Source organism: Lottia gigantea (genome assembly GCF_000327385.1).
Source record: "Lottia gigantea unplaced genomic scaffold LOTGIsca_139, whole genome shotgun sequence".
NCBI lineage: Eukaryota > Metazoa > Mollusca > Gastropoda > Lottiidae > Lottia > Lottia gigantea.
Genome location: NW_008707601.1, coordinates 402190 through 474278, shown reverse-complemented (window position 1 = coordinate 474278; position 72089 = coordinate 402190). Strand labels below are relative to the sequence as shown.

General features: G+C 34.5%; 8 protein-coding genes across 8 annotated transcripts; 4 read left to right on the top strand and 4 right to left on the bottom strand.

Annotated features, from left to right (window-relative positions):
* Positions 1-2261: 2261 nt before the first annotated feature.
* Positions 2262-9226, bottom strand: LOTGIDRAFT_225382 (hypothetical protein). Its single transcript, XM_009049574.1, has 6 exons — positions 9105-9226; positions 7832-7934; positions 7446-7543; positions 6985-7163; positions 6260-6356; positions 2262-5819 (listed from the first exon to the last, which is right to left on the bottom strand). Exons 1-5 carry the CDS (start codon positions 9148-9150, stop codon positions 6279-6281), a joined length of 504 nt encoding a protein of 167 aa, XP_009047822.1. The 5' UTR covers positions 9151-9226; the 3' UTR covers positions 2262-5819; positions 6260-6278.
* A 5465-nt stretch (positions 9227-14691) lies between these two features.
* On the bottom strand, positions 14692-16204 carry LOTGIDRAFT_139677 (hypothetical protein; the record flags this gene model as incomplete). The annotated part of the gene is made up of 4 exons (XM_009049573.1): positions 14692-14936; positions 15100-15255; positions 15571-15709; positions 16160-16204. 4 exons carry the CDS (start codon positions 16202-16204, stop codon positions 14692-14694), a joined length of 585 nt encoding a protein of 194 aa, XP_009047821.1.
* A 389-nt stretch (positions 16205-16593) lies between these two features.
* On the top strand, positions 16594-18592 carry LOTGIDRAFT_172674 (hypothetical protein; the record flags this gene model as incomplete). The annotated part of the gene is made up of 5 exons (XM_009049572.1): positions 16594-16915; positions 17359-17394; positions 17605-17644; positions 18064-18188; positions 18546-18592. The coding sequence occupies 5 exons, from the start codon at positions 16594-16596 to the stop codon at positions 18590-18592; spliced, it is 570 nt and encodes a 189-aa protein (XP_009047820.1).
* A 171-nt stretch (positions 18593-18763) lies between these two features.
* On the top strand, positions 18764-29281 carry LOTGIDRAFT_139720 (hypothetical protein; the record flags this gene model as incomplete). The annotated part of the gene is made up of 14 exons (XM_009049571.1): positions 18764-18826; positions 20868-21014; positions 21374-21420; positions 21778-21931; positions 24388-24482; positions 24791-24924; positions 25657-25740; positions 26035-26126; positions 26494-26600; positions 27091-27138; positions 27623-27720; positions 27999-28127; positions 28724-28809; positions 29183-29281. Coding segments are annotated over 14 exons (1383 nt in total), but the record flags the coding sequence as incomplete, so codon positions are not given.
* Positions 29282-37683: 8402 nt separating this feature from the next.
* LOTGIDRAFT_200332 (hypothetical protein) lies at positions 37684-42332 on the bottom strand. The gene is made up of 9 exons (XM_009049570.1): positions 42297-42332; positions 41441-41621; positions 40795-40860; positions 40447-40596; positions 39981-40108; positions 39296-39406; positions 39008-39097; positions 38495-38661; positions 37684-37990 (listed from the first exon to the last, which is right to left on the bottom strand). The coding sequence occupies exons 1-9, from the start codon at positions 42297-42299 to the stop codon at positions 37909-37911; spliced, it is 978 nt and encodes a 325-aa protein (XP_009047818.1). The 5' UTR covers positions 42300-42332; the 3' UTR covers positions 37684-37908.
* A 7716-nt stretch (positions 42333-50048) lies between these two features.
* On the top strand, positions 50049-51681 carry LOTGIDRAFT_225373 (hypothetical protein). The gene has a single exon (XM_009049569.1). It carries the CDS (start codon positions 50065-50067, stop codon positions 50695-50697), a length of 633 nt encoding a protein of 210 aa, XP_009047817.1. The 5' UTR covers positions 50049-50064; the 3' UTR covers positions 50698-51681.
* A 2386-nt stretch (positions 51682-54067) lies between these two features.
* Positions 54068-57210, top strand: LOTGIDRAFT_225368 (hypothetical protein). Its single transcript, XM_009049568.1, has 4 exons — positions 54068-54258; positions 54583-55333; positions 55732-55911; positions 56229-57210. Exons 2-4 carry the CDS (start codon positions 54592-54594, stop codon positions 56630-56632), a joined length of 1326 nt encoding a protein of 441 aa, XP_009047816.1. The 5' UTR covers positions 54068-54258; positions 54583-54591; the 3' UTR covers positions 56633-57210.
* A 4198-nt stretch (positions 57211-61408) lies between these two features.
* LOTGIDRAFT_82132 (hypothetical protein) lies at positions 61409-70105 on the bottom strand (the record flags this gene model as incomplete). Its single annotated transcript, XM_009049567.1, has 8 exons — positions 61409-61524; positions 61915-62187; positions 62788-62929; positions 63085-63260; positions 63674-63832; positions 64653-64748; positions 65042-65223; positions 69843-70105. Coding segments are annotated over 8 exons (1407 nt in total), but the record flags the coding sequence as incomplete, so codon positions are not given.
* Between the last annotated feature and the right edge of the window lie 1984 nt (positions 70106-72089).

The window sequence follows — 72089 nt, the reverse complement described above, 5'->3', positions numbered from 1 at the left end:
AATTGCAGGAGTCATATATACGTCTGAATGAAGATTGGAATGTTGCAAGTTGATGCTATCGGTGTCCCTCCCTTATACACATAAAAGATTTAAAAAATCTCTTTACAATCCCTTTAACAAAACGTTTAGTAGATCTAAATGAAATGAGCTATTCAAGGTATTCATGCTTCTGATTAACTTCTTTTTTTGTGCAATTCCACTGAAGTAAAACTGTGCGGTTGATAACGTCAATTTCACAAAGACTGTAGATTCGGCAATAGTGACGTAAAAAAAAAACTAGTTTTAGTGGTATCGGAAAAAATAAAACAGAGGTCTGACTAGAAATTGGAATGGTACAAATCGATGCTATTGGTGTCCCTATTTCTAGAAAACCAGTTTATATTCCTTATAAGTTTCCAATCAAAATTTGAATGAAGAAAATGGCTTACCTTCTTGTGAATAAGTGTCCAATATTTATTTTGTCACTCCTTCCAAAAGTGTCATCGTTGAATCCATTATTTTATAGAAAAATCACAAAATAATCTAAATCCATCCGGAATGATACAGATAGTACCAAATAAATCCCAATCCACAGATATTAGTCAAAGATTTAGCACTAAAAATATCGAAATAATTCAAAACCATCCAGAATCCAATACAGAATATATCATAAGTCATAAGTCACCACTGATAAGACCGAAATCCCGCTCAGAAATGCGCACCTATGGATATGCAAACGATGATTTTACGTTAAACTCCTCCCACTTTTTGACTGACAATTTGAATTTCAGCCAATCAGCAGCCACAATTCTGCATCCACGTGCTCTACGTGTCAACTCTTCCCGCCAAAAAATTGTTTTGAGTTTCTGATGGTTTTAAACTGTCACCTTCTCGTCAATTTGGTGAAAGTTGATAAATTATTAAAGGAAAAGATCCACCAATATTTCAGAGTGTCTGGTTGAAAGAATTTTGAATAGAGGTACTGGACTTCAAAATCCTTTGTAAAGTCTAAAACCTGTTCAAAAATTTTTGTATCAACGAATAAAGTATATTTCGTTAAGTTACCGAGGGAAAAAATTGTCAAATTCACATGTTTGTGAAGTAAATTACACGGAAGGGGACCTTTAATTCTTGACAGAACAAATAACATGATTGCTAGATTCGCGCCAAATATTACCCCGAAATTTAAAGGGATATAGCGTTACTGTAACAATAAAGTTCACCATTATTCAAGTTTTAGGCCTAAATCTGGCTACCCTCAAAGAAAATAATTAGAAAATTTACTGAAAAGCTTTGACTTTGTGACTACAAAAATGTGGCAATAAATTCTGGGACGAAAAAGTGCAAAAGATACAAATATGATTGCAATAGAACAGATTAAACCACAGTAAATTTAAAGATAGTGGATCAAATATGGCCATATTCGGTATATGGTTGGTGAAACAAGATCCTCATTGTTAGATCATTTAGGCTTGCTTACACACAAAGTCGTACGAAAATCGAAAATTCCGAAAATCGTTTGAAAACTGAAAGAGCTATACCAATTTCAACATAGGCTTATTGGCTCAGGGGGTTGGAAGGGGGAGGGGGGGGGGGGGGGCTTGTTTGCACGAAATTTTGCTACGATCGAGACGAGTGGTACAAATAAGGGGCAGAATGACTCAAATATTTTAGAACACATTTATAATATTTATGTTTATTAGTGTAGAGTTATGTTAGTGAACTAAGGGTGACGTCAAATTTTAAGTTATAATAGCACTGCAAAATTTCGAATGAGGACTAGTGTGAGACAGTATGATATGAATTGCAATAAGTTCCTATCACGGCTAGACTCGCAAATTGCCCGTAAACTCTGAGTATTATTCTACATAGGCCATATATATATCGATTAGTGTATGTCTTTAATGGGCCTCCGTACAAAAAGTAAGGGAGACAGCAACTTAGTGATTTGATATTTCGAATGAGGACTAGTATGAGATAGTATGAATTTCAAAATGTTCCTATGACGGCTAAGCCTTTTAATTTGCTGTTTAACTTTGGTAATTTTCAGCTTCCATAAAAAAAATATTTAATTTAAATGGGCCATAGTACAAAGACTAAGAGAGTTGGACATATAGGTGTTTGCAACATTGAAAGAATTCATATTATTGTTATTAGCATGTTGCACTTAGGGCAGTCATTCTTGGATAATCCTATAAGATTTTGCAGATTTGTAAGAAGCACGACTGTAAAGCAGGGAAAAACAGTTAATCTGATCTTGCAGACTAGAAAATAGTCAATTTAATAATAATATATCATTTATTAATGAAAATTCACACATAAATAATAAGAGTTACACAGCAGGTAGGATAAAAGATTTGAACTTTAGGGAAGAACGCACCTTCACAATGGTCGATGTATTACTTCATCTTATACCATGACTGCAATGTCCATTTTCTTGTTTCATGGTCAGCAATTTCATTTGATTGTATGTAAGCGAATACAGCCAAGCAGAGCCCTCGATTTCGTGCATAATTATTTTTTAGTCTTTCTGTCAAGGGTTTAGATTGGCTGTATTCACTGGCATACAATCAAATCAAATTGCTGCATTCACAAACTTCTGTTAAGAAGAAAGTGGACCATTGTAGTCAAGGTATAAAATGAAGAAGCAATAACTTGACCATTGTGAAGATTGTGGTTTAAAATTTTAGGGTTAACAAGGGGGTACATTTCTTTCTTCAGGAGTTGAAATTCTACTTGTATTCCATATTCAGAGATTCAGGCCTCTGTTTCTTAAAAAATAATAAAATACATTTATTGTAAGTGGAGAATTTCAATTAAAAATTCCCCATTAACAACAAAAATTAATAGAATGAGAAACACGGCCCATTAAACAATCTTGCAATTTTTATTTAAGTTTGTTTGCCTAATTTCTCACGACAAAAATTAATAACAAGATTTTTAAGAAAATGGCTCCACATGGAACAGAGAGAAATGCTATGAGGGTAAGGACTCAAAATACTTGGCAAGATCAACTGAAAATGTTACAAATATTTTGCAAAATAAAATCCACTTATAACACTCCAACCCAAAATAGTTCTTGCAAATTTCCCAATAAAAGAAAACAAAATGACAGAATTAGCACTTTTCATTGCATAAATAACAACCTTCAGTGGAAAAAGTAGTTTGCTACAAGATATAATACAGAAAAGTTTGAGAAATCTAAACAGTTTTAGTCCAAATGATTTAATATTGATCTTATTATGTTATGTATTTATACATATTCATCAGTTCTACTGATTGCCAGTTTTTCTAAGAATACCAAGGTTAAAGGATTGAATTCTAGTTGTCTCGTTATCTGAAGTTGCACAATATGAAATATTCGCTCAACTAGTGTTTTTATAAGTGTTGAGCCGCTATGATGTTAAGTATTTCGTAGTTATATTTATGAAACTTCAGATAACTGTGATCATGGACACATACAGCTTCTATTTTCACCATTCCATTTTTCATCTCCAATCTCACGAAAAACTTCACCTGACAAAAAATATTCTAGCAAAATGTTATTTTAAAAAGTGAAATCCACAAGTTGTTCTAGAAATGAGGAATCATAATGGTGAAAAGTGCTAGCTATAAGTAACCCTTTGTAATTGTTATCACTGTTGAAAGTGTACTAGCTCCAAAAACATAAGATTTTTGAATTCATAGAGAAACACAGTTAGTTTTCCATTCTATATAGGTTTAGTATGTTAGTGAGAACAGAAAGGATTAAAGGAATAGAACAAACTTTTTACAATCATATAGGTTTCTATATACAATTTATCTCAATACACAGACAGAAATAGATTGATATTTCACAGACAATTTGGTAACCAAAATACTTGTTTATTCAAGGTTCATCAAATCTTCAAAATTTATGTTTCTTTCAGAATTTCGACCGATTTCGGTTAATTTTACATGTTAAGTAATAAATGTTGGGATGGATATTTCACAGACAATTAGGTACCAAAAATACTGATTTCCATGGTGTCAAAATTCCAAAGATTGTTAAGTTTACACGTTTAGTTAACAACAGCTTGGACTTATAAGAGTTAGGTAAAACTAAAATAGTATTTACAGAGGAAACCTTTTTGAAAATCTCAGCCGTATCATAATAGATTATGTGATTCACAATGATACAGTAAAACCTTGAACGATGAGTTAGTAGACTTAGAATACTTTGTCTCAAATTACACTTGATATTGTGCTGATATACATTAAAATCCCTTCAGAAGATTGACAAAAATAACCCAGTTTCTCTGTAAGATAATTCTGACTGTCTGTATCAATATCCAATCTATTTCTGTATCCCGATCTACATTTTAAATAATATTTGTTTTCTAAGCAGTTTAGTAAAATTTGTTTGTATTCTCAAATTTTGATGACTTGCTGACTCTTGAAGCTTAATTAAATTTGAAAACTTTTTTCCTAGTGACAATGTATGCTTATAATTTTGTGTTATAACCAAATATTAGCTGAATTTTTTCTAATCTATAATGCCTGTAGTTCCAAACACAAGCACCTACAGTAGTCCAAACCTTACTGACCAAGCTGTGATAGATATTACTGGTGTGGGTCAGAATGTTCTAGACTACTGTGGTAGGAATATCCAGTGCCAATGAGGTGATAATGATAACTGGACAATGAGTAAATAAATGATTTATTATACACAACAAACCAGTATTGTATTGAGATATTCAAAGTTTTCATGCCCCAACCAGTGAATTTATGGATCGTAATGAATGAGTCTGAGTTTCACAAATCCAATGATTGTTGAAATTCCCTGCTTAATTAATGAAACTTATTTACTAACTTAATAAAAGTTATGAATCAAAATGCCAACAAAAGATCTCAAAACTATTCAGTATAAGATTTCAGCCCACAATTTTATGAACAATTGCAATCTCCAAACAATAGTCAAATGAATAGTATTCCAGCTCTAGCTTATTGCCTCAAAATTTACTCCAATCCAATGCTTTAATAAATGCTCTGCTTTAATTCACGCAAGTAAGCTAACGATTTGTCGTAAAATTACCCTATCATTAATAACACTACAAGAGATCTTTAAATTATAATATAGGATTTCAGTCAACAATCTAATGAACAATGGCAGCATTGAAATTACTCTAAACTAATTTCACATATTTCAGCTGTAGCCAATTTCCAAAACATGTACTGTATTTATGTATGAACCCCTTATGTTCAACAGATCTATTTGACCCATTATTTCTCAACTCAGAATTTTAACCTAAAAACATGAAGATACTACCTATATGTTTCTTTAAGCTCATAGTTCCAGTCATCTGAAAGGTAAATCTTATTATCCAATCAGATTACTAGATTAATGCTTAATTTTCATTCTTGGATATATTCCACATTGAGGGGGTGTACCTTTTTTCCCTTGTATTAAACAATGAAAAAAGGCATAAAACCTTATGCATCAATTTGTACAATTCCAATTTTCAATCAGACATCTGTGGTAATAACAAAAAAATGATTGATTGGTGACGTCACTAATCATGATGTGATGTCATCAAACACTTAGTTTCAGTGGAATTACTGGAACCACAGACACCTGACTGAAATTTGAATGGTGCAAATTGATGTTTGGAAATTGATGTCATACTCATACAATCTTTTAGAAAACCTCTTTGCAATCTCTTTAAATTGACTTATAAAAGGACACCTGAATTAATATCATTCACCAACAAACACCAGAAATAGCATGAAAACTCTGAATATGTCTGACATTATAAAAATAACATTATTAAACTGCTGCTGTGTTTTGTCTCTTCAAATTATTAGTCTCACTTTGCACAAAACTGAAAAAGAAAGTAAAATAAAGATTATTCATTCATTCTAGCAGCTAAGGGAAATTAAGATCAAATTTCACAGGTCGTTGAAAAATGTCCGACTGACAAAAACATAAATAAACAGCCCTATTCAGCCATAGGATTCAATCAATATTTGGCATCATTTCGTATGTATCCATATTCTCATCTCTATGAATTGGGGAATAACAGGGAGAGTTCTACTGTGCATTACTCAATTGAGACTTGCAAGTTTTTCTTTTTCCTTTTCAAGTCCTTATTATTGTGTTGTAAGAGAGTAGTGAATAATACAGCTAATAGATTTGCCATAGCATCAAAGATTAATGTTAACATTAGGTTCCTGAATTATTCACTATCGTAGAAATTTATCAGCCAGTATACAGTGACTCTGCGTGTCTAAAGAACAAAAATATTTGATTGGATGCACTTACCAATTATCCAACTCTTTCATCATAAATCATCCTGACTTTTACGAACAAGGCGACCAACTTTTCTCTTGTAAACATCGGGCTCCTCTCTTCTCAATTTCTATAATTAAACACAATCGATTACAAATAGAAACTAAAATGAATTGACACACAGTTTACAACGACGAAACTCTATTCAGGAATCCTAGTATTTTTCTAATTCAGATATAGATACATCCACACGATTTTCTGAATGACTACATCTTTCCATGTCGAACCCTATTCACTCAGCCGAATTAAAATTAAACGAAACTTTCGTTCTGTTTTTTTTTTAATAGCTTTTATTTATAATGTAGCCACTTCAGGTAGGGTCTTGATAAACACTGTGTCACAGCACTGGAGAGATAAGAAATTTGATTTGTTAAAGCAGACGTTACCAAGTTAGGTCAAAAGGAACATTTAAGAGGGCTGTCGTTAGACCCTAACTGAAGTGGCTATACTAAAATAAAAGCTAAATAAACGGAACGAAAGTTTGGTACGAAATGAATACGATATGATTTTGCTACCTTTGCTCCTTATGGCAGCTTAATTTCACATAACTTGTTTTTAGTAAAATTTTGTCTTGAAAGAAATCTGATATCATTTTGCCATCAAAGCTCCTTGTGGCAGGTTTATTGCACTATTATGTTTAAACTTATTTTATCTTAGATTACAACTTTATCTAGATAGAGAGAAAAGCTAATACATACTGCTGCATCAACATTAGCTGGGGATTCATCATTAGGATCAGCTAACATAGAAATAACACTGAGTAATATCGTCTCTACTGTATGAACTGGTAGCCAACGCTCGGAAGCTTTCTCATAACCATATTTATCATCTCCTGGTTCATGTAATATTGATATACACACACTTCCATCAGGGCCAACTGAAATATACATACAATAACATTGATATACACACACTTCCATCGGGGCCAACAGAAATATACATAAAATAACATTGATATACAAGCACTTCTTTCAGGGCCAACTGAAATATACATACTATAACATTGATATACACACATTTCCATCAGGGCCAATTGAAATATACATACAATAACATTGATATACACACATTTCCATCAGGGCCAATTGAAATATACATACAATAACATTGATATACACACATTTCCATTTCAGGGCCAATTCATAATTAATCTACTCACTATTTGGGTGAAACATTTCTGTGACAAATTTCATTTTTGGAGGTCTGTGTGGATATTCTTTAGGGAAAGTTAATTCAGCTTTAAACACTCCTCCTTCACTGAAATTATCAAAATGTAATATTGTTTCGTCAGTCATCATCAACAAGGCAGGATCATATGACCTATCAACAACACTGAGGCAGTTTACCCAACTTTCTTTATCTACAGCACAGCCTGTAGCACTAAGAGACTCAATTTAATGTCTTATCCAAACAACTAGATGGTTTTTCTGAAGTCAGCCCCTCTCAAGTGCATCACTGATAGGAGGAAACTGGGTTGAAAAATCTGAAGATACCTCAACCAATGCTGGGATTTGGACTATCTACAAGAGGCAAAAAACTACTTACTAAATTGTGTCACCAGGTCCTAAAATTACAACCTCCCATTTATATAAATCATCATCATCAATCAGACCAGCAGAGAAACCTTCTACAGGATGTTTATTTAATTCTACAAATAACAATTATTACAATACAAACAAACTAACTTTGGTTCTGTCATTTAGTAATGCTCATCAAGACTTATTCATCCAAGGATTAGAACCAAGAGACATCATTCTTTTAACGTAACATAAGCAAATGACGCCATGTTACAAAGAACAATTGATGCTCTACTAGACTGTGCTTTAGAAAATTTATCTATTTTAATCTCAATTTCCACCAATGTAGAATTTTACAATTTACAATTTCAACCTTATGGATTTTACTCCTGTAGTTTCCTTTCATGTATTTAACAACCGAAATGTATGATGATAGATTAAGATGGGCTACTTTTATTTCTTTCATCAACATCAATATACATTTAAAGGGATAGTTGCGCCATGTTTTTGACCAATCAAACCTTAGTCCCAGAAACAGGAATTCTTTTGCTTAGCAAATCAGTAAACGTGTTCACAGATCACCGTCGAAATTTGAGCCTTCAAATCCATGTGAGTCCAGAACTATTCACATGAAAATTACGAGTTGTCTTTACTTGAGACACTGCCATATATGCTTATAGAAGAGATATCTCAAGAAAAAGAAATTATAAATTTGAGATATTTTTGAAGGAATTATGCGATTTTTCGTACATTTCTAGTACTTCTGAAACTATTTACATAATATTCAATCAAGACTCAAATCAACCCCCATAAATGGGCACTATCCCTTTAAATTTATTGCCATTATCAGGTGCACATGGAACAAATTTTGAGCCTAGTTTTAGGCTACATCAAATCAAAGTTATTGATTCAATCAACATGATTTGATTTTTTCTGCCAGCTGGAAGTGGGCTACTGATAAACAAAACAAAAACTGAAAAAGGAAATCAATAAAAAAAATGAACGGTCAAAAAAAACAAGAAATTATTGAATCACTGACTCTTAACTGAATCTAATGACAAATAGAGATGAATTATTAAAGAGAGGGGATTGTTTGCCAAACACGATTTTCAAACAAAGCTACACGAAAACGGAAAAGGAGAAAGCGGATGAATGAATAAATAAGTCGAGCTATCAACTGTAGCAAGGAAGAAAGAGAACGACATGACAAAAAGTTTGACCAATTCGTTCAATTTCGCAGTTTCTGAGATAAATTTATGTCCAAAAAACTATTCACCGATAAATTTTTCATGTACACATACCTTTGAGTTGTTTTCTGAGTAACAGAGACGACTGATCTTGGGCCATGGCCCTGAAATTATCTGTTTTCAATTCACTCAACTTCAGAATGAAGAAAAGTCAATTTCTGTTTTCATTACGGCGCATGCGTATTGCAATTTTAGGACAGTAACAGGGGGAGATAATTATGATTTAACTGTGGTCTTAGTTACTAATTACGCAGTCACTTCATCATAGAACTGACTTACTTCATGTTGAAGTCCGTTATTTTATAATAAAACTCTTCATTTTCTCTATAAAAATTAACTGATCCACGTAATAAATAATCATTTTATAACATTTTTATTAATAGTGAAGGGATTGTTTTATATCAGGACAGGTTGTTATTTGTGTATCCACTAAGGCCACTGAGCTATTATGACTAAGGCTAGTTTAAAGGGAAATAACTCTACTAAGTCTAAGAACATATTTAATTTATAGACCCAGTTCATATCTGACGTGACCCAGTTTCGTTCCACATGCATTTTATATCAATGTCAAGGCCGTGTATATTTCTTGAAATTCAATGGAATATGAGTTTTTCTATGTCCATCTGTAGGGTAAGCCCATAAATTAATGTAACATTTAAGCAAACTCATCTCATGCTGCTGCAAAAATGAAATCATCATCTAGTTTAATAATGGGGTTGTCTTTAACATTAAAAGAATAAAAGTAAACTAACAGGATAGGAATGAAAAAAAAAGGACCCATATATAATTGATAAGAGCTCATCTCATATTAAAATGCAAACAGTTTGTGGTTAATACCCCCTTTGGTTAATACCCCCTTAACCATCAATAAACCCTTCCATACCTCCATACTTTTAGTTGAGTTTTAGAAGAGTTTATTTACAAATAAAGGGAGGTTAATTGATGCCTGTGAATTTTATTTTAAATTCAGCCTTAAAAGAGCTAAAATAAAAATAACTAGATGTCATTTTATCAGAGAATATATTTCAACAATTTTTTTTTATAAAGCGTTATAAAGTTGTGTATATTGATAACAAAATATCTTTTAGGTTTAAATCTTGACATCTTTAAAGACCATTGGTCGCCATTTTCCACGGGCTGATTTACTTTACCAGTAAATATTCTAAAACCAAAACTGTAATTCAAGAGCCTTGGTCTAAACAGGCATTAGTGTGAACATTAATAATCTCAGAGGGAAACATTTCCGAACAAATCGGACACTGAACTAGAACATCCTGTAATGTAGGAATCAATAATTCTAAATCATCCTCTGAATCAGAAACTAGGACATCATCTGAAGCTGGTGATGATGATACTGTCTGAGAATTGTATTCACTGTCCCGCTGTGATGACACTTGTTTTGTCCCTAATGATACTCTATTCCTGTTGGAGTCAGAGTTATTTCTATAAACATTATCACTCAATGATGTCCGAGAAGAAATTAACTCCCTTGCTTCTGAATTATGAGATTTTGACAGGTTCCTCCTACCAGTTGAAGTGTTTCTGGCACTAGAATTTGGTGGTAAGTCGGGAAGAGGTGGAATGTCTATGATAGAAGAGTTAAATCGAGCTGAACATTGTATAAAATGATGATCTAACAAATAATCCTTCATTTTCACTGAAAAATATAAATACAGTCATTAATTCATTTATTTCATTCATCCATTTTCAAAACATCAAAACTGGCCAGGTTTTCTCGAAACGATCTCAGTTCTAGGATATTCTGTATATCTAATGACAAGCTAACACTAAGAAAGTTTCAAGAATATGTGGCCTGAATTCTATGATTTGCACACCTCCATTAGTAGAATTTCAGTTTTGGTATTATAAATGATTAATATATAAACTCCACCAGACATTGTTACTTTTCACAAAGAATCTAAATTTTCAACAGCTAGACTTAAGTCAAATTATTCAAGCATCTGAATAAAAGGGTGTCCTGATGATGATTATTTATTTGAAACACATGTCAGATTCTCTGATGCAAGAACTTTATAATACAATGTTGATTGAAGATAACTAGACAGATCTTTTTTGAAACATGGGTAATCCCTTACAAATATATCCTACAGTCCTGTTTGAATAGCACATGCATTTGTGGGGAATCTGTGACATCACCGCTTGTGAAAAAGGTCTATATGAAGAAGATCACTTACCATTACAGATAGAACAAGGCAACAATCTCGATACAGATTCTTCTCTACCAGTTGATTCACTCCTGGAAGGAAATGAAATAAGCTTATAGATCCTTGACCTTTCTGCTCTTTCTATACCTGGAGGAAATCTCCACGATTTACCACAATGGGGGTAGTTTTAGACTGATCTTTTTCAATTTACAATGTAGGTCAGACAAAAGCTAGTTTTCAATTTTATGACATCATTTCTCTTCCCTTTTCTATTCTAGGGATCCCAGCAAGAATTAAAAAAAATAGAGGAAACAGAACATATCAACTGAGGGTCAAGGGGGTCAAAGGGAAGATTTTACCATTTTTAGATACTTTTCAAGTCATTTCAATCGTTTATCCCACTTTTGTTGGTTTTATTTCAAAATTAAACAAATTTCCACTACAACTAGCCAGAAAGATAGAGGAATTTCTTTAAATCAAGAAAGTCTGGGATCCCTGTCAATCCCCTGCATACACCACTTCTTAAAAGAAAATGATGATGTATCAAAAACACAAACCTGTTTGGAGTTGATCCTAAAACTTGACCTCCTCCAATATTTAACCATACATCATCAGTCAATAGGATTGGTGAATCTTCACTTGATTTCTTTTCACGTCCTTTCCCCTGGGATCTGCCCCTTCCACGCCCTTTTTTACTACCACTATCATTGATCTCAGTATCAATGTCATTAGACCCTACCCTTCCCCTACCTCGATCCTTTCTCTCCGAACCAACAAATTTCTGACCACCCATAATATAAACATCTGTTTCACTTCTTTTACGTTTTCTAGCCGAGACAGAAGTTTTTAAAGTTGATGAAGAATAGTCAGATTTTGGAGATTCGTGATTATTTGATCGTGTAATTTTACTGTCACTGTGTGTCAATTTAGACAAAGCTGATGATTTGGGTGTTGACAAACTGGATCTATAACTGGCATTGTCTACTATCTCTATGTCTCTTCCATTTTTTAAAGGTGTCTCACCATATTGTGAAGAAGCACTATTAGCACAATTTGAGTTTGAGAGTGTGACAGCTTTACTTTGATTTACCATCACTATTTTTTTAGTTGATGAAGCGTCTACACAATTTTTAATCTGAGATTTGATACACCCTTTAATTGGTGTTTTAAGATTTCTCTTTTGAGCACTATTGGATGAGGAAAAGTCAGAATTTAATCCTGATATTTCTTCCAAATCATCAGAATCAGATAAATCACAAATATCAAAATCACCAAAATTTACAACTTCACTTTCTAAGTTTGTTACAGCACTATTAGATGATTTAGAAGCTGATTTTAATAACCGTGAATTTTCAGATAAAAGATGGTCTATGCAATCATCTGCTGTAGATATAGTGCTAGAATTTTGTTGAAACTCTGCGGTAAAGGAGTTTTTTGTTTTAGAAACGTTAGTATCAGATGTATTAACTGTTGCTTTATGGATGTTGATACCATTTTTTTGACTAGTTGAGTCTATATTAAGTGCATTTTCACAGTTTTGTTCTAACGAATCAGTAGAACATCTCCTTCTTGATGAGTTTCTCTTGAATGTATTGAAGATGTCTCTGTCTGATAAAATACTAGAACTATTTCTGTTAGAGACTGAAGAGTTACTGGCTTTCTCATGTTTATCTAAGACAGAGTTAGAACCAGAATTTATATCTGACACAATGTTTCCATCTAAAATCTCCACAAGATACGACTGACAATAATTCATAAAGACTTTCTTCTCTTCACTGTTTAATTTACGTTGTTTCATCTTCTCTAATTTATGGCGTAAATCTGAAAGGAAAACGAAATTTAATGAATATGAGGCTTTTTGGCTGAAAGTTCGATAGCTCACAAGTCTTTTTCATGGTTTAACCTAATTGGCTAACTCAACTGAAAATCAATGTTAGTGGTTGACCAATCAGATGAAGAAAATCATGCAAGTTTGAAAGAATGAACAATGAACCATTTCTACCAGCTTCAATGACGAAATCTCTTGGCATCACCCTTTCCCTGGTTATTTTTACCCATTTATGACTGAGTTACATGGTTAATTGTTGAACTTAACGAAGTGGAAGATTCCTACAAATGTATAGCCTAAATACAGAGTGAATCTAAGAGAATAGAATATATCATATTGTAAAATACAGTAACCCTACCAGCTACAGTGATGACATCTAAATCTCTAGGTGTTAATTTCTGATCAAATAAAAACTTTACAATTTCATCTTCTAACTATATAATAACATAAACAATTATTGTTATATTATACCAAATAATATATTGACTAATTTTCTAACTGAAAGCGAAAATATCATCAACATTTTCAATAGGACAATTATGTCTCATTAAGCAAATACAACTCAAGGTTGTTTTCTGTCCAGCTTTAAACTGATAACCATAGAAGATGCCTGCAGTATATTCTTATTATTAAAGAATTATCAAGTCAGCACCAATCAAAAAGTGAGGAAACAGACAAAAAGGCAAGGAAAAGTTATCCTACAATATTTAGGGTGCCTACTAGTTGCTGTTGTATAGTCAATGACTATGTAGATGTTATTGTAACACAGATGTTAATTGCTCTTTAGCTTCTGTTAAACTAAATATGTGATTTAAACATTCTTCAATTGTCTCAAGCATGTTGGATCAGGTTCGATAATGTTAGACGGTGCAGACAGAAATCCACAACAAGCTTGAACATGGTCAAACAAATGTATGATGATGTTTTGAACAAATGTATGATTGTGTAGACCGGGCTTCAGGCTGCAGTGGAATACATTTCAGAATATAAACCCAAAGTTTTACCATAAGTTTAAAAAAGAAATCTCACTGCTATTCAGTGAATTTACCCACCTTCGGAGCTGATTTCTGGGCCACAGATTCTGAAAATAAACCACGTCTAGCTGTTGAGTTGTTTTCTTTACTTCTATGACTGGGACTATAAGTTCTATTGGTTGATTCAGAAGCTGCTAAAACTAATTTAGCTGTTCGTGTTAGTTCTGAACTACCATTTTCACTGGTTGATGATAATTTTAACAATTTCTCCTTTAATACTCTTTCATCTGGTTCCCTGAACAAAATCGAAACAACCACGTAATCAGACATGAGTAAAAACTGAAACACTCCATATTTGGGTGTTTTTTTTCTGTTTGGTATTCAATAATTTCATAAGTGACATACTGAATTGATATAGGGTCATTCACAAAAATAATGTTTCTCTGACAAAATATTTCTGATCAGTCCATCAACTAATATTTCAGTTTCCAATCTGGAATCAGACAGGGGAGAAGTAGAAAAGAGGTGATATAGGAAAGGTACAAAATGGACAAATTGGGAAGGGGCAAAATGGGAATAGATTTGGGATGAAACAGAGCGATATGGGAAGTGGGAATACACTAAACTATGCAAAATAGAAATTTTAAACAAGAATTCCTGTTTTAATATTTTTATCACAGAAGAGTATGAAAACTGTACCTGTCTTTTTTGGAACCAAAGAAATGTGATTTGATCATTTTAACCCGTCCATTGTCATCTAAGGGAGACAACCCCGATTTAGGTTTTTCAATATACACTGCTGCAGCTGATTTGATCTTTATAAAAGACACACCAAACTGAACATCTTTACGATAGGGTTGTCGTAAGATTAATTTGATTCGATCCCATTTCTCTCTGACTACAGTATCAATAAACTCTTCTGAAAAATATCAATATCATTACATATTCTACATGCTAGAAAATCTTCAAAAAACTATTTCAGCCTAAGTTCATATTCAGCAATATACCTTCATATTAAAATGTTGGCATATGAAGACAAAATTAACCCTCCTAAATCATTGTAAATTAGAGAAGATTCTTACCTTTAGAAAACATCCTAGTTTTGTTGATGTTTTGTTTGAGTCGACAGTCTATAGGAGACATTAAACTAGCAGTAGGACAGAGAGTCAGATATTGTTTATCTTGAGGCCAATCTGATCTTCCAACTTGTATCTCTATTGTACTACACCATATTGTACCTGCAATGTTAATATACAGTAATCCAAAACAAAGTTTGAAAGTTTGATGTAAATCTGGAAAAATCTCACAACCATCTAACAATAAAATTTGTCGTTAAAGTGAAATTTTACACAAGAAATACCATACTTTGTTTTTTTTTTGTGAAACATGAGACAGAGGCAGTAACATGTGATATCAAAAAACTGTGTCAACTCTTAGGTTTTCAAAATAAGATTCTCAATGAACCACTTTTTTATTACATTTTATACATTTTCAAATCAATTTCATGTTTTATGAAATTTTGAATGAACTGTTAATTCAATTCTTATTCTTACCAACGTCAATAAAGGCTACTTTTAAAAAATCCTCCAACTGAAAGATGGCTTCTATTTGCCCTGTTTTTTCTTTACTATTTGACAGCCATTTTTGACATCCATCACCGTTGATAAGATTCTGGACTTTATGGACCTCATCCTACAGTAAATGATAATCAACAGTGAAATCAAACATCATGAAAATTAGGGCTGCCATGATTCACCTCATCCAATAAATGAATCATGATTATTATCTCCATAAATGAAATTGTTGCCATTGGATGGGAATTTTTGGGTGACGGTGTATCAAAAAAAAAAAAAAAACATTGTCAGCTTGTTTTTCTATATTGATAAAGAAGTGAAGCAGGCAGTTGCAAGGTAACAAGTTACTATTTTTAGGAGGTGTAACAACTTCAAATCTTGGCTTAAATCTAACATGAACAAATGAGGTTTGTAAATTACAGACACCGAGATTCTAATGACCGTAATGTTACCACGCAATAACTTGTATTTGGTAAAGGAAATGGCCATGACAGCTAAATGCGAAGTTCAGTCTACTGAACTGCAGTAAGAAAATACAAATTGCAGCTGCCATCGAACTGAAATCTACCTGTGAACTGAAAGAAACAACAAATTTGATTAAAGCGGAAGCCATCTTGAATCATGGTGTCAATTGTCAAATTTGGGATCCATAATCATTAATATGGAAACGAAATCACAATAGATTAAAGTGAAGATACACCAAATAAGAAGGTTTTCTCGTCTTCAAAAGAAGACATTAATTATGAAACACATGATATTCAGTTTTATAGAAACCAAAACATACCTAAAGCTATAAACTGAAGTAAAGTATATTTTCGTTCCGAAGCTTGGTAAAGTTATGACAATTGTTTTGTCGTCTGCTAGCAATGAATGAATGAAAAAGAAAGATTGTTGAAGTTTTCAATCTCATTGCATTGATAGCCAATTTTGTTCAATTGTTTGCCTTCAACTAAAATTTTGATGAACTGTTGTTGAGGCTGATCTGCCTATTTCTAAAGCAAAATGAATCAGTTAAGAAGAAAATCATCGTTCACAGTGCCAATTAAAGATGTTTCATTATCTCAGATGTTGGAGAGAAACGAAGCAAGTCAAGAAACTGGATTTACGATTCCAGAAGCTCCTTCACAACCTTGTAAAAATTTAACTAATGAAGGAGATGTGACTTTATCGCAAATTATCGGCAAGCGACCATATCCAAAATTCACTGCACCAGTTTTGAATAAAGAGATGAATGACAAGAGTGATTATTCGGTATTTAGTCAGAAAGATCTCAGCTTATCTCAAATGTTAGCATCACCTCCAAGAAGATCTCAATCATTGAGAGGTAATTTTGCTGAAAATGAGACCTTCAAAACTCCAATGGCTCAAAATCAATCAAAGAAGATTCCAACCCCCAGTCTTTCAGAGCACAGATGGAGAGTCAAAAAACACCCAAGTTCCTGCCAGAAAACTTGTCTTTCCAACCACAGAAAAACAATTGGCCAAGACAGAATTATTCAAAACCGATTTCAGCTTCGATAATGTGCCACAAGCGCAACCTTTTATAATGAAAGAAAAACCAAAACCTCAAACAAAGACCAACTTTGATCCAAATATGTGCAGAACAGTTCACAGAGAGAATCATCAGCACAATTCTAACTTGGTATCACCAGCAAGTAGAAGACCATTATTTCAGTCTCACAAAAACCCAATGTTTGATTCGGTACCTGAGGCTCCATCAATCCATGAAGATATGTTTCAGAATGCCAATAAAAACCTTCTTTTCAGTGTCCCAAGCTATTAAAACTCAACAGAATAAACCTTGTAAGTACAGGGACTGGTTGATTTTTTGTGTCAAAATCTCACTTTTATCTATTATTCTTTTTGTCCACTTCTTGCTCCTGATGAGGTTAGGGTATCTGAAACTTGTGTGTCGATAGCATGAGGCGAACTTAAGTCTATAAGGAAGTTGGGCATTTAATCAAGTGTTCCATTATATTAAAAGATATGTACCAGTATTTTTATCTTATGCAGATGATTCACAATATCATGGTTCTGGGTCCACAACTCAAATGTAAGTATCACATGTACTATAATGTGTACATTGCATGACAGAAGCTGAAAATCTTTCACATAAATGGCTGTTTCTTAGGCAAAAAATCATGAAAATGTCAGGGCCACGTTCCACAAAAAAGCTTCTGATTAATTTAGTATTTAAATATTGTATTTCTCATTTTAAAATTCTACACAAATTCTTATCGTAAGATTTTTGTGGAACTGAATCATTAGAGTGTCAGGTTTTTAAGCTTATGAATTTCGCTAGAACTCGTTCTTTAATGCCCTGGGACCCGTGGTATTTCTCAATGTAAAATTCTACACTTACAACAAACTTATCGTTAGATATTTTGAGAAACAGGGTACTGAATATGTTAGAAACTAACGAACTCACTTGAGAACAAAATGCAGACTCCATATGTTATCCTATCCATTTAGGACATTGTTTAAAAGCCATGAAGATAGAGAGAATAAAATGAATGAAGGAATGAATAAGACACCAGCCTGTTTTAAACCTCGAAATAACGATCATGTTTATACACCTGCCTTATTACAATTACCAGGTCAGTTGGCTTTATTATTCAAACTCAGAGTCCTGTTTTATAATCAACTTTGTCGTAAGTGTGGTGTTTCCCAATGTTACAATTTCACACTTATGACAAACCCTTTTTAAGGTTTTTGTAACTGTAGACCATAAATTCAATTCCATTGATAAATGTGATCTCTACCCCTCAATGTTACTAAAGGATTACTGCTACTGGTATATCATTGTTATTGCTCGAACTTATTTTGCCATTTGGGTATAAGCTGTAGCCTCAGCTGCTATCATTAGATATCTGGTTAAATTTTTATGAATTATTGAAATTTCTAGCATGCTTACATTTGATGAAAAATAGATAATTCATCTTCTATATTTGTAGGTAATGTGGCCAAACTGAGATCAGTAGAGGAAATACGTATCCTTTGACCAAACATTATAAAGTCTTTTTGACCCTGATGATATGAAAACAGAATTTTAGCATCATAATATCAATAATAACAGCATTATAACAACATGCCAATAATTGCCTAGTAGTGAAGAGTCTAAACTTACACATTATAACAAATTAATATTCTTTAACTGATAAATATAGCTGGTGAATATCAAGATATTTTTGAATTTCCATATTTCAACATCATTCAGTCTATGGTATTTGATGATGTAGGTATTCATTCATTTATTCATTCACTCCATGGTTCTGGGTATCCATTTATTCTTGGATTGCCCGGACGTGGAGAATCTAGTCATTTTCAGGATTGGACAATAAACAGATGGGGTCATATCACAATCATGCCAGTAGTGCTTGTTAAGATCTCCAAATGCTTCCAAATGGAAACATTTAGTTACTGTCCTGACACAATTTCCTGATTGCACACTCCGTTTCAGTGAAGCAAATGGAAAAAATATTAATAAGAAATTGTTTATACCACTACACCCCATTACATAAGCATCCTTGATGGCCATTATGGTGTACAAACCCATTTTACATCCATTGCATCAGCCAATCAACCCGTCTATCCTTTCATTCATTCATTCATTCATTCTGTGTACCATTCATGCTTAGTATCATTCATTCATTTATTCATTCATTATGTGCATTGTTTATGCCTGTGTCATCCATTCATTCATTTATTCATTCATCCAATAGATATACTATACAGACAACTCTATGATTGTATCAGCACCAACTGGATCTGGTAAAACAGTGATATTTGAGATAGCCATAGTTCGTTTATTGTTTAATCTACATCTCCATCACAATGGTAAAATTATTTACAGTAAGTAGGCTTATATATTTCAATATCCCTATTTTCAATTTTATCCACAATCAAGCTGTGAATGGTAGTTCTAAAGTTCTAATGACAGAGTCCATAGCTGGTCTTTTATGTAGCTAGTTTGAATTCGTCCACAAAATGGAAAAAAATTGTAAGAACAAATATTTTTGTCTCTTAGAATCATAGAGAAATGCTAATAAAAAACATTAAAATTGTTAACTTTTGATGTTCAATCTATTGCTTGCCTTAGCAGAATTATTTATCAAAACAACAGACCATTCTTTTGAGTAGATACAAATTGTGGGTTTTTTTTCTTTCACAGTGGCCCCAATTAAGGCATTATGTTCCGAACGTTTTAATGATTGGAACGAGAAATTTGGAACTCATGGAATACGCTGTAAAGAACTGACTGGTGATACAGAATCTGACGATTTCCAGGAATTGCAGGATGCCAATCTTATTCTGACTACTCCTGTAAGTTTTCTTTTATTCAAAATAGCAGAGTTTGATTTTGTAAATTATCTTGCGGTTTTATGAATAAAACGTAAACTTGAACAAATTTCAGAATTATATAATTCATGATAGGAAAAAAATTTAATCCAAGTAAATTTTTGTTATAATGACTTCCAAAATATTTTTGAATTACTGGAATCACAGATATCAGACAAAAATCAGAATGATTTGAATAAATGTATAATTTTAGCGGCAGAGAAGAACATTATTTAGCCCTATGAATTATAACTATGATTTGGCAGACATACCAAATTTTCTAAGAGCTTATCATGCCAATTGGCAAAATTTTCTATTATTGTTTAGTTTATGTTATAATATATTTTGCAGGAAAAATGGGACAGTATGTCACGTAAATGGAAAGATAATAAAACATTGTTTCATACCATATCTTTATTTCTAGTTGATGAAGTAAGACAGCTTTACTTTTTTTATTAATTTCTTGACCATGACAATTTAAATCAGGGTGACCAAAACTCAGGAATAGTTCTAATTTTTCAAATCTATGTTCCCTTCATAATAATTCAATATACATGTAACATGATATTGAACATTTCCTTTGATGTTTTCATTGTAAAAACGAGTGTGAGGAGCCTAGCTGTGCTATAACTAGGTTTAAATCAAAGTTAAAGCACATTTTTTTTTGTCAATGTATAGAGGGCCCCACAGTTGACCTCTCTTTTGCCAAACATGATGTCAATACTAGTATAATATATAGACCATCTCTTAAGGGGAAATTGAGGTCAAATTTCACAGGTCGTTGAAAAATGTCTGATTGACAAAAAAAACTAATCAACAGCCCAGGAGTAGGGAGTAACTGAGTTGTCTGCACAGATAATTACATGTAAATACTCGTGGTAATCTGTTAAAATTGTTTTCGATGATATACATGTAGTATATCCCTTAATTTCTTACAGATCCATATATTAAATGACAGTAATCGAGGAGCGACAGTCGAGGCTGTACTCAGTAGAATGAAGACCTTGATAATCTCAGATAAAAACTCTGATAAAATTCCCATGAGATTTGTAGCTGTTTCTGCCACCATACCCAATATTCAAGATGTAAGTTGCAAGTTGATATCAAACCTGGACAGATATAACCACAGACATTAGACTGGAAAATGGTAATGGTGCAAATTGGCGCTTTTATAACTGTCTCTTATTGTATGAAGTCTTTTAGATTTACAGTCTTGCTTTCTTTCTTTTGGACATTACATACTTTTGGATCAAGCCCTAGTCTGTTATCATAATGTTTATATGCTTACGTTACTAAATTTTTACATGAAATTTACCTGGCCAATGTACCATCATTTTTGATATGTTGATATAATTATGTTGAACATTAGCAAAATCAGAATTCAGCAATATAGGAGACATATTTATCCACTGAATTAATGTGTATTTGCTGTCTTACATTATAGCTAGCTGAATGGTTAGGAAGATCTAATGTACCAGCTCTGAGTTATAAGTAAGTTAATAAATTACTTATTTAGATCACTTTTTGATATTTTGGTTTCCAAAATAAGTTTTTGGGTGTAGTAATCCTGTTAGGTGGGGACATCTTTAGGAAACTGAGCAGCTCTGGGCCCGCTGGAACTCATCATTCCTTGCCCTTACACAATTTTGATGCCTGTGCCAGTGCTTTCGAAAGTGAACTAAATCAAATTAGTTTAACTGTATTTTTTATCATACTAAATTTTCTCATAAGATTTAGTCTAGGATATTTTTCAATGAATTGAAAGAGACATTAAATAATAGACACCCTTGAAATAAGCAACATCTCCTCTGGTGGTCTCCCCCTGATACTGACAATTCTTACTTTTAGACTAGAAGAGAAATATCGTCCAGTAAAACTACAGAAGATAGTGTTGGGATACCATCATAAAGAGGGAGAATCAGAGTTTAAATTTGATATTAATCTGAATTATAAATTGAAGAATATTATAGATACCTATTCTAATGGCAGACCTACATTAGTGGTTAGTATTTATTAATTATTATCTTTCAGTACTAGTTATTCAAGACTCAAAATAAAGAGACCAGGGCCAGTTTTATTATACGCCTAAATCTCTCTTTTTGGACGTATATTGTTGGCACCCCTGTCCATCCGTCAACATTTGCTTGTAAACGCTCTAAAAACTAGATTTTTTGATGAAATCAAATGAAATTCGATATGTGTATACATATTCATAAAACGAAGATCAAGTTCGAATTTGAGCTGTTTTTGACCGTTAGAAGCAGAGTTATAGCCCTTGTCCCAAAATCTTGAATATTTACCATCTGCATGTCGTGGTGGGCGTATATGGCTGTGGTCCACTATCTTTTACGAATTGAGCTGTATTTCTTCTGAATTTTGGATTTTGTGAAACAGGAAAAATCTATTTGCACTCGTGAGTCATTGACATAAGAGCTGATTGTTGATTAAGGGGTCATTAGGGTTTTTTTGGAGGTCGAAATTTTTGCTCATACACCAGAAACTAGAGTTGAAGGTCTAGATAGTTTCAATATCTGTTTATTTTACCCAAAAGATAGTGGATTGCTCCTGTTTACAGAATCCCAGACTTCCTCTTTTTAGATAAAATAAAACCTTTAAAATTTAGTTTTAGGAAGGAAAAGATTTCTGTATATGAAATGACTTCCAAAGCATCTTAAAATGGTTAAATCTCCCCCTATACCTCACATGAGAGTCTGTGGCCCTCTTTACCTTCAGCTGATATTATCCATTTCCTCTATTTTTTTCGTTCCTCACTGGGATCCCGGTGTTTACATGTTAATGTTTTGGATGGAACCTGGAACTCCAAAACAAAAAGTATCTTTGATTGACTATAGTATTATATACCAGTAATTGTTTTGTATAGTTTTGTTCGTCAAGAAAGATGGTGAACCAGTCAGCTGATGTTTTAATCAAACAGAATCACAATCGTTCATACGCTCGGCGAGAGGATAAAGATTTATTAAAACAAGAATCACTCAAACTACGAGATTCAAAAGTATCAGGTAAGCTCCTGTTCAGTGAGTATTTTACTTTGCTCCAAATCCAAATTTTGAAAAATTAGACTCCATGCCCAAAGCTAGCTACTCTTATGAATGTTTCCAAAACACATGTGTCAGCAGCATGAGACGAGCTCTAGCCAATGTAAGTTTTCTTTATTTCAAACTTAGCTGCTCTGATAAATGTTTTCAAAACACATCAGCAACAGATAAGCTCTATGCCAAAGTCCATATTTGTAAAGTTCAAAGTCCATTTCGAGAGCTAGCTGCTCTGATGAAGAAAAAAACACATGCCAACAGTATGATAGGGGTTTACTGAATTTGTCTTCATGAATGACAGAGTTATAACTAAACATACATTTCCATGCCTAGCTGGGTAACATTCATCTCAAGTTAACTGAAAAAAACAAACTAGGTCGTTGTTAGAAACCTTACTGGTTAGTTGGTTAGTAGATGATAACGTTCCTACTGGTTAGTTGGTTAGTAGATGATAACGTTCCTACTGGTTGTTGTTTGAAACCTAGCTGTTCTTATGAGGATTTTTATATTAAACATATGGTAGCATAAGATGAGATCTTTATTATAGACTTTGTATCATGTGGTGTTGGTGTACATCATGCTGGTATGGACTGTCAAGATCGTCATTCTATAGAAGAATTATTCAGACAGGGTGTACTTCCTATCTTAGGTTTGTCAATTACTTTGTGCTTTTTCCCATGAAGGCAGGACCCTAGCCAGACTTGAGGTTTGGAGGGCCAAGTAATATATCCTGAGTTGCAATATGGTGTACAGTGTTTAATTGCAGTAATGGAATTGGCCTGAGGTATAGATGTAATAGCTTACCATTGTGACGATGATGAGGTTATTTTTGGTAATTTTATTTCAGTGGCCACATCTACTCTAGCAATGGGTGTAAATCTTCCAGCACATCTTGTTATATTAAAATCAACCACGTTTTATAATATGGGTTGTCCTACAGAGTATCCTGATACCCAGATCTTACAGATGATTGGTCGAGCTGGACGACCACAGGTTAGAGTAAATTTTGTATATTGAGACAAAGTCACAGAAAAAAAATACTTCAGCAGGCTATAAATAGCTATGGAAAATATAATAGTTACTATATAACGTAATAATAATTACACTTGTATACAACATTTACTTCCCTTGACGAACTAAAGGGAGATAATTACAGTATAAACTACACTTTTCAATGTATTTGTGCACATCTGGTAAAAATAAGACAAAAGAGGAGCTGATTTTTTACATGCAAATATATATAAATTAAGCTATCTAACATTAAAGTACACTTCCAATTTACTATATCTGCACAAGCTGCCAATTTCAAAAGATAAACACTGTAGATTAATTAGATATATAAACTGTACAACTTGTACAACTTGTGATCAAGTTAGATGATTATGATGTGAATTGTGTTTTTCAGTTTGATTCTACAGCCACAGCGGTTATTATGACTAAAACATCTTCCAAGTCTAAATATGAATCAGTTGTTAATGGTACTCAGACTATTGAAAGCAGGTACACAGTTAGTTATTTAATTATTTAACCCTCATATGGACAGTCAGTTTGATTAAAATCCAAATCTGTATGTTTTGTTATCTGTTTTTATGTGGAGATTTTACTTGCCCTGTTTGGTACAGGCTGTTTAAGTTACAAATGGAAAAAGAGTAGGTTTATGCTACTATCCTGGAAATATTTCCCCTTTCAACACTGCATGGCATGGCCCGTTCAACCCAATTAGGGGCAGATCAGTTGGACATTCAATTCATTTCATTAGATGTTGATATAAATAATGTGTATACCACATCAATTCCATACTATTTCAGCTTACATAAGAATTTAATAGAACATCTGAATGCTGAGATAGTTCTACATACTATAACTGATATGGGACTAGCTGTAGAATGGATAAGACATACATTTCTTTACGTTAGAATCATGAAAAACCCCAGCCATTATGGTAAGCAAGATGTTTTTGATAAAAGAAAACTGTTTCATTAAGACTATTGAAGATATCCAGCTTAATTTTGAAGCATAATAGCTGAAAACGTCTCTTTCTATGTTCCTTTAATGATATGTAATTATCTCCCTTTAGTGTGTCAAGGGAAGTAACTGTTATGATATAATCATCTCCCTTTAGTGTGTCAAGGGAAGTAACTGTTGTATGGTAAAATTATCTCCCTTTAGTGTGTCAAGGGAAGTAACTGTTGTATGGTAAAATTATCTCCCTTTAGTGTGTCAAGGGAAGTAACTGTTGTATGATAAAATTATCTCCCTTTAGTGTGTCAAGGGAAGTAACTGTTGTATGATATAATTATCTCCCTTTAGTGTGTCAAGGGAAATAACTGTTGTATGGTATGATTATCTCCCTTTAGTGTGTCAAGGGAGGTAAGTGCTGTACATATAATGTGACAAGGAAAGTAACTGCAGTGTATCATAATTTCAGGTGTACCTGAAGGGTTAGATAGAAAACAGGTAGAAAAACAACTTGAAGGTCAGTTTGGATTTATTGTTAATTTTTATTATATTCTGACTCTTGCAAGTCAATGTATAACTAATTCAGATGACAGTTATGTTCATGTGCCTTGAAAAAAGTCAATGATCACATATTGGATCTGAGTTTTTGTCACATGACCGATTATGATTTAATGATAATTGATATGATTTATGTAATATTGTTGCTATGTTATAGAGTTATGTTTAAAAAGTATCAACTCACTGGCAGCATTAAACCTTGTGAAACTGAATGAAGAAACACTAGAAATAGAATCTACAGGTAACACATCCGACTTTAAATAGATTCAGTCAAGATGTTTTGTAAACTTTTATGTTTATTGGAGATACTGAAAGCATTGATTTGTCATTACAGCAAAAGCAACTAATCATATCTAAGAACCTTTTCTATAGTGATGTCATAATACACTTATTTTAAATTAAATTACAAATACAACAGACTGAAAATTGGAATGTTGCAATGATTTCTTTTACTGCAAATCAATACACAGAAGTTAAGAAAACCTCTTTACAATCCCTTTAAATCCATCATGTCTTTTATTCTATATTACTGTAGAGACTGGTCGACTAATGGCGAGATATTGTATAGCCTTCGACACCATGACTAAATTCCATGATATAAAGGGAGACGAGAATATTGAACAATTGGTAAGTAACTGTAACTCTATTAGGAACATAAATTTTTATAGTTCTTTGAAAAACTTAAATACATATCTGTTGGGGGCAAACTTTGAGTATTGTCACAGGCATGTCTGAAGGGAGGTAATGAGGTAGATTCCTATTGAACTAAAGATCTAGATAACTTCTTTCTAGAGGTGTTGGTCTGCATTTTATTCAAATAGATATCTGAACAATTAAGGTCAGCTTAAACGAAAAAGTCATTTGGTAAAATTTGTTTCTGAAAGATGCTATTTGTGGCTGAAAATGTTTATCTTTTCAATGTCTTGAATTATTTACAATAATTATTGTATATTGATAAACTTTACAAGAATTGAATAGTTTTTAAACATTTTAGTTAACCATTACGACCACCTGTCAAGAATTTCAAGATGTAACATTACGACAAACAGAAAAAACAGCATTGAATCAGTTGAATAAAGATAAACAAAAGGAATGTATCAGGTTGGTTTTCAGATCAACTGTATATATAAGTATATCACAGATAGGTGCATCATAATGAGTATGATTGAGGAAGTCATGAAAATAAATAGTTAAAAAAAAAATATATGCAAAATCTTAATTATATACATGTACTAGCTATATAGAAATACTAAATTGCAGAAACTGATAGTAACTGACATATGTATTCCTTTATGCACTATCAATAACATAGATCTATATTGAATTTTGTGGTCTGAATTCAGAATAAGACCAATAAATATGGGGATAAGCAAAGAAATATATCAAAAGCCCTGGACTGGTGATTAATACACCTTCGAATGGCCTAGATTCACTCTCATAAGAGGTCATCTCATGGAGCTCCAAAGAGTAGTTCTCTTTTTATGCATTTTACACAACATAATAAATTCTCATGAGGACAGCAAGGAATTAAGAGCCTAATATTGAATACTCACCCTTCCAGAGCACCTTAGTTAATTTTGCTTATTTCCAGGTATCCTATGCAGGGCAAGATTAAGAATAAACAGATGAAAGTAAATTGGTAAGTTTCAACGTTTTATTTTGATATTTTTATTGAAAACTGTTTGTGTTAATTTTAATTATTTATTGATGTAGATGACAAACATACAAGACGATATATAAAAACCCTGGTAACATATAGATGAATAAGCAGCTATTCTCCCAAGTCTTGTTTGCTTTCAATCTCTTTCTGTTTCCAACTACCTGGAGCCTTATTAATGGCAATCACTCTCATATGAAAAAGGTTGCTTTTTTTGGCTAATATTCACCACTCCATATGGAGCTATTCAGATGAAGAGAGCCACTGTTAGACTTATTAATTAGTAGTGGGTGTTGGGGTAGTTTTAACGATAATGACATTTTTTGACAAGAGTATATCTAATACTATCAATACATGTTGTCATATGGAATTCAAACTGAAGAGAGGTTTCAGTAAATAAAGTTCAAATAATTGAATATATGTATATGAAATAAAGTGATATTATATTTATGTAAATATTTTTTAGCCTTGTACAAGCATCGTTTGGTTGTCTACCAATACACGACTATTCTTTGACTAATGATGTCACTAAAATATTCAGAGTGGGACAAAGAGTTGTTAAATGTAAGTAGGCCTGTCTACATGTGACTACAAGAAGCCAGTATGGATCATCCATGTGAGAATGCATTCCCTTCCTTATAAGTGGAATTCCTTAGTAGCACAGTTCTGGACAGATGACATCAAAATATTTTGACTGATTTTGTGACAATGTTGATTAAAATTTTGAAATTTATTTTTTCAATTAATTAAAATGGTGTAAATAGAAGCTAAAAGTGTCCCTGATACACAACCAAAGGCTAGCAAACCTCTTCAATCCCTTTTAGCTATTGAAATGTTTCTAGGTTTGTTTGAGTTTCTGTGGCAGAGGAAGGAATATAAAGCTCTAGTTTCAGCCATTCAGTTGTCTAAATGTTTTAAACAGAGATTATGGGAAGATTCTAAATATGTCACAAAACAACTAGAAAAGATAGGTAAGTTGAATCTAACATAACCCTTTCACAAGTTGTTAACCTGAATTCACTAAATGAAATGAAATGTTTTAAAATGGGTGGTGATTAACACTGGATAGAGCCAGGTTGTAGTACTCCAGAGTTTTCAAACCAGTGTCGTATTTAGAAGGTGGGCCATTTGGTCATGCCCCCTCAGGAAAGGTCTGTTTTTGAAGTGAATATCTAAATGCTCAAAATTCATCTCAGGTCATCTGAGATCTATTGGCTTTTGGGGGGCCCGAAAGGGGCTTCGGTGAAAGACACCTCATTTTTGGCCCCCTGTAGGCATCTTCCAGACAGCCCCTGATAGTAAAAAAATATTTAGTCATTCCAACAGGACAGTAAGTCAAGCACAATGATCACATCAATGTTACTTCTGCAACAGACTGCTGTTCCATACTTCAGATAGCTAACAGTCTCCTCTTAAGGAGTCCAAAAGTAGGATGTAAAACTCCATTCATTTTACTTCTTCTTTATCTGCACTGGTGTAGTTGTCTGTACAACTATTCTGACCTAAACCTATTTTTATTTCACTTTCCTCAATCTGTGATTCTCTGACTATAACCTATTTGTTCTAGGGACGACTATATCTCTGGCACTAGCTACAGCAGGTCTCACTACCTTCCATAAGCTCAGTCAGACTAATCCACGAGAAATAGAACTTGTATGGACAACTCTTCATTTTTGTATTTTATCAGTTTAAATTTGTTAATTTTTGTCACAAGTTTGAATTATATATTATTTTTATCATTTTAAATTGAAATGCATGTGATTTTTTGTTTACTTTTCTTTATCGATTTTCAAGATCTCCAATTGATTTTTCCAGCACAGTATTTTACCTCTTTTTTTTTCGTTTTTCTTATAACATGTATTTATCAATAGTGTTAACCAAATAAAAATCATCTCAAAAGAAGTTACTCATTTTACAACTGATCAAATGTCATCGATTAGTCAGGAAGGGTGAGCCTGCCATGACTTTCTATAATCATAGTAATTATTATAGAAGAGTCTGTGATATTTCTATTTATATATTATAGATAGCCAATCGTCATCCACCATTTGGTAACCAAGTGAAAGAGGCTGTTGCTAGTTTACCTAAATACCAGTTGGCTATTGAACAGGTAATACAACAATAAAACATATAATACTGCCAAATTTAGTCTCATATTAAAATTGTCAAATTGTCCAACCTTAACCTTTTAGAGATTGTGACTAGGTTTTTTTAAATTTTGTGTATGTAACCTATTGAGGACACTGATAACATCAACTTGCAGTACTTGCACCATTCTAATTTTCAATCTCAAGCCGTTGCAATTTCACAAAAACTAGGCTTATATTAGAAGCTTTTAGAAAACCCTCTTTGCATGGCTTGTTCTCAAGAATTTTTGAAAATTCCATAATATTAGTGGTGTTTATTTCATGAGAGGCTTGCAACTATGAAGTTTGTACAGAGTTGACACATTTTGAATTCTGCCTCGACAGTTGGCCCCCTCATTAAGTCAGTCTGCACCCTATTATATCCCCAGTCTCAGGAGCCTAGCTCCACCACTGACTATAAACTGCTCAATATATACCTAAATCTTGACATGTTGGTAATTATTCCAGATAAAGAATTATAAAAACTCTACAGCTGAGTTGATTATTTCTATCAATCTGATGAATCGAGATGTTTTATTATTAAAACCGAAAAGTTATCATCAAGCTTATTTTATAATCGGGGATACAGACAACAATATAGTCTTTAAATGGAGAGTTATGTAAGTTATCTACCCTTGGCTGTATTTATTCATCTTTTCTGTGATATGTGCAGGGTGAAAGATAAAAAATATAAATAGGACAAGCAGGAAAATCTAAGAATTTTGATGAACTATATGAAAACTATAAATACTATTTTCAACATAAACCTCTTAAATTATAACCAATGTTCTCTAGATTTTTTTGAGAAACACGACCCTCATGCCATTGTTGATAATTGATATCATGGTATTTGTATTATAGAGATTCTATGTTATTAAAAGATAATGGATGGAGAAGAAAGATAGAGGTTCAACAATGTTCCAGTGGTTGTAATCTCTATGTTCATCTTCTCAGTCAGGACTGGGGTAAGACTGATATTGAATTGGGCAAAGCGTTTAAAAGGCCAAAATTGCACCACATTCTTTTTATATCTATTTAAAAAGAGAAATTTTATTATGTGTATTTATTGTGATCCTTCTATTTCTCTCTGTGTATAGAGGACACAGATTCCAGTTTTCAGTTAGATGTCTTTTTTTGCTCTAGTTTTGCTAAACTGGATGTTTTATGATGTTACCATCTCAAAGGTCCTTTTATATTATTAGCAGCTTCTGTGACAGCAATGTCATAAATCGTTAAGTTAAAGTAGAATTACAAGACCAGCAATTGTCTGATTGTAAAATGAAAGTTTAGAAAACCTTTTTACAATTTTTACAAATTTAAAATTGATTCAAGTGATTGACCAATCATATGAAAACAAATCAACTTGAGTTAAAACTGGCCCAAGAGCTGAAGCTTATTGGCTTTTCTTACTTAATTTCAAAATCACCTGTCCTGATGAGGATTCTATATCCAAAGCATGTATAGATAGTAAGTTATGTCAATGAAGAGTATGAATGTATATATTATAGTTGGTGTTGATATACACACAGTATATGTTCCTGTATATTTAAATGATACACAGTACAGTTCAACCCAGCCCAGAGTGAGTTTACCTTTATAATGTTTACTTATCCATAGACTATAAACTCAGACAGATTTTCAGAAAAGTTTTCATCAATGAAATTTATAAAACAAGGACTTAATTATCAAATTGAATCAAATATACCTATAACATTGATCAGTTAGAGACCAGTTCTAGTTAAATTCTCTGTAATTATCCATCTTTACAATATCAAACTACGAATTTGACTTATACCTTGACTGTAATAGCCACCTTTAGCGTGTCACAAAAGTTTGTAAATGCAGCAACTTGTTCGGATTGCACGCAGTAATATATGTCTTTTCTATATATTTGAATTTATTTTACATACTTTTCATTCAATGAACTATATTTATTTTCAGGAGGGACCCAGAAAGACTTCAGAAATCACACATTCTGATACTGCTCTAGTAGTTTGTGCTCACAAGTGTGTCAATAAGATGCATTGTGGACATAAATGCTGTAAAGATGGGGTAGCCAATAAACGTCCGGCTAGAGCACCGAAAACACCATCTCAAACTAAAGATAGGCATGGTGAAAGAGGTCTTGATGCTCAGATTAAGAATTTACAGAATCGAGCTCAAGATTTTCCTTCAGCTCCCCCTGATATAAAACGACCTAGGGTAAGAGTGATGGTGATATATCACATTTTATTATCAAATAGGTTTAGAAATACCAAATAAACAATATAAGCCATGTTGAGTTTCTGAGAGGGATGATGAGTTGACAAACCTAAATACCAAATAAAATAACTATTGGTAGTAATCTGTACCCTAAGACAGTGCTTCTCAACACAGGAGGAATTGGAAGACCGTGGGGGAAATTTTTGCCAGGTGGGGAAATGGGAAGGAACCCTTCAACTTGGGAGTAAATGGCAGGCAAGGTGATCTAATAATTCACATGAAATTGACTTCATTTGGCCTGAACCTCTAGAAAACTATCTCAATATGAATATGTAGAGAATGATTTTATATTTCTTCAAGGTTAATTGTTGAAAAAAAGTAACTATTATTGGGAAATTTTTTTCTCAATTTTTATTACAGTTAAACACCTCTATACATGCTCCACCAACTCATAACTTAAATCTGACCAGATTTGCCTATGATAAAAGTAGAGGAACCCTGTCTTGGGAGAACACTACACCTTGGGTAGAAGAATATGATGATATAGAAGGGAATATTGAAGTTGAAGATGGCTGGGAAAGACTAAACCAACATCAACAACAACAACAACAAGTTAGACAGCAGCAACATTTTAATCAAGGTATAGTCCAGTTAAGATATTTGTGCCAGGGGGATACAGGAGGGTATTTATCACCCTAGAAATATAGTTTGTACCCCCAATCGTACCCTATTTCATTTCTACGAAATTTCAAAATGTGACTTTTATACGTTTTTGCCCCAAATATATGTGTCAGAATGCACCAAATCAATTCTTGTTTTGTTTTTTTCTACTGAACAAGTCAAGTCACTGATACATTATTATAACTAAGGTAAGTCTGTTTTTCAAAATTGTGATAATTTCTATTGAAGGTAATTTTAATCTGGAGTTATCTCCCGTAGTTGAAGAAGATGGTATTAGCTATAGTCCGTTAGATAACATATCAATCTGTAGTATAGAGGACTTCAACAACCCACCAGAAAAACGTCACCCAGCTACGACAATTAACGATGATATGATCACCTACTGGGATCCAGGTTTCTCAAGGTTCGTACCTAGAATATGTCAAACTGATATAAACCATGTCTAATACCATGACATTATTTGACACTCTTAAGGAAGTAAATACATCGAATTAAATTGGATTGCAAGCTATCAAATACAGCCAATCAGAGCCTTTACCAGAAACATTGTAATTGATAAGGCATGCGAATGTAACTACTAGTTCTCATGGACTTGATTAATATTCCATACAAATTCTAACAAGGCATGTGATTGGCTATAAATTCAATTCTCATTTTTGTCATCATTGGTGTCATCTTGGCAGTCAAGTAAAATTTGAATTTCAGTGATGATGATGTTGTTGAGATGATAAATGATACAGTTCAGAAGAATTCTATCATAATTGGAAAAGCACCGCAAGATGATCCTGAAGACAGTTGGAAGAAAGACACTCGTTTTGAAATGGGGATGTCAAATTCTGCAATCAAAAATGATAGCTGCCATCAACAGGTTAATTTCGGAAGAAAAGATAGTCTCGATCATAATGCACTCTCTTATTCTGATGTTAAAGCAAATTATCAGAGAACCAATCAGAATTCTAGTAAATTTGATATAAACAATCATTATAGTAATTTAGATTCGGACAGTGATGGTGAAACCATGGAAACGATAAGCTATGAGACAGATAATCTTCCGTCCGTGAAGTTTGCTGGAAGAAGGGGACATAATTCAATAGAACCTTCAAACAACAGAAATATGCATAATTTAACCAATCAAATCAATTCATCAACTAACTCTTCCGATTGGTTTAAACTATCTAATCAAAGATATGAAGTTTCTGATGACGAGTTTGAAAATGATGTTAATGAAATGACAAATTTGAATTCAAATATTGACAAGCAGACGTCAGATTTAAAACATTGTTACACATCATTTGAAAGTGACGACATCCTAGATGAAGATTTCAATAAAACAGCCAATCAGGAAACATCGAATTCTGATTTCAGAAACAAAATCAGTCACAAAATGAACGAATTAAAAAATTCACACCGTTTATTTACTGTAAATGGTCATCAAAATTCAGATGTTGATGAATCGAGAAGAGATTTTGAAGATTTACGAAAAGAAATTTTACAAAAAAAGAAAGGAGTTGTGATGGATAATGAAAAATATTCGCAAGTTATTCCCCCTGTTTCTGAATCTCCTGCCTCAAAATGCACGAGTAGACATTTTACTGGTACATCAGAACTTGAGATGTCACGTCCAACGATTGGGCACAGAAATGTTAATAATTCAGTTCATGCTCCCCATGGGATCTCCTCACAGGCACTGACAGAGGCATGTAAAATAAACAATGTTGGAAAATACCAAACTGACAACAGCAATAGCAGACTGAATGAATTTGAGATGGGCAGAAACTTTGCAAATGATGACAATAAGTTTGGTGCTATACATTACCAAGTCGCAAAATGTCTCTCACGGAACAATCTGGATGATGTCATAAACGCTTCTCCCGAAAGCTTTGAAGATAGACCATACCTTACAGGACCAAAAAGTGAAAAGGACCTTGTTTATCAAGATAGCCAAAAGGATGTCTCTAATATGCAATCCAGAATAAATATAAAAAATGAACAAAGACTTTCAAATGAACAAGTGTACAAAAAACCTCAAAAAGATCAAATTGAAAATGTTACAGGAAGACCAGTTCCAATTTTCAAAAAAGGTCCACATCATATTCAGCATTCTGATTCAAATAAAGAAAAAATGAAACCCAAATTTAATCTGAAGTCAGTAAATTATACCTATTCTTCTGATGATACTAAACAAATGTCTTCAAACCCACTGGGTAATCAAGACAGATTTTGGAATCGTCCAGAACTCAGTCTTGAAGACGTAAGCCAAAATACTCAACGATTTCCAGACAAAGAAGGAACAAATAGTGACGCCAATCAAAAGAGAAACCATGTTGATGTCCAACACAACTTCAAGCAGTTTTCTGATGGATCATATAAGCTTAATGATCCAAAAGGACACATGCCAACAAATATTCAGGGAGAAAAATTTCTGCAATATCAAGACAGATATCTAACAAGGGAAGGTTGTATGGAAAATGGTAAACATACATTTAATCCATCACAAGTGAGTTATGGATCACAAATTCAAACTCCTTACCATCAAAGGGAGGCAACCGAGGATTCTAATAATGAAAAATGTCTTGAAATGAATCGACTAAATGGAAACTATCCAGATGGCCACCACTACTCACAGTTGAAATCCTTGGCCAATCAGAAACCAGAATCAGTAAATGATTTTGACAGTCCACCGCGGAATAAAGAACATAGATATGGTCAGGTAAGTGAAATGTTCAGAAATGTCTTTCCCATCCTTCTTCCAACTCTCGAAAGCACCGACCATGCCATCAGAATTTCTTGCTGTTTTCAGTGGGGGCCCCCCCCCCCCCCCCCTCGCAGCCCCGAAAGCAAGTTTTTCGGGCAAAAATCTCATAATTAGGTTAGAAATTTTGTAACCTCCCCTCGGATGTAAACCTGGCTTCGCCACTTGCTGTTTTCTTGACTATGTCACCATATTAAAATACAGACCTGCATGTTTCTTCAGGTTTTTGATCTACATCCATGATCGGTAAGGTTCTGGCTTTGTGGAATTTCTACCCAATAGCATCAAAAGTGGTCATAATTTATGCTAGGGATTAAAGAGATCTCTAACAATTGACAGATCATGGGTGGCACTCGCAAAACAGTAGACATCTAGCTGTCAACTTGACTGACAGGACAATTTCCTGCTTGCATTTTCAATTTTATATCATTCATTCTTCAAATTTGGTCAATAGATTTCATTTTTGTTAGGTTCTAGCTTGGGTACCAGAGGATTGTACTTCCCCAAGACCTACAACATTACCACTAAAATCACCTGTACCCCCACCATATTTATCTCAATCACCCCCTGTTAATACAACTAGGTAAGTCACTTTTCACATTGACATTTCTTCATGAACTCTTCAAGTTTATTGTTTTCCAACTTGATTTGAAAATGTTACAGAAAAAAGAATTTGTCTGTAATTAAAAACTGACAATATTCAATTCATTATCATAGTTTATTGCATCTTTACAATATCAAACTATAAAGAACCTTGTCTTAATACCTTTTGACTGTAATAGCCACCTTTTTTGTATCATGAAAGTTTGAAAATAATTACATTTGCTTACAAATTGATGAGGGCTCTGATTGGCTTTAATCGGTTTGGCTCTGATTGGCTTTTTCTGAAGTGTACAATCCAATCAAATTGCTGCATTCTGTGATGCCAGAAAGGTGACTATTGCAGTCAAGGTATTAGATACAGTTGCATAGTAGCTTGAAGATGGATTTTATGATAGTTTTTAATAGTTTTGTACATGGTTAGAAACTGGTAGTGTTGTTCATTAATTATGTTTATTATTTAAGAGAGAAGTATATAGAAGATTATAAAGAGCCGGTATCAGAAAAACAGTTCGGTTTATCTCATTTCTTCTGTCCAGTTGTCAAGTAAGTCATCACAATATTATACTGTGATTATTTAAAGGGATGTCATTTATAACATGATATCAGGAATTTCCTTTGATCTTTTCATTGTATAAACAAGTGGGAGGAGCCTAGCTGTGCTATAACTAGTTTTAAATCTAAGTTGTAGCACATAGTTTGCGATATCAGCATCTGCTGGAAGCGAACATTGACTTGTCATCTACCATCAACTACCTAGTCTGTGATATCAGCATCCGCTGGAAGCGAACATTAACTTGTCATCTACCAACAACTACCTAGTCTGTGATATCAGTTAGCTGAAAGCAGATGTTAACTTGTCATCTACCAACAACTACCTAGTCTGTGATATCAGTTAACTGGAAGTGCACGTTAACTTGTCATCTACCAACAACTATCTAGTCTGTGATATCAGTATCCACTGGAAGCGAACATTAACTTGTCATCTACCAACAACTATCTAGTCTGTGATATCACAATCCGCTGGAAGCGAACATTAACTTGTCATCTACCATCAACTACCTAGTCTGTGATATCAGCATCCGCTGGAAGCGAACGTTAACTTGTCATCTACCAACAACTACCTAGTCTGTGATATCAGCATCCGCTGGAAGCGAACGTTAACTTGTCATCTACCAACCAACCAAGTTGTAGCACGATTTCCTCTGTTAATGTATAGAGAGAGTGAATGCCTGGACTTGTCTGCACAGATACAACAAGCAACTCAGACCTTCTTCAATCATGTTATTAGTAATTTATATCAAGTTTTCCTTTAAGGCCATGATTTGGGGTCTTGAATATAAATAGTTTTCAGAAGTACTAAAACTGCATGAAAATCGCATAATCCCTTCTAATATACCTCAAACTACAAATTTCAGTTTCTAATTATATAGAAATAGAAAGTCAAATTCCCAGTTTGAGGTATTTTTGTCCCTTTAACTTCTAAAACTGTTTCTAGGATATCCTAGTGCTAAGAGAATAGTTTTGAGAATTTGTAACAATGCCTCATTTTTTTGTGTAAATAATTTCAGGAATCAAGAAGTTTGTCAGGAAGAGGATAATTTTAACAGTTTATTTGATGGCATATTTTAATCTACAAAAATCATCCATTTACTACTTTACTACAGAGGAATCATTATCTTTATGAGCAAGAAATTTCGTGGATTTGCCTTCAGTTCATGTTAAAACATGAAATGCTTGGCACCTTTATTCTGTGATACTTTTTAGCTAAACTAGTTCCATAGCAATAATAATAATATACAAGTTTTACTAGTATTGTGAAAACATTCATCCCTCTATATTTTTGTAGAGACATGAATTACTTGGATTAGCAGACATTTATTCTGTGATATGATAATGTTCACTGAAACTAGTTCTATAAGAAAATGTAGATTATATTTTCATTTTGAAAGAAAATTGTCTGTTCCCGAAGGCAAATTGATGAGGATGTAATTTTGAAATATTCGAGGCATTTTTTTCATCAAAGTATTTTTTTTTGTACATTATCCAACTTTTTCATATTATTACAATGTGATATTATTGTTTTTTTGTACTAATTAGCAGGACTAATTAATTGGTTATATTTGTTTTTTTTTTTTTATTGTATTTAAACCCACAATTTCCGTTAAATTATTCTTGTTTCAATAAAATGAAAAGTGTAATATAATTTTCATTTGAAAAGTTATCTTCTAGTTATGACTGACCAAACTTGAACACTTGAAAGAACAACCTATGTTTACTACTGGTAAGTATAAAAAAATCAGTAACAGAGACTTCCTTTTAAATGGTTTATTATAATGAAGATAATAATCAGAGGACATAGGTAATATTTATACGATAATTTACGTTTGATTAAATCTCAAAATCAAAATCAAAATAATTCGGATCAAAATAGTGAACTCTAATAAACCCATCTTCTGCTCCACTGGCGTAACTGAAATAAACATCAAAATATTTAAATACAGATCTGACACGATTCAAACTAAATACTACATGAAATTATCCCCCTTTTATTTATTATGCAATATGTTATCACTAATTGATTAATATCTAATCAAGCTCTAATTGGCCAAGTATCCAATGAAAATTTACAAATAAAGTGGTAGAATTAAACTTTGGAGCATCAACATCAGCTGATGGTCAGATGGAAAATAACTTTTGGAATTATCTCCCTTTAATGTGTCAAGGAAGTAACTGTTGTATGATATAATTATCTCCCTTTAATGTGTCAAGGGAAGTAAGTGTAGTTTATCTCCCTTTAGTGTGCCAAGGGAGATAACTAATGTCTACTGCAATTATCTCCCTTTAGTGTGTCAAGGGGGAAACTGTAGTATACTGTATTATCTCTCCTTGGTGTGTTAAAAAGTAATCTTCCCATCAAGATCCAATATTATGTCATACAATGACAGTTTTGAGGTGTGAAAAAATATAATCCTACCTTTTTCCATCAGGATGAAAAACAACAGTATTGATTGGTCCAAAATGACCTTTAACCCTAGCAAATTCCTCCTCAAACACTAATGAAAAGAATCGAGCATCAAATTTACCAATTCTGGTTGAAGTTGTGGTTACTTCCATAGCTTCTTGTCCTCCCCCTAACACAACCTGTAATCAAGTCAAATGGAGTTTTACATCTGTATTTTGTTAAGCTAATGAAACAATGAATTGGAATAAATGTCTCACTTCTCTTTAACTTATCGGGCGAGTGGATGACAGGCAACACTATGCAGTGTGCAATGAGCGAAATTTTGCTTTGACAACAACATCTGCATGTTCGTTTTTGCGAGAGTTCTTCAATCAGGACAGCCTATATCCCACACAAGGTGAAGCTGTGAGCCATTATCCTACAGTTCAAAGATGGTCTTGGAAGGACAATCAAGAAAATTTGTCTTTCATTATTTTTATAAATCCTGATATGGAAAGTCCTACAGTACAACAGAAAACTACTTACATGATCTCTGATAGGTGAAATAGAGGCTGAGTTGACGTTACGTTCTGTTTTATATGTTTTTAAATGATCTAGAGTACTCGTATCAAATAACTACAATAAAAAAGATTGAAAATCAAACAGTGTTATCTCCCTTGGCATTATACATTGAAAGTGCTACCTCATAAAATTTGTAGGTACAAGAAAGGTGGCTATTGCAGACAAGGTATACGTATGAAGCTTGTAATAGATTGACACAGATTACAGCCTAGTAGCTAAGTATTTTTTACTTGACCTTTAAATAAAACTTACTTTAGCTGTGCTGTCTTTAGATGCTGAGACTATCATGGTTAAATCTTTAGAACCTTGAAGATCATTTATCTGTTTACTGTGTTCTTTAATTTCTAACACTTGTTCTCCAGTCTATTAACATAATAGGAGAATATTACATTTGTGAACACTCTTAATACAAAGTGAAAAGATATGTAAATTGTGTTGAAACATTACATACTTTGTTTCTAAAGAAGTTGTACTATAATATATTCCCTTTTGATTTGTGTTATATGTGAACATCCTTATCAGCTATGTGAACACTCAGAAATGGATTACCACAAATAATTAGCTGTGAGAAATGCAGAGGTGTCAAGGTAAGAATTGCTAGCTGTGCAGACTCTCCAAAAGGGATGCCAGATAGACAAACCCAGATACATAATAAACATGATTAGTTTTGTGAACTCTCTAAAGGGATTGCTGAGTTGACAAACCAATATTAACATATTAGCCATATGGACTCTCTGAAAGTAATTCAAATCTATTTGCCTAACAAACATTATTAGCTATGTGGACTCTCAGAAGGGACCCCTATTGACAAATATAGATACAAAATAAAAAAGATTAGCTAAATAATGCATGGAGTTGATAAACCAAAATACCTAATCAAAATCATTACCTATGTGGACTCTCTGAAAAGGATAAGAAATTGACAATGTTGACTCACCTTTGTGTCGTACTGTCTCATTTCTCCTGTTTCATGTCCTGTTATCATATACTCCTCGAACGGACCCCATAACGCTGTTGTGATTTTAGATCCCTCTACTGGGATAGACAGAAATGGTTTACTTTGTCCTGAAGAAAAAATTTCAAATAAAATTTGATGAAATACATGTAGAGTGAAACATCCTACTTTGCTATTGATTTTAACATTCAAATTTTAAAGAAAAGAGGTTGCCTGGATGTTGTATGTATCAGCACACTGATAATTGCTCCATTCTAATTTTCAGTCAGATGTCTTGCAATTTTACTAAAATCAGCATTTTGTATGTATCACAGACACTGATAACATCAATTTCTAACAACCCAATTTTCAGTCAGATATCTATGGGTTTTGCAATTCCACTAAATATAATGATGTCACCATTGCAAAATTATTTCACTTTGATTAATGAATTAAGAAATATACTTACTAAGTTGCTGTGGGTCTAATGCATCATAAAACTGTAGTTCACATGGTAAACCCATAGTTTTATCTGTAGAAACAGCTAATATTCGACCACTGAATGAAAAACTACATGTTCTCACACCAGTTCTTGTTTCAATACTATATATATTTTTACCTGTAAATGTAATATAACTCAATGTACTTCAATTAAACTAGCACAATCAGAAAATTAGAAAATAACATCCAAAATTACTTTAGAAAGATAACAAGCCTCATGTGACTGGCGGAACAGACTGACTTTATGCCCCCCTCCTCCCTGACCTGGAATCAGATTATATACATTGATATAAATAGATTAATACAAACAACTAACCTGTTTCACAATCCCATAATTTACAAGTATTATCTGCTGAACCTGTTAAAACTTTAGTTGTGTCCCCTATAGTGATAGTTAAGGAATTGAAAAAATATCTTGTTGAAGCAAAGTAAACCTAGGGCAATATGTTTGAAAGATGTCATTAACATCTCAAGGCAATTATTGTTAGAGCTGGATAGTTGTGAATTGAGAGACAAGAGTTTGGAAGTCACCCACTAAGTAATATTGAACATGAAATTTCAATGTTTGTTTAGGTCAGAAATCATGATTGCCTTTAGTTTTTTTTTACTGAAATAAATTGGCACCATGAAATCTTATGATGTGTAGCAAATGATATCCATGTTGTTTTGGAGCTGAATATCTTATATCATTTTCAAATGTTGAATCTCTTCAGTCCTGGGATAATTTTCAGTAGTCAACACTGGCTATTAGAAACTGTACAGGAGCTTAAGACTATTCAACAGCAATTATATTTCGCGCAAGCAAATTCTTACTCAATGTTGGAACTAACAATAAGCATTTAATCTTTTTCTTGTAAGAATACACAGTTTATTGAGTTTAAATTAGATCAAGAATTTCTATTAGAGAAAATTTGTTACTTTCAGATGATTAACCTTCATTAAATATCTAATAAAAAGGATACAGTTGACATCTAAGCTCCACACAGCTCCATTGTGGCCGTTATAACTTCCTAGACGTTCACCATTTAACGAGTACCAGACATTGGGTATGTTATCTTTTGAACTGGAGAATATCAAATCTCCCTCGCGATTGTATTTAACTTGAGTAATGGAACGTTCATGTCCTTGTAACAATATAGGTTTCTGAAATAAAAATTTGCCATTAATTAGCGAATGAGAAATCACACCTAAAGAGATAGTCATATAAACATTTAAGTTACCAGCTGTGATGACTATTTACCTTCATACCTGGCTTACTTCCTCTTGTAGATTTTAATATCTAACTTGAAGTAACAGAAACTGAGGTTTTTTTTAGAAGAAAAAATTACAGACTAATTTGCAGTGAGAACAGTCTAGGAAAGAACTTGTTACACCAGAAAATAAGTAATGTGGGTACCTACTTTTTTCTATAAAAAGATGTAAACAACTCAAGTCTCAAGACCAAGACTTCACATTTAGACTTAGAGATGGACAGGGTTGAAAATAGGGGGACATACTGCAGACTATAATCCCAGTACTTATAACATAACAAATCATTACCCATTTCGATCCAGAGCTACTAAGAAATTGGACAATAGACTTTACAATTTCACAACACAAAATGTTATATTGTAAGTGTAAGAATGGAACAAAATAACAAGGGATCAAACCGGCGCCATGATCAGTTCATGGACTGTGAATTAAGGTGTTGGGACTCGAAAAATCATCTCTGTGGGAAGCCCATTTGCCACAATTATAAAACGGATAAAAGTGTACAAATAACTAGGCTACGACACATATAATTTGAATTTTGAGACCAGAAATACAAATTTTACTTACCATCTTGTTGATTTTTTATAAACCGGAAACATGAGGTGACAGATCAAACTGCGCATGTCTATACAAATTGCACTTTGCACTGTCTCAAAAATGAATGTCAGTGGTTCTGAAACGAACGACTGTTCTTTTGGCAATTTATAGTCCATAATATGTGGTTTCTCTTCTTTTCACAAATTCTGTCACGGTCAACCGTGAAAGGTCTGCTAGCTACACGTAGATTTGTCAGGCCTAGAGTGACTGATTTTCATATCTTAAAATAGGAAACAGGAATTTATCTGCTGGTATTTAGACGACCACATCCCTTTAGGCCTACTGTGTAAACAATTGGGCTGAGGCCAAATCTGTGGCATATCTCCTTTTTTTGGCAGGCGTGTGGCATTTCTTAGAAGATTATGTAGGGTAGAGGCCGCAGAAATAATTAAACCGGCCAATCTCCTTTGTTTTTTTAAGGGGAAGGTGGGCATGTGTCCCCTTTGACCTCGTCCGGAGAAACGCCACTGTTTGAATCCTCCCTGAACGCCGACTGTATCTTTAACTTGTCTTGTGATTGAAACAGATGGTGTTTTGTCAATTTGATCAACACTGACTCATATCTCCTATTTATTATAACCTATTTCTGGGAATACAATAAAATAGTAAATTAACTTTTACAACTTATTATATATAGCCTATATGCCTACTTTAAAATAGATATCTATATTTCGTTTCGTGTTTATTCTACAGGTTACTACCCTTGCCATGCATGATCTGGCGAGATTCTTCTTATTTTGTTTTACAGGGGTGTATTAGAAAATACCTGAGGGTTTGGGGGGGGGGGGGGGGGGAAAAAATGAGAGGTGTCTCTCCGAGGCGAGTCCCAATGACCCTCCCCCTAAATACTCTACTGGTGTTGTATGGCTTCAAAAGTTAACATTATTTTGTGCTAGGCTGACCAATCAAATCACTGTCAAAAGTGGTTAGACAACACATGTTTACTTACAGGGGCGCATCTGAAATTTGAGAATATAGAGGGCTTCAAATTAACTTCACCTTTCGCTGGCATGAGGGGAGGGGGGGGGGGGGTATGGCCTAATGGCCCACCCCTAAATACGCTACTGAATGTTATTATAAATATAAGAGAATTCCTCACAATTGTAATGATATCTGGACACTTGATTGGGACACTTGCTCTCTACTTGGAGAAGCTCTTCTTTAGGAGAATATAACGTTCTACAGATTGAACCAATGGACACATTTTTTCAACCGTCAAAAAAAGAAAAAAAAGAATAGGCTTATGTTGACAGTAAAATTATCCTAATTGTACACTGTATGGCTTTGTCCATTTTATAAGAAAAATAAGGTGAGGAAAAAGTAGGGCGTAGAACTCGAATTGATTTCGTTTCACTTTAGAATAAAACATTGCATCAGCATTGTTGATTTGTGTGTCACGGCTGCGCACCACTAATCTTATCAATCACTATAAATTATAACACAGTCGCATTTTATTTCTACTTTAAAGGGATATAGCCGTCGAAATATAGGCCTTGGAGGCTACCCAGTTGCCACGAGCGTTCTGCAATTTACGTCAGCTAGAAGCATTTCAATCAGCTGCAAAGGGATTTTCATCAGCTGATAATAGCGATTTCCATCAGCTGATAATAGGGATTTCCATCAGCTTTTAAAAGCGATATTAATCAGCTGATGAAACGGATTTCATCAACTGTTAAAAGAGATTTCCATCAACTGTTATAAGGGATTTCCATCAGCTGATAAAAGGGATTTCCATCAGCTTATAGAAGGGATTTCCATCAGCTGCTAGAAGGGATTTCCATCAGCTGGTAAAAAGGATTTCCATCAGCTAGTAGGCCTAAATGGGATCTCTATTCTCCATCAGCTGGGGTAATGAAGGCTTCCATTGGCAAACATTTGAGCCTTCCAGTATTTTCTAGACTCTACTGTATTATACGATAAGCAATCGTGGTTTTTAGAATTGATATTTCAGACTACATCATTGGTTAACCAGACTGAGAATATGACGGCATGTTTCTATTTTAAAACGTGATGTTGTTTTTTTGTTTGTTATTGTTAGTTCGGGTATGTTTGTTTCTGTTGCTTACTACGATAATACACTTCAAGCATTTTGGTTGATGATTATTTTTATCTGACCAATCAAGAGTCCAAATTTTCAATGTTTTTATCTAGATAAGTAATTTTTGAATCAAACGCGAATGCAGCGGAGTAACATTCTATTTATTGCTATTTAAGGGATGGTGTAATACGCCGCGGCCTACTCTGAGAAATGAGTTAAATCGAATTGGGTTAAATGTAAATAATGACAGACAATGCCAGGAAGTACGCAATGAGGTAATTATGCCAGAACTGCAGTATAAGCATACCTTTTTCTATTTTCAACTGTTGAGACATCTTGTACTTGAATAGCCTGAAAGACCGAGGCACGCTGCACCTATGCCCATTCCATAATTTCCATAGTGATGACGCCTTCCTCATGTCAAACCTCCGTAAAGGGATTGTATCTAGGCTTATCGGGTACACCTTCGACTTCTATTTGGGACATTCCAATTCTTCGTCCGATGCCTGTCGTTCCTGAAATTTAAGAAATGATGCCCCCCCCCCCCCCTCCCCCTTGCTATGGTTTTATAGACCTATATTCTAACAAGCTCCATTTTTGCACACTATATGGCCAAATCTTTACTGAAAAAGTAGAGAATGAAGGACACAAATTATACTCCATGCGACAGCTATCAAAGGAATAGAAAAACTTGCCGAGGATTGCAGAATGGTAGGACCTACAAGTATGTCTCATCTGGTTTTGAGGAAGAAAGGTATATTAAATCTACCGTGGTGGGCGTGGCTTGTTGATGACGATATATATAAAGTTGGGTGGTAAATAAATTCAGCTAACTCTAGATAAACACAACTCACTGACTACATCGAGGTACATCTCGTCTGGTTAAAACTTCAACTTTCTTCACCAATAACAACATGTCTGGTGCAGCGCAGTCCGATTATACCACCGAATTAGATGAATACGATATTGACGTGCATAAACACGTACATTCTCACCACAGTGGTAAAGAAAGATCAAAACGCGAGGTACAGGAGCACACCAACCATCATGATTGTGCGGGACACAACAGGAAAACTGTCCAAAAACTCATGAATAACGAGAAAAACAACAAAGAAAAGAAAGGACCACAGAGTTGATTTAGTTTCTGTTTAGATTTTAAGGTATGTAATGTCTCTTTTAAAGTAAGTGTGTGAAGGGGGAGGGGGGATTTGGTATTTAAAAGGCGGACTTGAGGTTAGAGAAGGTGAAACGAGGGGGGGGGGGGGAGAAATTTTACTGCGATTTGTTGATACATGACGATTAGTGCGAAGAGTTCATGAACTCTACAAAAAGTTCAGTTGAATTGTTAGTAGAGCCAGGGGAGATTGGGGGAAGGAGGTTAAGGCTGCTTGGGGGTTAAGCATATTATGGATGTAGTTCTTATTAAAAGCAAAAATATCTGATATAGGAAGAAACATTGTAACATTATTGTTAAAAAAGAAAACATATGTTAGATAGTAACTATGTAGACGTGGCAATGTTAATTATGAATGACATATACGCAGTCGCAAGTTGTTTTATCAGATATGACACATGTCCTAGGTCAGTCAGTATAATCTAAATTGTATTTCACTGCTATATTATAATATTCATACAGTCATACATCCCGGTTTCCCCTGTCAGTGATGCAGGTAAGGGGGGTTGCATAGAAAAACCTAGTCCTTCGGATGGGACAATAAACTGTGGCCCAGTGTGCTAAAGGCTGTGCACGTTAATGATCCCTCAACAGTTAGAAATCGAAAAAGAGCATTAAATGGCGTTATCCTGGCAAAATTTCCCTCATTGCATTCTGCATGGCGTTGTCCATCTTCATTAGCCTACAGTTTTACAACTATGTGCTCTACTAATGAGTATTGGTTAAGCGGTATGCAATGATGGAAGTTGAGAAGAATACTCTACATGTAGGCTAGTATCACTGGGATTTTATCCATGGTTTCATGCGTTTATATTAAAACACCCTCTAAGATTTTTACCACGTCTAATTGTATTGAATATTTCTATAACAGTACGTAAACAACAGTACATGTACATAATAGAATAATAGAAGCATTAGAAGTAGAATCGACTTACATGTATGTCGATATTTTATATTTTATTTTGCAGATACCTTTCGCAAAACGTTAAACATTTGATTTTGATAATCAGTTGTTCAGATGGGACAATAAACTGTTTGCTCCAGGCTGTGCTTGTTATAGATCCCTGAACAGTTGGAAATGAAAATAAAAATAGTCTTATGCTACTGTCCAGGTCGATTACAATATTATATTATCCCTAAGTGTTGGAATCCCCTTTATACTGTGTGAGACTTTCCCCTCCACCTTTAATTCCTAACCTTATACCACTCGGTTTCCTTTATACGTTGACGGTTTTGTGGAATTATCGTACGGACACATGTAAGCACGTGTTGAGTTTGAGCTTGAGTTTTAGTTACGCTTACGTACACATACTCTTGCTCCCTGTAGCTAAAATCGTTAAAGTGGATCCAAGGTATAAAAAACACACGGCCTTATTGTCACCGTAATATGTAAGAAATATGAACTAAATGGTTGTGTTTTGGCACGATGAGTTATTATTATTTTAGTCATGATTAAGCAACAGTTGGTGGACGAAGACAAATTTAGAAGTTAGAACTCGAAATCATGATTGTTTTACAATGTATGTTGTCGATAATAAAATTGTAAAGACGTCGTTTTTTCTTAAATGTTTTTATTGATAATGTCATGAGAAGTATTTCATGGTGATATTAATATTAATATGCCTTATTAATTTCCTGAACTACCATCCATTAATCTTATCTAACATAGTTTAAGCTCAACACGTTTCTTTTTATTGTCTTGAAGGTTCTCGAAAGGTCTCTAACTCGGTTTTTACTACAGCAGGTGGCGTATAGATCACGTGACAAAGTTACTTTAATAGGTATTTCCATATACTAAATTCAGATACAAGATAACCATACTGAACTATTTATTATGGTTGTTCCATTTGAAATTAAACCACAATTTTCGTTCCGTTTTTTTTATATAGCCACTTCAGTTAGGGTCTAACGACAACCCCCTTGAACGTTCGTCAAAATAACCCTTTGATCTAATTTAAATTATTTTGTACGGTTGTTTGAAAATGTTTCATTTGTCATTGTGTCAAGCAATCTGCAACCTTGGTGTTTGCGATATATAGTTCTGCTCGCATCCTATTTTGATTTGAAAAAAACGTTACATCGAGCTTTCATTATAAGACAATTGCAAAATTATCCTCATCAAACACTGCAGGGTGTATCTGTCTTCATATTAGTACAATAAAAAGTAGGATTTATAGTGTAAAGTGTTTGATATTTAAACGGGTGAATATTTAGTTGTTTTGATCTGGTTAAAGGAATACTACCTCTTAAAATGAACACAAGAAAGGAGTTTCAAAAATCGTTCAATAAGCGTATTTGTTCATCTTTAACCTACCCAATCTCATAACTATCATATTCTTCTGTAATCCGATAAATACAATCGTAATTGTTATATCAACAATCGCGTAGTTTTATAGATTAATTGGTTTATGCATGAATTCTGATGTTTAGTTATATTACTGTTATTGGCCAATAGTACGTAAAACTCCATTCATTTCAATTCATTTTTGGCCAAGTTTGAGATTTACATGTATTTTAAGAGGTGCTATCTCTTTAAACACTGGTATTAAAACTGAGGTGAACTATAGTTCAAGGTGAAACGAACCGACGCGACCTACTATAGGGCATACTATATGTTTATCAATATCATCTGACTATTGAATACGCTTCTGAATGTGTCTGTTATTTCACGTATATTCAAAATAAATACTGAATGCATGTCATTTGGTTAGTTCATCTTCCCCAGGGTCCATGGCTAGGTAGCCTATTATTAGTTGAAATATAAAATTATTCATATCTAAAATAAATAGACGTTCGACGAAAAGTAACCAATATGTTGATTGATCATTCTTGAGTTTCTAAACTCCGTCAGCGACAAATCAAAAATTCTTGACCGATTCTGACGAAATAATGATATACCAAGGCTTTCTCTCATACAGAGTTGTCGTTCCTTTCATTCACATTACGTTGAAAAGGGGTAATCTCTCGTACAACGGTCAATGTTTTCTTAATCCTCCACCCTTGAACAAATCTGACAACCGACCAATTCCATTATAGTTTAAAGGGAAACAGTCGGCATTTTCGGGGATTCATTTGGGTCTTGAATGTGCTTAATAGCCTTAAGAAGTACTAAGGTATGATTGGTCTAACGGATAGTGAAGGTGCTTCTTTAACATTTCTTAATGACTTATATTATTTATAAATTTCAGGATTCATCTGGTGAAGGACACAACCCGCAGAACGGAAATACGAAATAGACCAATGGTTGGACAGAAATTAACCACGTGACTTTACAATGATTGGATAACGGAGACTGGATATTTTGTGCGCATGTTTGAATTAAGATTTGAATATGACTGGTTGGATTAAAATTCAGGACTCATCGTAATGTCTCAAGTTTCAAAAAATATTTTCATCATCTTCGAAGTGCTTTTTATTTTTTCACATTAATTTAATAAACTTTGTAATTCATTGTTCATCTTATAAAAATATTTCATGGGTTAAAAGTTTTTAATAGAATTTATTCATCTTCGGTTATTAGCAAATATAGCCAGAATCTTGTTGCCATGGATCATTAGCTTATAGGCCTACATTCACTTAGCACAGGGTTTTAAAACTTTGTCTGTCTGTTACCTCTTTCAGAATACTTTGCCGAATGCATTACCACTTCCGCCTCATCTTCACAATGTCAAGCTAATACGAACTTAGTTTAATACCTTCACTTCAATAGCCACCTTTCTTGTGTAGCGATTTAATTGGATTGTACGACTGCGAAAACATCCAGACCCCTCGACAGAAATATGTCCAAAAATATGACTGTTCAAAGACTTGCTCTTAAGGTCTCTAATTGGTTGTATTCGCTAGCATGCAATCCAATCAATTTGCTCTGTTTACAAACTTATGTTTGTGACTATTGCAGTCAAGGTATTAAACGAATTTCGTAATATCTTGACATTGTGAAGATCCTTCCTACTATATATTTCTTGTCGTTATTTCCTCCTAATTTGAACCAAACTTGAAAAAAAGAGGGAATGGCTTAACTTGTCTCATGATCAAAATATTAAAAATTCCTCCACTAATTTTAAGGAAAAAAAACGTCTGTCTGCAATAAATAAGTCACTTACTAACGGTCCGAACCGCAAAACGAAACCCCAAATCCAAACAACATATCGGCGAAATATTGGTAGCAGCTAATAAATATTTCAGGGAGTATATCAATCTTAAAAAAGTTGTATCAGGTGTTTAGAAAAGTAAGCATAGGTCTACCCTGTCAGATGCTACACAAGGCTTTAATTTTCAGCTATCAGAGGCTGTTGTTTCGGACAAGCTTCAGATAAACAAGTATTTAAACAGTTTCATAATATATGCATAACCTCGAAAACAGACAATTTTCAGATATGCAACCTAATCATCACCAGAGCCGTATATAGATCACCAGTACTGCAGTAGATCACTACAAAATGTATTTGTAGTCCGTATTGATACGAGTTATCTCCCGTTGATAACTCTTCAAACCAGAGAGTATAAAAGGTCTACAAAGAGAAAACATGGCCGGTGAAGTTTTGGTGGACGCGTTACCTTATTATGATCAGGGCTACGATGAGCCTGGGGTTCGAGAGGCTGCCATGGCGTTGGTGGACGAAGAGACCAGAAGATACAGGCCTACCAAAAACTACTTAGACTACCTTGGGACGCCTAATTATGACGCATTCGAGACCGAGATAATGAAAAACGAATTCGAACGTTTACATGCCCGCCTTCCCATGGACATGATGAGCATGAAACGATACGAATTACCTACTCCGCCTGCTGGGAAAATGACCGACATCACTGCATGGATGGAATGTGTGGACAATTCACAAGCTCAACTTGAGCATCAGGCCACCAGAATTTTGAATTTGGAAATTATGTCTGAATATGGGGCCAATGCCTGGAAAACATACAATGCAGTTCTTGCCAAAATGGTGGAGGATGCGCAGAAACAGCTCTCAGATTTAAGGAAAAAGATTCAAGAAATAAACTGGCAGCGTAAAAATGAACAATCTCAAGCTGGCTCGAAATTAAAAGAATTAGAAACACAGTGGGTAGGGTTGGTCAGTAAAAACTATGAAATTGAACGTGCGTGTGTTGAAATCGAAAAGGACATTACTTTAAAGGAAAAAATCACCAAGAAAAAATAATTTTCTGTGATATTTAGAGTTCTATTTCACAAACGATGTGCTAATTTGAATTCTATGTTCTATATTTGAGCACTAGAAAATATTTCGTTATTGTATGATAGCTGTAAAATTATCTAGTTCAGCTAAAAATCAGCAAGGCTAAACATTCAAATGCTTACAAAACGATTCCTATATGCTTCAAAAGAGTGGTTCAGTTTCATAACTGTATCCCTTTTTAATGAATAAAAGAATATACCGGTACATTGAAATGAAACCCAACATGTTCATGGGTCTGAGTGTAATGGAATAAAGATTCTAAGATATGGAATATTGTCATTCATATTGTGTTGTACATCATTATCATTCATAACATGCTCATTTTATTCAAGTAATAAAACTCTAATCATGTTTCACTGTACTTACTTTTATGCTAGTCCATACAAAAATGTATGGTTTTTGAATTTTGTTTACAAAGGCCAAGATTTGAGTCATTTCTAGTTGAAAACAATAGGAGGTATAATAGAGCTAATTCACCTCTACTGTTTTAATTCTGATATTTATAGAAATGAGTACAAAGACAATACTCTTTAACAAATTTGAGGTGGATGATAGACTAATTCAATTATCTTAAGTCTATCCACCTAGCAGTGTCTCCATTACTCTAGGATGAGGTACTGGCGCACTTTAATTATGGTATGGGAATCAGTATTGAACAAGAGCATCAAAACAAAGAAAACAAATACAGTTGGGAACCATCGACCCAAATAATACAAATCTTCTACTGTCTTAATAAAATTTTACTCAAGAGTACTTGACATTTTTTCAGTCATTCATAGTCATTAAATTTCACCACACAAAATAAAATCAATATAGTCTCTTTCCATCCTTGTAATTACTTCGATGTTTTCTGCGTAAGCTGGTAACTTTAGTTTTAGAACCTGGAAACGCAGTCAAACCTTGAAACATAGTGTCCTTTTCCGTACCAAATTTTAAAGCATCTAGTTGAAGATGGAGGTTTTTTGGTAAGTCTGTACTCGCCATGTCCTCTAGTAAGTTGGTGTCACGAACTTCTATCTTAAAGAACTCCACAGCATCTTCTATAGTATTTATCTGATTCAATTGGTAGTTTGGGATGTTATGATCAAACTCAGATATTAAGTTAGTCAGCAACTGGAAATAAAAAATATAATAAAAATAGTCATAAAAGCAGACACTAAGTTGTGTTACAGAATGAATAACTGTCCTAAATTAAGAATATCTATCCAATACTATAGTAAAAGAGTTTAGGGATTTTTTTGAAAAGAATATGTTTATCAATCTTTCAAGAGAGTTGAAGGTATTATTCTAAAATACCATGCAGATAATATACCACCAAATCTTTATAAATCAACAGTGAATCTTCCTACCCTAAATTTGACTCTTCTGTTATCTAATTTATAAGATTTCCAGTTATCTATATCTCCACAGATCTGCTGAACATTGAGATGAATTTTATTCTCCAGGTCTTCTGGTGGTTTGTACGTTTTAATGACATTCAACACTCTAAAATAAATACCATCAAAATAGTACAACTTTTATAAAAGCAATCATACATACTAAAAATAACATCAATATCCAAATATATTTGACAGGTAGTAAGAAATGTCCCTTGTTATAAGTTCCACCCTTCGGGCCCTTTACGGATAAATACATTCAAAATTATAGCAAAAATTGTAGGCCTGTCACTTTTAAAAAGGCATTATACATACATGCTATCAAGTAATGTTTAAGATCTTGGCAGATTTGGCTCTACTACCCATTCCTTGGATGTGATATACTGATGGGATATATTGGTTACGAGCCAGATGTAAAATGTCACTTTTTAAGGCAGTAGCTCTGATCCTTTTTAGATTGCTTGTTTTTAAGAATTTCACCATAACACAATCAACACTTCCATAAATCTATACAAATCTGAACCATTAATCATTCCATCAAGACATCACAAGATATTCTTCCCCACACAGTACAACAAGGCAGTCGGGTAGGCTTTACCTTTTTCAGTACAACTCTGTATGTTAAGCCTACCCTTGTTTTCGATACGTTATTTTCAGTTCAAGTAACTTTCATTGCACATAATAATATATCACTGTCACTTACGTTTGCATTCTGATGTCTGAACGCTGATGTTCAGATAGAAATGGTGTTTCTGGTTCAGGTTCAATTTCTTCTTTTTTCTTTCCATCATCTTTTTTCCTCCAAAAACTTATTCTTCTGAATGACTACAAAAACAGAGTTGAAAATCAAAACTTTAAGGGGGAGTGTGTGTCAGCTTTAAAATAACTAGAAACTGAAACTAAACATTAGAAAATGCAGTCTCCCTTTTACCTTTAGTATGGTATACAGATATACCAAGTTTTGTAAACATCGTAAAATCATTTTTGATAAATGCAGACAAAGACAGTAGAAGGAGTTATAATTGTTTAACAAACTTCCTTGGGTTATGACGTTTATAACATGTCGACTTCTTTCTTATACTGTCAAAGGAAATAAAATTATCTCAACTTTCAAAACTGTCCATTTTAATTGAATAATAATACAAGGCATGGGATTTCCTATATTACCCTAAACATCATTAAGAATTCCACTGGCAGTGGAATAGCTCAGTTGGTAGCAAGTTGGATTGTTGTCTGCTAGGTGTAGTGGGTTCTCCTCAAGGAAAGAAAAATTATGTCTGATGCCTGTACTTCCAAGAGTCGACCCAGTGTCGACTTTCACACCCTAATACCTAAACAAGTCATTAAGAATTTAATGACTGCAGTAACTATAGTCGCTACCTTAAACTAAGGTAGACTATTTTACATTCTTGGCTGGTGAAAACAATAACTCAAAGTGATCTGACAGGAGTGGATATTGTTACATTATAGACCCTTACAGCTAATAATGCCAGATTTAAAAACGGGTGGCAAGTAATAAATAACGGTGGCGAATATCCTCGACCCTGATCCGACAGTCGACACTGACAGTAGTGACAACAAGGTCAAAAATGTTTCCAATTTCTTGATAGGGAAAAGTGTAAGAAATTCCTATAGAGAGAATGAAGTTTCTGAATCAACTTTAACCTATTCATATCACCTGATTTGCATATCTTGAATTACTTGCTTGTTGCAAGACTTTTTGATATATTTTAGGAAAATTCGACATGATCATGGGCGCAGCCATTTTGTGAATAATTGAAATTTCCCAAAACGAAGTATATTTGTTTTGTAAACAGAATATTTTCTCTCAGTTATAAAAGTCAAATAATTTGCAAACTAAACATTTTGATGATATTTTAATGTTTTCCTTTCAAACTAGCATGGTATCTACAGTGATTTGTGTTTTCGTTTCTCCATTTTATGCGGCAGTTTCAAAATTGTTGACATTCTTAATCTTGAAAGAAAAAGGATTTGAAAGACTATGGGCCCTTGAATTATTAGCAGACGATCTTTACGTGCCAGCACTTATTTATGTTCTGTAAATGAATATATGATTCAGATTTACACCTAGACCGACAGGTTGACTCTAAGACTAAATCTCTGTTTCGGTTTAATTTACACCTGAAAGGTACAACCATTTTTGTTGAGCTATTGATTGGCTACTAAGGCCTCTAGGCCTAATAAAGCACTTGAATTTAATATAGACAGAAGAAAAGGGATGGGGGCATAACATAACATAGACAAGACATAATTGTTAGTGGGTGAAAGCTGTCTCTCAGAAGCACTGAAGACAGAGGCGTTGAGAGGTGGAAGTAAAGAAAGACTGGCAAGCCAAATGTAAGGTGCTGTCGCTGACTCGCTGTCATTGTCATAAGACATTGTTTTACTAGAATATTGCTGTTGCAAAGCAATGATGTTAACAAAAGATATATGGTGAAACTTGTTTTTTCAGGCGTCCAAAATGTCAATGATAACTGTACAGTTGGGGCAATGTGGAAACCAAATAGGTGGTCAACTCTTTTCTACTATAGCTGATGACATCACTTCCACTAAACACATGGTAACAGCCAATAAGAATAGAGAATATGGAGAAGAGGTCGTTAGACGATATTTCAACACCCCTGAAAAATCTGAGTTTGTGGAAGCTCGAGCTGTCATGGTGGACATGGAATCGAAAGTTATTGCTCAGACTTGTCAAGAAGCCAAGAAAAGTGGCATATGGAAATACCCTGATAAGCAACAATATTGTCAGAAGAGGGGCTCGGGAAATAATTGGGCACATGGATACTGTGTTCACGGGCCTAATGTGAAGGATAAGGTCATGGAGATGGTTCAAAGAGAGGCTGAAAAATGTGACCGACTCTCTGGATTTCTGTCGTTGTTGAGTTTAGCAGGTGGTACAGGGTCCGGTGTTGGAACGTTTATTAACGAGGCCCTGCGTGACGAATTTCCTCATTCATTCATCATGAATCAAGTCGTTTGGCCATACAATACAGGGGAGGTAATCGTACAGAACTATAATGCTGTATTAACGTTGTCTCACCTTTACCAAACAGCAGACGCAGTCGTTGTCATGGAGAATGATCATCTGCATAAAATCTGTTCCCAGCTACTAGACATTAAGAAAATCAGTTTTAAGGATATCAATAAAGTTGTGTGCCATAAATTAGCCTCTGTGTTACTGCCAGCTTGTGATTCTCAGGGTAAAACAGATAATGACTTGGGTAAGTATGAGACAATTAGGGGGAACATTTTTTATTTTGGCTTCATTTTTTTTCCAATGAGGGATTGGAAAGAGCTATTCCAACTTTTTGATGTGTATCTGGGCTATTAATGGTTTCTATTTGCACTTTTCCACATTTCAGTCTAAGGTCTACAATTCTCATGGATAATGACTTGGGTAAGTTTGGGACGATTTCGGTGAAAAATCAAATTGTTTGTTTCATATTTTTAATTGATCACCATTACATGCAATAAGGGTTGAAAGATGACAGTGGGCTGACTTTCATAAGCACTGGCAGAAGCATACAAATTTGTCTTACTTCCAGGAGGGTTCAAACCCAAGGCACTCAATTACCTACCAGACGAACATTAATTTCAGAAATTATTCATTCAGGAATGTTGCTGCACCATCTTGTTCCTCACCCAGAATATAAATTATTATCTATTCGAAACATTCCACAGATGTCAGCCCACGTCATGGAGTTCAGCACGTTCCAGTGGTATGGTCTAATCAAACATTTACGCCAAATGTTCCTGGCAGACGCTGCCATGGAAGAAGGTGAGTGTCATCGATATTTAATTTAAAAAAAAAAAAACCAATAGATTTTCTGGAATATTACAATTTTTTTTAGGAGTATAGTTCACTTTGGTAAACATTTTTTTTCTGTTAACATTGTAAAATTGTTTCTACAAAGATATCAAAAGAGGAAGAAGGCAAAAAACTCCATTGTGACATGATTTAGATTTTTTGATTTTCCACAGTTCTCTGTTTCAGATTATTATTTTAATCATGTATGAGCATTTCTAAACATGTGGAAAAGGTAAAAGAAATTGTTCACGTTATTTCAAAAATTAGTTATGGTTTTTTTGTTGTAGGTATTGATTGGCAGGTGAAAACAGGAAATGACACGCCTAGGGGAAGCGTACGTCACAATCGATCCTTAGCGAATATGTTAATCGTGCGAGGCAAAGATGTCGAAAGTGCTGATCATTCGTTGTTTTTGGAGGACAAGTTATATTCTTCGTGGACACATCCTGATTTAGCGTTCACTAAACTATCGCAATCCAGGGCATTTAATCAATACGAAAAATGTGCAGCTCTTATCAGCAACAATCGTTCACCAACACTTCCGTTAAATTATATCGTTGATAAGGCGTGGAATATGTTTTCATCGCGAGCGTACGTACATCAATATACCAAACATGGTTTAACGGATGAAGATTTCATGGACTCCTTTGTTACTCTGGAACAAGTTTTACACAACTATAAAAAATTGTGATTCATGTCCTGCTTTTAGCTGTTCATTTTGTCTGAAACTGTTATCATTAACCACTTTTTGAAGCCATGAGTTAATGTGTAAGATGTTCTGTGATGTTTCCACAGATTGAATTGGTCAGTTTAAAAGATGCATAGTAATATTACAACCTATTATCAACTCGTTAATTAGGCCAAACCAGTGGCGTTGCCAGGATTTCATTGAAGGGGGGCCATCCGAGCACTTCTGCTCCTCTTTTGGATTATTGAGGGTACTAGTGACATTGGGGTGTCGGGATGACGCCTCTCGTTATTTTTATTTCATCTAGGAAGGCAGGGAATTATTGGCTACCAACTTCCATAGTTTCCACATTGTGGAGCAGATGGGATTAAATGAATGGTATGTGTTGCTTGCTTGCCTATTCTTTCAGAACACCTAATGCCACTTGATTGAATTTGTCAGACCATGATTCCTTCAGAGAGACCACAGAGTTTATTTGGAACTTTATAAAAGAAATGGGAAATAACTCTGTTGATGTAAGTCAAATCAAGACCACAATGAATTAGTTTCCGTAAATCTGTAAACAAATTTGTATTTCATCTATATTTAGTCTTTGTCTGTTTCTTTCACATGAAAGTGTGCCCCGTTTTTCAATTGGCCTCTTCCCTCAGGTCTTTGAAGTTCTGAAACACATGCAAATCAACACCCTTCTATATACGATCTGTTTTGCAAATATTAACACCTGTACAAAACAAACGATTTTCCGTTTTGTTGGCGCTCTTCAACATATCTGTAATGAATGGCATCCATAGTCTGCCGGAATTCTTAATATTGTCAGGTGTTTCTGGTAGATCACTTCACACACCGAGACTACTGTTACTTGCGAGGGATCTGTCGGTCCCCCCTCCGTTTGAAACTATATTTTATTGCGAGTTACTCTCAGAGAGTGCCCTTCCACATCAGAGACCAATTTCATTCGCGAGCTGCTCGCCGAAATGGCATGCGACTTTTATGTCATCTTGCTAGTTTGCTTATGGGCCGCGGTTGTTATAATAATCAATCGAAAGACCGCAGAACAGAGGCAATAGTTTATCTATACCTAATTCAAATATTTTTGAATTTCAATGGGTCTAATCCACAAAATTTCGTTAAAGTCCATTAAGGTTTGTTTCTTCTATTACGGAAGGAAATTTTTATACACATTTCACGAAGCCAAATTCTGCAAAAGGATCTTGGCTATTGTAAAATCTGCTAGTTTTCTCAAACAGAAGGTTCTGAACTTCAGCTCCTCATACGAAGCGGGAGCTGCGTTGGCTCAGTGAGTTAGACGCTTGCTCGCGAACCTGAAGGTCCAGGATTCAATCCCGACATAGGTCGAGATAATACTTCGGATTTTTCAACCCGGTTTCCCCTGTCAGTAATGCAGGTAAGAGGGGCTGACATGGAAAAAGCGTCTAGTCGTTCGGATGGGACAATAAACCGAGGTCCAGACTGTGCACGTTATAGATCCCTCGACAGTTAATCGAAAAAGAGCAAGCTAATGCCGCTGTCCTGGCAAAATTTCCCTCATTGCACACTGCGTTGCCCGTCTTCATTTAGCTCACATGGTGCAGAAAAGTAGGACGTAAAAACTCCATTCATTTCATTTCATTTCCTCATACGAAGCTCTTGGATTAAGTAAATCTATTTATTGTTAGGGGGTAGTGGTTTAAACATGAAAACATAACAACATGATGAAGCATATTATCAAATAATATTTATTGTTGACAATCATACATACAAAACAGAACAGTGAAATACACAATAATTGACTCATTGGGTCTGTTTGATTCACTAGTATAGCATATTGTTCATTGTTTAACAATGTTTGAATCTTCTCAATCAAACAGGTTCTGTGTGATCTTAAGAAATCGGTTGCATCAAACAAGTCTGAATAAAGAACTTTGTTGAATCAAGCAAGCCTGAATCAGAAGTAAGTTTCAACAAATCTGAATATGAAACTTGGTTGAATCAAACAAGCCCTAATAAGAAACTTATTTATAGAATCAAACAAACCCTTGGCTAAGTTTTGTTTTTAAAATTTTGATCACCAAACTGCCAGTAATTGACAATGTCTACTGACAATCTCTCATGAATGTTACAAAGGCTTTCATTCATTTATGGTTTTCAAATATCAGCCGGTTAATCGACCTTGACCCTAAGTCAAACGCACATGTAAATTCAATACCCACTAAAGTTCAAAGTTCATACATAACTAAAAGCGGTGATGGAAGCAAAACATGAATCCAAAAATTACAAGCATACAGAAATATACAAAATAGACAATAAATAAATACAAAATATAAATACACAAAATTGGAAAAATGACTAGTTCTGGATTTCTTATCTCTTCTAAATCTAGAATCATGATTGATTTGATCCTTTACACCCTATAGGGTGGCTTACTTCTCTGTCATTTATGAACATTTAACCTTTATGTTTCCTATAATATGTTTCTATTGTGAACATTACACCCTCTAAGGTGACTTACTAATACTTATGCCTTTCCTTTTACACCCTTTTATTTGCAAAGATGCATCTTTAGCTCTTAACTAATACTATCTACATCCTCTAGGATGGCTGGTCATTTCTGCCATGACTTAAAATACCTGTTAGGTTTACTAACTGTTATCTTCCTAAAAGCCTTTACACCCATTAAGTTGGCTTTTAATATGACTTAGTCTTATAAACATTTTATCCTTTACATCCTTTAGGTTGGCTTATTATTTATTAGTATGAATGATGTTTTGGTCTCGTTGGGCTAGTAAATCTGAATGTTGAAGAATATCAAGTAAAAGTACAATGTTCATTAAATGTAATTTACGATCGATTTTGAGTTTTGATTGATTGAATTATAAGTACAACACATTGACTGATAGAGTGTTTTCAAATTGATGGAACAATGACAGTTTTTTATCTTCAATCTTGTAACACTCAAAATATTCTTTCTCAACAACCAGAATCTGTACCCGAAATAAGAAGTAATACAATAGAATGTCGTCTGTGAAATTAAAGTGAAACATCAACAGAGAATAGGCCTACAGCAAGGGCACTGGAATCAAATTCCATAAACGGCAGGGCCACAGGAGGAGCAGAAATAAACTTGTCGACCACGCCATTCCATCTGAAGCTTCACCACGTTGGTGTAGCGATAAGAAAACACATCCGAGGTCCAGTTTACAGCAGACAATGGAAAAGGGCATAATGTTCTCTCCCCGTTCTCTCCCCGTGCTGCCCCTGATAGAGAAATGGTTCCAGCACCCTCAGGATTACAATACAGAATATAAAGATACTGTTCATCACAACCTCTCACTCGGTGTCTATGTACAAAATATTGTTTTCAACTCTTCATAGAGATAGACCAAGTTTTCTTCCTCCATTTTCTTTAACATTCAGGGGAGATAATGTTCAAAGTCCTGTTTGGCAGCAGAGCATTTTATTCTTACGTGGTCTTTGACCTGATACCAAAATGTCTCTAAATACAAATATATAGAAAGCCAAATCTTGTCAAAATGCACTAACCGCTCTCTGACCAATGTACAATGTTGCTTAGTAAAATGCCTAAGAACAACTCTTCAACTCTTGTCCCAGAGAAAGAAACGGAGGAGAGAAAAGCTATGGTCTATTTCTATCTATATATCACATAGTGACTAGACTCACTCAATCTGTACAATATTCTAGATACTGCTTACCATCTACCACCTAGCTCTCTAATGAGTTCTCAAACTATAGCGATTTCCAGTTACGCATGGTTGAGAATAATAAAAGAGTCCATGAGTACCGAACGCAACTCATAAGTCAATATTGCATGAGGGTTGCGTTCGGTACTTATGACCGGTATTCTTATGTGCAACTGGTGATCACTATGGTGTGACGGCCCTTACGACAGTTACTACAAGCTTTAAGCTTCAAGCCAAAATACACAACATTACTGCAGTAGAGCACAGATACTTTTTCGCATCCATGTCTATCTTCACAGTGTCAAGCTCTTACGAACTGTACTTATCCCATCTAATAACAATTGTAGTCAAGGTTTAAGACGTAGTTCGTAATAGCTTGACACTGTGAAGACGATCCAGGTCCGATTCAAATCATGCACGTACAAGAGCAGTCTACTTATTTTTTAGGTAGAATAATAGTAATTGAAACAACACATAGTAGACATGCATTGTATTGATCACTACTTATACTACCTCAAGAAAAGTAGACTACTCTGGATAATGTTTTGAATCAGACCTGGATGCGGACCAATATCTTTGCTCCCCCTATACCCCAATAATTCTGAAAGATTCAAATCTAAAGGTTTAAAACATTCATTTGAGATGGCAAATTGGTAGAGCTAAGTGCAATTTATTTTAGGTTTTAGGTTTAAGTTATTGCCATGACAATGTTAATGCTATGATTTATAAATTCAATCCAAATATTACTAAATTAATGGCAGTTTAAATGTCTTTTTTTTTTACAAAACTAATGAAATATGAGAGCACAATTCTATAAATTTAAAATCACCGGCAAATTTGAGTAAGCAGTATCCTTTATCATTAAATCTCAATTAATTAATCTCTAATTAACTTTGTCTCATTAAGAAAATGGCAGTAATTGTGATATGGTGACACTAAAGGCAAGTAAAATGGCAGTGACGTGACGCGACATGACGTAATGACATGACGTGGCTAAGGAAGGGGAGCTAATCTCCTGTAATTCATTATGTTTGGACTGTTGTATATTCTGGTTATATCCCGGTATAGTTTGGCCTTCTGGAGTATTTTTACATTTTAACCAATCTTTAGCGATGGATTTCGGGTAGCCTGGTCGTACGGTCATCTTCAGATCGTAAAACTCCCAGTAGTTTGGTCCGCTTAAGAAATACGTTTTTCCTGCAATACAGTGAAATAAAAATAAAATCTTCTCGATTAAAATAAAAAAAATAGTGTATTATTTCATTTTTTCATTGATCTATGTTTAATTTTCACGATGATGCATGTTGTCAGAAAGTTTCGAACAGTTTCTCCGATCTTTCAATTATTACAAAATATCAGTCCTTGGTATGGGACAAAAGATTAGGGGATGAAACCATTTGATCGATAGGCCTACAAACAGAATCAAAGTCTCCCCTAAATTTATCATTCAACTTTAAGATGGCAGTAACAAATTGGAACCCAGCCAAGGTTAAAGTGATAGTGATATACTTATAAAAAACACAATGAGCAATTAATATAGAAAAACTATTTGTTATTTTGACGTTCAAAATATGCCAGTTCACTTACCATTCCAATGCCTAAAAGCAGCGTCGACAGGGACTGGAACTCCCATCCATATACTCATATCCCTGGGGTAGTCATACTCGACATAGGTATTATTAGCGTCTAGTTTCCAATACATATCTCCACTCACTAAATACGTTCTGTTGTTAAAACCCCACACATATACTGTATCAATCTTCTTCACGTCCGGTGGGATTCCAAAATCTGTGATTGGGCGACCCTTCGTCGGAAATGACGTCACTAAGTAATTAGCGTTGAATATCCAGTAACGATCACCTAAAATAATAATGTTTCCGATTAAAACATTTGTTTTTTTTTTCTTTCGGTTACGAATAACTGTCTTTGTCATCCATGATCCTGCAAAATTGTTATAAAACATATGAACCACAACGGAAGTACCTACAGAAAAGGAGACGACGGAAATAGCGGATAAAACCTACCAGATAAGAAGCCTGCCTTAAAGGCAATATCTTCGAGGAAAGACGCCCTAAAGGAAATTTATAAGAAGGCACATGGGAGGTACATAACCAGTTTGGGAAGACCCAAGGAAAGAAGCCAAAGGAAAGTAACCACCAGTTGGAATCCCTAAAGGAAGTAAGCACCAGAAAAGCAGACCTGGGGGAAGTAACCACGAGAAAAGAAGACCAAAGGAAGTTCCTACCAAAAAAGAAGAACCCATAGGGAAAACCTATGAGAAGTACCAATTAAGAGGGAAGATTTAAAGGAAGTACCACCAGAAAAGGAGACAAGGGGAGAAGTACCTAGCAGAAAGGGAGACCAGGGGAAGTACCAACCAGGGGGGAAGATTTAAAGGAATTGCCAGAAACCATACCCCAGGGAAGTAACCACTAGTATGAGCCAAGGGAAAGTCCTTACCAGAAAAGAAGACAATCTTGCCATCTGTTGGTCGTTCGTACACGGCATCAATATGTGTCAGATTGCTGGGGAATCCATACCAAAATTTATGAAGATTAATAGGATCCTTGATGATATTTCTCGAGTCTAATCGCCAAAACCACTGAAAAATTTACAATAGTTGATTAATTGAACATTATCTTATTCAAAGTGCGAAAAAAATTGAACAACAGGTAAAGCTAATGGAATTGTTTTCCCTAAATATGTAATTGATTATTGTGTACATTCCAAAACCATTAATATCAATCCTCTACTTACGTTGCCGATGAATAAAAAGATTTCAGTTCTGATGACAGTGATAGCATCAAATGGTTTGGTACAGGGATCTGGTGGGTCTCCAGTAGGGTATCTGTCTGTAGGGTTAACGGTATAACCATCATCTGATCTCGGAGGTTGTGTAGGTTTAGTAGGGGGTAGATCTGGTAACTCGGCACCTTGTTTAGAACCTGGAAGAGTTATATAGGGTTTGATCATTTTCTGCTTCACAATCTTCAAGACCGTGTGCTACATGTTGCGTAGTGATGCACGTTAGAGGGGCTGACATGGAAAACTAGTCGTTCGGATGGGACAATAAACCGAGGCCCCTTGTGCTACAGGCTGTGTACGTTAAAGATCCCTCGACAGTTGGAAATCGAAAAGGAGCAGGCTTATGCCGCTGTCCTGGCAAAAATTTCTCTCATTGCGTTGCCCCTCTACATTAGCCCACATGGTGCAGAAAAGTAGGACGTAAAACTCCACTCATTTTATTTCATTTTGTTGAGCTATTTGAGAGCTTGACAAAAAAGAAGGAGAAAAATGATCAAATCTCTCCATAAATTGTAAGAAACTAAATGGATTTTATACTAACCATATAAAGTCTGGATACCAGCGACATCATCTCTAGGGAGGGCAAATTTAGTCTGGAAGCCCTGGTACCATGGATACATGAGAGCTCCGGGTTCACTGCTGTGGGCGAGACCTAGAGCATGCCCAAACTCGTGAGCTGCCACCATAAACAGATTCACTCCTAAAATGCAGACAGAGTTGCATTCATAGTCATGTGTTAATGGATGTTTGGTAAACATATTTGCAGTGTGGTACCAATGGTAGGGTGAAGATGACCTGTCGCTGTAGGGGAGCTCATAGTCAATACGGTTTTAAACTCAGTCTTAGAAGTTTGAAACTGATAAGCTGATCAACGAACATCGTGCACACATATGAACTAAGACGAAGGATCCTTTAATTTGAAGTGCAATAGACAGAGGTAGAGTTAGGTCATCCATTGGTTCAGCTCAGTTACCCAAAAAATATTTCGCAGGCAATGGACCTGACAGTCACATAGATGAGGATTGAGGAATTTCAACTACCACACCCCACACCTTGGAATAGCTACAGTCTGATAGTTTATGAATATTGAGTGCATATCGAACAAGATCCTGGTTTCAAGAGGAAAGTCTATAAGTTACAAACAGGAAGATAAAACTCGACTAAAGGACATGTAATTGAAGATTTTATAACGGATTTCCTTCACTTATATTTCAGTGCATTCATTTAATATTCGTAATTTATACTATATTATTTTATATACGCCTTTTCAAAGGAATATCAAATATATTTATACCTATAGAGCCTCTTATTTCACACGAATGCATAACAATATTTTTGTTGATGGAAGAGGAAAGGAAACTAAGCATCTGGATTTGCCTATTTATGCTTAACGAAAGCCCAGTGGTCAATAAGGGACAACATAATTGTCAAGGAGAGATTCCAAAACAAGGAATGTAGGAACTAATTATTAGAATTTTGTAATTGGGGGGAGGGGCAAAGGTGAGGAAGCCTATTGTTACCTTCAGACGAGTTGTACGTCCACCGTTCATCATCATCAAAATGTGTATCACCACCGCGACCAGTGCCAGGAAAGAAAGCATGGGCCAGAATCATACCTGAAAATTACAGAAAGGAGTTGCTACTGTACAGAAATACTAATACTTTATCTGAGTTTGTTCATTGGGACCCAGCAGTTATTGACTTTCCAAGGTACTGCACAATCCCCTTTATATTCGGCTGTATCTCCGCTTTGGTCATAACAAAACTTCAGAATATAACATGTAGCAATCGAAGATGTTAAGATGTACACGCTCAAGCTCAACGCATTAGTTTCATTTTAAAGATACGCATGGAGTATCCTGAAATATCAGGTAGTAAGTCCAATAAGTATATAGAGAACCAGCCTTACCTTTTCCATCAAAAGGATAACCATCTTGATGATATTTACTGGCAAACTGAATCATAATATCAGCATCCCCGTGCATCTTTTCTTTAAACGTCAACTTGGTGACGTCACTCCACACCTGAAACGCTCCGTAGATGATGTTTCGGATATCATGCATTGGCATATCAGGTGAATAATTATATAACCTGAAAGATACAGATACATTGGTATGAAGTTTTACGTCTTATATACACAGTTCAGTAACGAAACAGTTTACGCCATGTGTCGAGTAATGAGAAATTCCCCGCGTCCGCAAAAGCGAGAAACAGCAGTGCACTGATCACGTCAAGTCGAAATGTTTTCTATTTTGAGACCCTAAATAAAGTTATGCGAGACCCTTTTCTGTCGGAAAATGATTTACTCCAAATTTTGCTCTAACACATGTTAAAAATTCTCGTTGTTTTGTATGTTCAGTTGGGATACTTATAGATTCTGATGATGACGTGACTATTACAATGTAATGCAAACCAAGTAGAAGGTGTTCAAACATAGGCCTTACCCCTTCTTTTCCCTTGGTCGTGTGGAAGCTTCCCTGAGTGTATCTTGCAAATTGTAGGCATATTTCAAGTGAAAAAAACTCAATGCGCCATGGAATCAAATATTACGCATAACTATTTGGAAAGAAGTTGAATTTTACGTTTGTGTCTGGTATTGTACAAGACTACGTGATTTAATCAATTATAAATTGGGGGTGATAAGAGTGGAAAGAATTTCATATCCTAATGGATGACCCAATCCTTGAAGTTTACATATGATATGTTTACAATTAACATTGCGTATCTCAACAACTTGTTGCTTACAATATTCATTATCTTTTTGTGCGACCATCAGTATCACTGCGGACACCGACCGTGAAATCCACGGGGCGTTCTTGTTTAACTTTAGTGAACGTACTTAAAAAAAAAATGGACGAAATGTTCATAATTTTGTTTGACAAAAGAAAAGTCAGGGAAGGGGATGGGATGAATGCGTTTTTTAATTTATTTAAGTTTTCTTTATTCAGTTTTTTCAATTATTGGTCTCTCAAACTTTTTAGTGTCTCAGAAAATCCAATAACTGGCACCAACTTTTATCAACAACATATATATCTCCCTGGTTCCTCGAAGTTTCAAAATAACAAGACCCAAAAATGCATCTACATTTGATCGCTTAATGTAAGCAGTTGATATACAACATGGCAATAAATAAACCAAAATGAACAATATAAGCTATTTGGACTCTCTGAATGGGTTACCAAGTTGGCAAACTCAGCCTCAGAGTGGAAGGTGGACATGCTCTGCCTCCGAAACGACAACCGCCATTGATTATATTTAATAACTTAAGCTTCGAATGTTCGGTGTTCCAGCGGAGTGGACCAAGATAACTTTAAATTTAACTTCAACTATTAAAACAAGATTGTTTAAAACAAGATTGAGCGACCCAAACTCAAATAAAGAACTGACTGTGTGATATTGGAATATTTAGAGTCATTGAAATGAAGTAATTTAAAAATAATTAAAAGTAAGGAATATCTACCAGACCCAATTAACCAAATAATCATTTAGATCACCAACTGTGTAATATTTAACGATTCTGAGACAATAACTTGTATATATTAGGTAAGGAATATTTGAGAGACCACATGTTCTGTTGAAAGAATTCCAGACGCTATTTAATATTTCCTTTTTAACTCAAACACATCAAGTTGAAATCCAATCCTTGTGATATTTTCTCTCTATCGTCTTTTCTACAGTGTGACCTCAATAGACATTGCAGGGACAGTTAGCTCCTATAGAAACTCTACTTCAACTTTCATAATGTGCTACCAGGTTCGAAACTCATCAACATACATAACTCATAAACCATCTCAAACCAATCCAACTTTTATGTGTGCTACCAAGTTCAAAACTCGTCAATATAACTCTGAAACCAACGAATCTTGCTAAAAATATATTTGTATATCATTATATCATATACCTAATTTAAAATCAGCCTTTATAAGCTCATCTAATTCGAAACTTTTTCTAATATATAAAGATCAATAAATCCAAATAACAAGGCAATGAAATAAAATGAAATGGAAATTTCCGTCCTGAAATTTAGCGCGTTAACATACATAATATCTTTTTTTGTCGAAACCTTAAACAAACTCAGTAAGAGTCCAACTTTTAATACACCGTCACAATTGAATGAAGGATAATCGTACGACATTTTACAAGTGGATTCCCCAGAGATGGTGTGGTGCCCCTGGTCGATGGTCCAAGGATGTGTAGAGAGGATGGCGAGCCTGTCCTCATTCATGCAGGTTGTGATGATTCAAAGAGGACATCACAACCACGATGAACAGGGACACACAGACCACGTGATAAAACTCTTTCAGAAGACAAACTACTCGAGCTTTAGCTATGAAATAGACCATGAAAAAGACCAACCACGTGACAGTTAGGACTGGAGACAACTATCGCTGAAATCTGATCATCAAATCTAGGGACTAGGAAACACAAATAGCTCTAAATAATACATTTCGAGACACACAGAAATCGTGACAAAATTTCACCTGACGACAAATATGATTCGACCAAACGACGTCAAAACTCAAATGAATAACAAACTCCATCAAAAGAAAAAGGGTGGCACAAGGACCAACCACGTCACAGAATTCTGTCAGACGACAATTTCAAATACTCGATCAACAATACTGTAATCCAATACAATACAAAATTGGAATCGGACTGTCCATCGTATACGATATCGTTATCATTGAAACAATGCAGCAATCTCCAATTCAATCCTGATACGTCAACAGACAATTTCAGAAATAAAACCACAAAAGTCTTTTGTATTCTCAAACCAACGTCTAAATCTAAATCCCTGAACAGACAAGATTATCCGATAAATCCAAAAACTGAATAATTGCATACCCATTATCCAGGTCGTGATTTTTCTCCAATGCCTGGGCCAAATCTGTGACCCAAAACCTTTCAACTGAACGCCGCTACGACAAACTAAAGCGATAGAATTCTAACTAAAGAGTGAACTGTATGTATCTCTGTACAACTCATATCGACTGTAATTTTATATGAACAGCAAGAATATTAATAGTATAACCTCGGGAAGTCGACCACTTACCACCCCAGTCACCGATTGGTTCATTTCTTTCAAATTCTCATATCAATTCCTGCCGACCTTCCGGATGATTCAAACTTGTAGCCTAATCAACCCTGGGTTTCCTCATGTAATAAGAACACTTCACTTTTAAACTTTGTTTGTTTCCGTTCTTATACTTTATCTGCTATCTACATTGTTCCGACCACTTGTGATCATAATCTTAAAGGGGAAGTGTCTTACAACTCCACAAAAACAGGAACCTAAATCTTTTCTCCCTGTGAATGATCAACAAAATACGTCTTTTTTAAATATTGAAGTTAATTCTAGTTTAACATTGATGTTCAAAAGGGAGTAATACTTGTTCGAATTTGTTTTGTACGTTTATAACATTTTCTCAAATTTTCTTCATTAGACTATGGTATTACAATTTTATAATGTGACGTATAATTGGAGATAATGAAGTACATTCGCACTTTTAAGAAATTGATTTTAAACTGCGCAATATACTGGGAATATATTCAAAGATAGTTTGAAATGTGTTTGATTTGCGTAAATAAATTATGAATGCCTTAAATCAAGCTACGCATGTTCAATAATTCCAATTAATTAATGCATAAATCAGACAAGAAAATATGAGTGAGAAATCAGAAAACTGAAAGCCATTCCAATGCTCTTTGCGAACTACCTGCAAGAGTAACTTCATTCTTTAGAAATTCCAGTAAATGAATGAATGAATGAATGGAAAAGAAATCAAGGCACTGTGGGAACAAACCGTTAGAATAACCCTTTCCCCTTCCAAATCTAAATAAAATAGGGCCAATCAACATTATTTCTATTTTATGCCAGTTTTCCTCTAAATCTTAGAAACCGAGTTGTTTTCATTCCAAACAGTGTCAGAGTGACATCACACTCAGTTTTATTCATCATGGAATTTCACTTTGGTTGGTGAGGTCTATTACTGTAACACCACGCCTTATTTTAAGTGTGGTTCAAATTCTCTACTGTAAACACCAAGTGAATGGAGGGGACAATTTTGAAAACTGAATGCAGGTGCATTTTTAAAAGGAAAAAATAATCACTGGCCAGTGTCAGTAAGTTGGTCAATAGTGCGAATTTTCTTCTGATATACACAGAGCATGCAATAGTAATTGGTGTATGTGGTATTTTAGAATCTATAAAGGTGGCTCTATGTTATAGATTGGGTGAGTGGAGGAGGGGGGGGGAGGGGGTTCTCCTCATGACCCATTTGGTGCTGATCAGCATTGGAATGTGTCAGTTCAAATGATAAGAAATCTATTCCAAGTTTCCATTTCTATAGCCAGTCATGCTTCACTCAAATTTCAAAGTCGTTTACGCAACATACATGAATCGTTTGAGCAGAGGGGGTGGCCAACAGTTTTTGCATTCTGTCAATATAATTTAAAACAACTGTAAGGCCAAACAAAGAGAAGCTGATTACAAAATTGTATAAGATCATCTAGAAGCTGAGTTCAAGCTTACTGACACTAACAACACGATTCCGGCGCTCACTTGGGCCCTTGAAAATTTTTGCCACTTTGCATGAACCTATTGATTGTTTTCTCATCATTTTTGTAACATAAGACAGGTTTTATTCATTGCCTCTGACTCATACATCTAGACATTCTTTTTTTAATTTAATCAAAAGTAATAAACATACCTAAAAGTTAGATCTTTTTTCTCCCATTTACTTGGTGCCAGCGTATATCTTTTCTTTCTGTGACCAAACACTATTTTGTTATCATTCACACCGCACCGTGGTTTCTGCATCAGTTCTTGTGTGCGCCTGTCCATCACACCTGTCTGGGGGATCCGTCCGAGGCGCTGCAGTCGTTTGATCCCCTCCGACAGATCCTTCATATCCATGAGGTTCCCCGTTTCCTTGCTGGCTCCGGATAAATAACCGAATTTCCGTAAATATTCCTGAAATTACAAGAATGACATGTTAAATACGAGGCTGAAGAAAGGTTTCTGTTAGATGATAAAATAATCAGATGCAAGAATGGTATATTTTATATTATTATAATACGAGATTGAAGGAAAAGTTATATAAAATGATCAATATCTATCATTCTTTTTGCTACATTATCCAGCGAGCACATTTTGCAAAACATAAAAACAAAATAATATACAGATGTTGATTCAGACCTGGAGATTCAGGTAGCTATAAAATATTATCTAAAAACGTTGAGTGTGGTTTTCCATTTGTAAATTTTAATTATGTAATGTGTTTCAACGTGAAATTTGCATGACCATGTTAACTTAGATTCTAGGGGCCTGTGTTCCATGGTCAGCCTTAAGTCAGCAAAAGCATTTGAAGAATGCATAATATTTTTTCAACTGAAAGGTAGTAACGGGTTGCTCTAAACGGTGTTCTGTTGTCAGTACTATTCTGTATAGTCAAAATAAGTGCATGACAAATCACTCCACACTTGTGTATTGGTGACACACTTTCAATTCAAAGTTCGTGTTTTGTTTTGCAATTCCACTAAACTTTTTCGTTTTATGACATAACTTTCGCAAAGGCCCTTGGTAAAGTTGTGTGCTGCATATGTAATTGCACGAATCACAGACACCTGACTGTAAATTGGAATGGTGCAAATGAAAAACATTCACGGCCCTGATACACATTACAGTAATCTATAACCTCTTTAGAAAAATATCTATCAAACTATTATAAAGGATTGGACTAGTGTTATGTTATCTATAACTAAATTAATTGTGTCAATGAACTAACACGCAATAAGATGCTTGAATTTAACCTTTGACTGGTGAAGATGATTGTAAAGAGGAAGTAAATGATGGTGTTTACGGAAACATGGTATATATAGATATCAGATATACTATAGCCTACTAATACAAACAATAGGATATAGATCGCCATATATTTACAATGTATCAAGGTCACGACACCCTTCACATACAAACTTCGAATCCATTTTAATGAAATAAGTTCTAGGACAGAAGCCTCGTAACATAAACTCAACTAAGATAAAATTCTACATTTTAAGAAATCCAGTAATCTGATTGGCTTATAAATGTGAATTTACAAGCAATATTAGTGGTTGACCAATCAGATGATTGAAAGACTGAACCATTCTAAATTTGCGTGAACCAGATCCTTTCATGGATTGTTCGCATCATTGTTATTACAATGCTTTGCCCATTTTCTCTATAGGGCAATAGGGCACAGTCATGTTGGACCTTTGGACCTTTTTTCAGAATTTAGGCCTACGTGTGCATTGTGAATATGGTCCAATGTTGGACGTAAAACGTTTGTTTTTAAGCTAATCGACAACAAGGATGATTTGGAACAAATTCTTAGTCTTGAGACATTTCATTCAATCTCTGCTCTGATCCTCCAAACACAAACTTTTGAATGAACCTTCAAGCCTATAGTGGGCGTTGTCAGTTTAAAACCATTCACAAAATATTTGAAACTGGTGTCTGGTAGTTAGAAAGACATAAATTGTAGAGCTAATCTTTAACCCATCTGGTGGTAACTCGAGACTAACTTCTCTCCTGTATTTTAAACAGAATCGGTTCACATCAGCCGAGATACCATAATGACCCAAGAAACGCTTTAAATTCAATTTCATTGGCTGATAAGAATCTCGACCAGAGCGTGAGAACATTCGACATAAGACGTGAATCGACTTCTGCTACTGTCATTGCCGCCAAAAGCACGGGTGACCTGAATCGTGGTAATATTATAAGTCATCCTGGAAACATGTGGTTTACATTTTAATTTCATCACCGACCATTTCAACATTCTTTATATTTCAGCTAATGAAATAAAAGGGTACCTTAGAAGTAATTTTAGTCTTTCTTTGATGATGGCCAGTCTATCTAGGGTTAATCATTATTCAGTTCCACTCGACCCCTGACCGAAGGGTTAACAGTCGTC

Excerpts from the sequence above, each read along its gene's own strand:
- LOTGIDRAFT_225382 (XM_009049574.1), bottom strand. The coding sequence starts at position 9,150 with ATGGCCCAAGATCAGTCGTCTCTGTTACTCAGAAAACAACTCAAAG. Across the intron at positions 7,935-9,104 it reads ACTCAGAAAACAACTCAAAG|AATTAAATAAACATCCTGTA; the intron begins GTATGTGTACAT and ends TGTTATTTGTAG. Across the intron at positions 7,544-7,831 it reads GGACCTGGTGACACAATTTA|TGAAGGAGGAGTGTTTAAAG; the intron begins GTAAGTAGTTTT and ends TGATAATTTCAG.
- LOTGIDRAFT_200332 (XM_009049570.1), bottom strand. Across the intron at positions 39,098-39,295 it reads CTAAAGACAGCACAGCTAAA|TTATTTGATACGAGTACTCT; the intron begins GTAAGTTTTATT and ends TTTTTATTGTAG. Across the intron at positions 38,662-39,007 it reads TTTCACCTATCAGAGATCAT|GTTGTGTTAGGGGGAGGACA; the intron begins GTAAGTAGTTTT and ends ACTTGATTACAG.
- LOTGIDRAFT_225373 (XM_009049569.1), top strand. The coding sequence starts at position 50,065 with ATGGCCGGTGAAGTTTTGGTGGACGCGTTACCTTATTATGATCAGGGC.
- LOTGIDRAFT_225368 (XM_009049568.1), top strand. The coding sequence starts at position 54,592 with ATGTCAATGATAACTGTACAGTTGGGGCAATGTGGAAACCAAATAGGT. Across the intron at positions 55,334-55,731 it reads GCCAGCTTGTGATTCTCAGG|AAATTATTCATTCAGGAATG; the intron begins GTAAAACAGATA and ends CATTAATTTCAG. Across the intron at positions 55,912-56,228 it reads AGACGCTGCCATGGAAGAAG|GTATTGATTGGCAGGTGAAA; the intron begins GTGAGTGTCATC and ends TTTTTGTTGTAG.